The 72089-nt window shown below is 34.4% G+C and overlaps 1 protein-coding gene and 2 pseudogenes across 1 annotated transcript; 2 read left to right on the forward strand and 1 right to left on the reverse strand.

Annotated features, from left to right (window-relative positions):
* Positions 1-9328: 9328 nt before the first annotated feature.
* On the forward strand, positions 9329-13400 carry LOC149258111 (uncharacterized; annotated as a pseudogene).
* Positions 13401-40275: 26875 nt separating this feature from the next.
* LOC149258112 (uncharacterized) lies at positions 40276-48351 on the forward strand. Its single transcript, XM_089414682.1, has 6 exons — positions 40276-40503; positions 41361-41487; positions 41583-41668; positions 42124-42322; positions 42417-43703; positions 45739-48351. Exons 2-6 carry the CDS (start codon positions 41425-41427, stop codon positions 47971-47973), a joined length of 3870 nt encoding a protein of 1289 aa, XP_089270808.1. The 5' UTR covers positions 40276-40503; positions 41361-41424; the 3' UTR covers positions 47974-48351.
* A 15868-nt stretch (positions 48352-64219) lies between these two features.
* On the reverse strand, positions 64220-64525 carry LOC149258113 (DNA repair RAD52-like protein 2, chloroplastic pseudogene; annotated as a pseudogene).
* Positions 64526-72089: the final 7564 nt, after the last annotated feature.

A 72089-nucleotide genomic window follows, 5' to 3' on the forward strand; every position in this document is an offset into this window, starting at 1 on the left:
AAAAGAAGCCTGTAAGACTTCATTGTTCCACCATGGCTTGATTAAGTTGATTGTTCTGCATGAACTCCAGAGGGTAGGCAGAGACTGGGACACATTCATATTCATGTCTGGTTTCAAGGGCAAGACTGGTCTCAGCCCTCAAGCTGCAAAATATCTTTCAACAACAACCGGTCCTTAGGTAGAAACAAGATCCAAGAGGTTTTCAAAGTTAAAGGAAAGGAAACAAGTAAGAGAATCTACCAGGCCATTGACTATTCAGGATACACCCCAGCAGTCCATTAAAGAGAAAACTCAGGTCAAAGAAACAACACATGAATCAAGCATAGGTGAAGGAGTTCAAAGAAGAAGGACTAGGAGCCAGGTGGCTAAAGAAAAAGGTAAGTCAGTGAGTATTGAAGAAAGCCCTGTTTCAAAGGGAGACTTAAATGATTTATTGCAAGCAATTGACATTGAAGAGTCCCCACTAGTTCAAGCTGATTTGATACAGTTAGGAAAAGAGAAGGTTAAGAGGGTCAAAACCTCAAAGAAACTTAAGTTTGATGATCAAGTTGATCAATTTGTTTTTAAGCCCAGGAGACCCATAACGAGGAAGTTCAAACAAGTACAGGAGGTACTGCCAACAGCAAATGAAACAGGGGAGGTGACATGACCTCATGAAAGAAAGGATAAAGGAAAAGCAGTTGCCATTCAAGAAGAAGATATTGTGGAAGACTTGAAAAGGAGATTGGAATCTGCCAACTTTGAAATTGCTAGATTGAAGAAATCTGCCAGGAAATTTGCAGTTAAGGAGGCTTATTTTAACCAAATGCAAGCTCAATGGGAGGACCAAACATTTCAAATTCCCGAGGTGATTGATTTTAGAGTTCAATTCTGTAGCTGGACTACTCCTGCAATAAAGGAAGCTCAATTTATCAGAAAGGTTAATACAAACCTCAAATATGGAATCAAGGTCATGAAGAAACAAATTAAAGATTTAAAAATACCGTTAAGCCAGCTGAAGGAATCTCCTTAAAGAAATCCCACTTCAAGTAAGGCTATGTTTTAAATTTTGATGATTTTGCTTGGTATAATCTTTCTTGAAGAATCCTACATTTCCATTCAGTTTTGGAAGGCCTTGGAACAGTTGAAAGAATGTTTAAACAAAAAAGGGCTCAAATAGAAAAATTTTGGGTTGAAACTGTGATTTTTGAAACAACACAGCAGTTTCGTAGCACACTACGGAACTGCTGAAGCTAAACAATCTAATATCAGTCAACCGGTTTTGAAATACAAGCGGGAATTTTGAAAAGGGAATATCTACAAGATATCATCTAAAGCTATCAGCTTTCAACAAGGTCAAGACATGTGGAGGAAACACGTATTCGAATCCAAACTCTAAACTTTTTGTCATAAAGTGAGCACATTTACTACAGTCCAAGATATGTCAAACAACATGGAAAAGCTTTTGCCTTTACACATAAAAGAGGTTGACAGCACATCAAAGACGTGGCAATTTGTTATATGTTGGATAATCAAAGATAAAGGGCACAGTTCTTTGGATTTGAACATTTTTAGGCAAACCAAAGACCGATAAACAGGGGTAGTTTCCTATGTTTCAAGGAAATGGAGAAGATGTGACATTAAAGACCAGCATGGAGTTTTGAACATTCACCAAAGCCAAACTAGAAAGGGACTAGATGTCAAAGAACGAGAATGATCGTAATCAAGGCTATTATTAGCATAATAAGGAGTTAGAATCCTACTTGATTTAGATCTCTAGAAAGTCTAGTTACAGTTTGTTACATTTAATAGGCAGTTAAAAGTTGAACAGGTGTCATTAGAAATAGATTTCGAGTTCCCCTCAGGTTTGAGGGGGAATCTCAGTTAGGTAGAAGAATTCTATAAATAGGAGAAAGGGAAACGGAACTGGGGGTTGGAAGTTTATGTAAAAAAGCTCTGTTGTTAAGCTTATGTAAAGACTCTGTTTCTTTTGGTAATACAATACTAGCTTCTATTGCTCAAGAATCATAGAGACTTCAATGTATGAATTCCTCTTGTTGTCTTTTCATGTTGTCTATAGTATTATGAGTATTTGATTTCTTAGAAATCACTTGCAGTGTTCTAATTTCCTTCATATACTCATAGATTGTCCTTTTATGTTTGGTGTACCCTGTTTACATTGAAATCTGAATGCCTTGATTTTATTGCAAAGCCATTTCTACTGTTAATGCTAAATGACATATGACTCCATAAGCCCAATGGATGCTTGTTAAGTTTGATTTCACCAGCCTCATTCCTATTTGTTTCACAAAGAGTTAGCCATCTTAATCATAATCACAAAACCTTTAATCCTTTGAGAGAGCCCTCTCAAGCTAAGGAGGCTAAGCCTTAGCTAAAAGATTGGTTTGAAACAATTACTTGAAGTCTTCCTGGTCTGCGGCCTTCCAAGGCCTGATTTTGAGATAAGAGCTCCTATGCATCGTTGTCCAAGCCTTTGATAACTGTATTTTTGGCCATTTCTTCATGTTTTTCTCTCCTGATAGTGTTTTCCTCCTTTTTTAAGGATTTTCCTTATGCGATAATTTTTTATTTTGAAGACTTAGAGGGTGTTTTGGATCCATTTTGGATCATGCCTTCCCACTGAAAGAGCTTTTGGACCACCAAAAGTTGGTTTTTAAGCATCAATCAAGTGAGGATATAGCTTCCTCACTTGTCCAACCTCTATCCATCTTGCACTGCTTGGTTTTGAACCTTTGAGTTTGATTCTAACGTACTCAACATCCCCTCTATGCGTAGTTCTCACCTTCCTGTCCAGAACTGTATCTTCCTGCAACTCACTGAGATATTCAAGCAAAAGAACATCAATAGAAGGTAACTGACTCTACTCTTCGGGATCTTCGATCAATGAAGGTTTGTATAGTTTCAAGTTCTCTGCATTAATGACTGAATATATATGCATATAAGCTGGTAAATCAAGGTGAAAACCGTTTTCACCAATTTTCTCAAGTATCTTGAAAGGCCCATACCTTATTGGCTTCAGCTTCTTACCTTCACCTTGCATTCTGTCTTTGCTGATGTATAGCCAAACTTGATCACCAACTTGGAAGCTATGCTCAATTCGATGCTTATCATGCCTTGTCTTGTACTTGGCCTGGCTTCTTTCTAGTTGTTCCTACACTGCCTGGTGAATTTCTTGGATCTGTTCAATGAACTTGGTTGCTTTGTCCACATCACTATGTCCATCAACTGTTATGTCTTTTCCAAAGACAAAATCCAAGGGAGACCTTGGTGTAAAACCAAAGCATGTCTCAAAAGGAGATCTATGTGTAGAACAGTGCTTGGCATGGTTGTAAGCATGTTGCACATAACACAAATGCTCATCCCAAAGCTTGGGATGCTTGCTGCAATAGCCCTTGAGCAATTAGATCACTGTCCTATTGACCACCTCTATTTGGCCATCTGTTTGTGGATGAAATGTTGTTCTCTTCTTCAATCTGGTGTCCATCAACTCCCATAGACTTGACCAAAACTTCCCAACAAATCAGGAATCTCGATCAGATACAATAGAAATGGGTAACCCAAAATGAACCCATACATGCTGAAAGAACAACTTTGCTATTTTTTTAGTTGTAATCTGCTTGTTACAAGGTATTAAAATACACATTTTGCTGAACCTATCCACAATAACATATAAGTAATCATCACCCTTTCTAGATTCTGGCAATCCCCTAACAAAGTCCATGGAAACACTTTCCCAAGGACGAGAAGGAACTAGAAGTGGAGTGTACAAACCTAATTTTCTATTACTGGGCTTGCTTGTAGCACATATGGTACACCCTTTTATATATCTAGAAACTGTTTCATGCATTCTTGGCCAATAATAGAACCTTTGCAACTGTGCAACTATTTTACTTACACCAAAATGACCTGATATTAGAGAAGTATGTGCCTCTCGGATTATGTTAACTCATTCAGTTTGAGGAATGCATAACTTTCCCAAATGATATAAGAGTTGGTCCTTAACATGATAATCCAATTCTTCTACTTATTTGCTATGACTTAAAGTTGCATATACATCTTTAAAATCTACATCTTGAGCATATTGTTCAATGTAGCTTTCATGCAATACTAAGTTATGCTTAAGTATAGTAGATGCATTTATGATTGGTCTAGATAACATATCTGTAACCTTATTATGTATGCCCTTCTTATATCTGATGACAAGATGAAACTGTTGTAGAAAACCCATCCACCTATAGTGTCTTGATTGCTGCAATTTAGTTTGTGAGTGGAAATATTGAAGTGGTTGATGATCTGTATGTATAATTACTTCTTTGCCCTATAGGTAACGTTTCCACTTTTTGACACTTTGCACTAATGCATACAATTCTTTATCATATGTGGGATAATTAACTACTGCAGAATTAAATGTCTCAGAATGATAACATATGGGTTTACCATGTTGCATCAACACTGCTCCCATGGCGTAGTCACTGGCATCTATTTCAATCTCAAATGGTCATTGAAGATCTGGCAGTGCTAGTACTGGTGTTGTACTAATTTTTTGTTTCAAGGTGTCGAAGGCTTTCTGCTGTTTGCCTCCCCACTGAAACACCTTGTTCAATCCTGTTAAAGCATGTAAGGGAGCTGCAATCAAGGAAAAGTTAACAATAAAATTTCTCCAATATTGTGTTGCTCATAGGAAGCTCCTAACTTCTGTAGCAGATTTGGGTTTAGGCTAGTTCACAATGACTTCAACCTTAGAGGGATCTATCTTCAATTCACCACCCCCTACAATATGACCCAAATAATTTAAAGATGTTTTGCCAAATTCACATTTTGATAATTTCACATAGAGATTTTCTCTTTTCAAAACATCTAGAGTCTGCTTTACATGCTTCAAATGTTCTTCCCATGTTTTACTGAAAACAAGAATGTCATCTAAATATACAATTACAAAATCATCAATAAAAGGTTTGAGTACATCATTCATAACTCTCATGAAAGTGGGAGGAGCATTAGTTAGGCCAAAAGGCATAACTAGCCATTCATATAGCCCTTGCTTTGTTTTGAAAGCAGTCTTCCATGCATCTTGTTCTGTTACTCTGACTTGATGATAGCCACTACACAAGTCCAACTTGGAAAAGTAAACAACTTCTTTCAGCTGATCTAATAGATCATCAATGCGAGGAAGAGGATAATGATTCTTGATTGTTATTTTATTCAGTGCTATGTAATCAATGCACATCCTCCACGAGCCATCTTTCTTTCTCACCAACACAATTGGAGATCCACATGGTGATGTGCTTGGCCTTATGAACCCTTTATCGAGCAGCTCCTGTACCTACTTCTTGATCTCTGCATTCTATAAAGCAGATAACCTATACATTCTGATGTTAGGCAATGGAGCATCTTGTTGCAAATGAATATCATGTACTATTTCCCTTTTGGGTGGGAAACCTTTATGTTCTTGAAATAGGATATCATATTTTGAAACAACTTTCTCTAAATTAGCTTTCTGTTTAGCATCACAGCCTTCAAATGCATTGGTTTTATCAGGGGTCTTTTCCTTTACAACCATTAGTAAAAATTGCTTGCATGAATTTACAATTCTTTTCATCTGCCCTGAGTTTATGAGAGCGTAGTTATTTTTGAGCTGATGAGCTCTTACAATATATTATATTCCATCTTTTGTGAGTTGATACTTATTTTTAGTTCTATAGAAAATGGATTTTCTATCATATAAGTAAGGACTTCCTAAAAAATACCACATATATCCAAGGGAACTATATCCAACTCAACCTCGTCTACAAAAGTTGACCCAATAGAAAACCTAAGTTTACATTGTCTAGTCACTTGTAGCTTTTCTTTATCACATACCCAACCTAATGGATATGGCTTCTTGTGAGGTGTTGTTAGTAAGCCCAACTTATTTACAGTTGTTTCAGAAATCAAGTGTACTTGTGAACCACTATCAAATAAAGTATCAAACTTTTGATGCTTGGAAATAACTCTAATATGAAAAAGCTCATGTCTTTTCCTCTCATTATATTCATTATCAATAGATTGTGCAGAATTATTTGTATATGCTTTAGAATTTTGACCTTTTATACCTGTGGCTGTGAATGTTGTTTCATCACCTGAGTCTGACCCCAAATCCTTTTGAATAGCAGAAGCATTCTTCTTCTTCTTACCACCAAACTCCTTGGGTTTCAGCTCCGAATGCAAAGACCAGTAGTGTTCATCATCATGCCCATCCTTCTTGCAGTGAGTGCATAAAGGTTTGTCTTTTTGTATAGTGTTTTTCTTCCTCTCCTTCCATTTTTGCTTCTTCTTTACCTTGTTCTTGCTTGCAGAGGGTTTTGATGATCCCCCAATCTCTGTGTTCACATTCTTGCCTCTAGCCTCTAGATGTATAGCCTGACTTGATACATCATCTAGGCTAGTGGGATTAAACATGAGAACAGTGTGCCTCAAATAGCTATGTATACCACCTATATACTTCAGCAAAGTTTCAAGTGAGTCTAGAGAAATGCCTAGAGTTAAAGCTCTTTTTCTAAATTCCCAGGTATAGTTTTGTACACTTTGTCCCTTTAATTGGCGAAGATCTTGCCAACTCATCATTGCTTGCTTCATATAAGCTAGTGGATAGAATTGTATTTTAATGGCAGAAACAAATTCATTCCAGGTAGAAAGAATTTTACTAGGCTTCTTCAAATCAGCTTGTGTCCTACCTTCCCACCACACTAGGGCAGTCCCTCCAAGGCAAAGGCTAGCCAGCTGATTCTTTCTCCTCTCCAAATCAATGTTCTGCACCCTGAAATACACATCAATTTGTCTAATCTAGTTATCTATCTTTTCTGCATTTAATTCTCCATCATAGATTGGATCAAATTTCACATCTAATTTAATCACAAATGTTTTCTTATTTTTCTTTTCAGGGCTAGGAGATGAGGATGATGGAGGTGATGGTGGAGGATATGATGGAGGAAGCTTTTCCCCTTTTCCTTTTCCCTTCGGGGCATCTAGAGAAGGTTCCTCTGCTCCTTGGTCTTGTTTGGAGGTTGATTTACTATCACCTGGACCTTTCTTAAATTCTCAATACATTTCTTCCACCATGGCTCTCATGGTCATGAAATTGTCCATGAACTGAGATTCTGATTCTAATGGGGTTCATTCTACCATTCTCCTCCTAGGATAGACTCTTCCAAATTCTGGATTAGCCTCAACAAGTTCTCCTTCTCCTAGTTTGAGCTTTGACCTAGTTAGCATTCAACAATCCAGCACAAGCTTGTCTAAACTTAGCAAACCTAAAGCTCTGATACCACTTGACCTGTAAATCAGATCTTAGACTAATATTAAGGTATTATAGACTCATGTGCATGGATTTGCCTATATTACTTAGTGCAATGGATCGATAAGATTGTGAATAACATAGACAATGAAGCAGTTAAAGAAACATAATAGAAAAACACACATAACACAACAAGTTTAATCTAGAGTTCACCCAAAACTCTTGGGCTATGTCTCTTGGTCCAGCCTTCAGTGGTGACCTCTCTATTATGTCTTCGAGAGAAGAGTTTTACAAAATGTGAGCTCAAATTGAGTCTCAACACAACAGATACAAAATAGCAGCAGTTTGCTTGAATCTCTCAAGCCTCTCTGAGTACACAGACTCTTTCTCTCCTTCTATGGCTTTGTTTTCTCTCTGTCTCAACACTGCTTGCCGCTGTCTCTGTCATTCTGTGGCTTTTAAGCCAATGAGCACTGTCTATTCATTTCCTCTTCTGGGCTCTCTGGCTTTTGGCCTTTGTCCGTTCAAACCCCCCTCTGAGCATTAGCAATCATTGCTAAACACCTTCAGGGATGGTGACCATCTTTTCCGTAACGGAAGGATCATTGATGCCTTTGAAATCATCAGAATAGTTATTCTCTGTTTACATAGAGAAATACACTAAAACACAGGAAAATCTGCCCAAACACGGTCTATCGGACTTCAAAAATCATTAATTCAGCCATATATTCCCTTCAGATCCATCTTTATATTGCTATTGTATATCCACCATTGATCTCAGTGATCTTGATCCAACGGTTGAGATTTATTTTGGGTCGCTTATGCGTACATGGATTAACTACCTCAAAAGGGTGGTTTTCTCTCTCCGACGCCTAGCCACGTGGCAGCCAGTGTATGGGCTCGTGCGGAGCCTGGCCAATACCACTTACTGCCTATGGTCCACCCGAAATCCTGCTTATTATGGAACTCAAATGAGATAAAACTGCATATATATCCCTTTCGAGTCTGTTTTCATCGCATCGGGTGTGTTTCCTTTGTATTTCATTTATTTGGCAAAAATGCGAAATACATAGAAAAATGTCGTTTTCTGGATCTCAAAATATGTTAAATATCATCTATAACCCCATCAGGTCTGGCTATCACAAGTCATATTTATATCGTCCCCGCTCCGTTGTATTACTTCGACGTGATATTGTGATGTGATTGATTGCAATCGCATATCGCATAGACCCCAGGCCATTTGTAAGCGTTCCTTTGTAATCTCTCGATTGCAAAATTGCGAGTTAACCTGGGCCATTGATCTGCATGCTTGATCGATGGTCCTTGTTGACCCGGGTTGATCGTTATCACATATTTCATATGGTAGCCTCTAATAGCCTCCGATAGCCTCCGTCGATTGTGATACGTTGATCGGATCTGGACCATTGATCGACCAAATCCGATGGCTCCTATGCATCACTATCCAATCCTCAGATAACTCTGTTTTTGGCCATTTCTTCATGTTTTTCTCTCCCGATAGTGTTTTCCACCTTTTGTAAGGTTTTTCCTTATGCGATAGTTTTTTTATTTTGAAGACTTAGAGGGTGTTTTGGATCCATTTTGGATCACTCGCTAACTCCAAATTCATTAGCACCAGGTACTAAATAAATCGGGTAGTAGTGAAGCCTAACTCCCTACAACACTTAGCACTTTCATTTTATTCATTTCAAGTGCTCAAGAAATCGGGTAGTAGTGAAGCCTAACTCCCTAACTTGGATGCACTTTTCTTCAAAGGAGATACATCTCACAGGCGGAGGTTTTTGGTTGTTGAATAAAATTCACACAAAAGGTTTAGTGAAAGAGCTTACAATTATAGATTAGTTAAATGGGACATGCACTAAGCAAAAGCACAATAGCAAGCTAGGGCAGGGTTTTTAACAAAACCCTGGAGAAGAGGGGAAGACCAAATTTGATCTCAAGAGCAGCACAGAGCATGGGAAGGAATGGATGCTGCATATTGTTATAATTGTATTCAACTTCTAGTTTATTATCACGTGCCAGAAAGCTCACTCTTAAATGGCTCTATATTTTCTATTTGAATTTGCATGTGGGTATGGATTATTTGAGGCCCGTGGATTAGATGAAATTGGACAGAGCATAAAAGTTGTTCAGAACTTTGTCATTGATATTAATCGTTTTGGGAAGGCTTTGAAGTTTTTTGCAATTAAACCATTTAGTTCTGCATTAGGTGCTTTACAACAGTGCAATGTTTTATTTGAAGGACTATTGATAGATGAGTTGAGAAACTTGTTGGAGCTAAACTTGACAAAATTCAAGGGGAGGAAAAAGCCAAAATTCAACTTGGGAATATGAGAGCCAAAGTTAGGCTCTCAAATTTTTGAAGTTATGAAAATTCCTTACCATAGAAATGATTTTGTTTTGGAGCTTGTTCGTGGAGTCTGCCTTCATATTCACACATTCATCAAGAATCTAAAGGAAGCAGATGTCAATAGAGTGGATAACATGATTATACATGCAATTTTTCTTCTTGATACCTTGGACAAAGACATAAATACCTTCTACATGAGAGTAAGGGATTGGTACTAATGGAATTTTCCCAAGCTGGTCAAGATTATCAATGGCAACTATATCTATGTAAGAGTAGAAAAATATGTGAAGGACAAGTCCACTTTGTCAGAGGATGCCATATCTAAGTTGAAATATATCACTGGTGATGAAGACAAATAAGGATATTATTGAGGATGCTAAGGCTTCCATGGGTCGAGACATATCTCCAATTGACTTAATAAACATTGAGCAATTTGCACAGATGGTTATAGAACTTTCAGAATATTGAAAGAAGCTTCATTCTCATATTATGTCAAAGTTGCAAGATATTGCTCTAAACCTTGCAAGTGTGATTGGTGAAATGGTGGGTGCTCTATTGATATCTCATGCTGGAAGCCTTACAAATCTTGCAAAATGTCCAACATCAACTCTTCATATTCTTGGTGCTAAGAAGGTTCTTTTTAGGGCAATTAAAACACATGGAAAAGCTCCAAAATATGGTCTTATTTTTCATTTTTTTTTATTGGGAGGGCCTCTAATCAAAATAAAGGGCGTATAACATGTTACCTGGAAAATAAATATTCCATAACTTATCGAATTGATTGTTTCTCTCAGGTGAATACAAATATATTTGGTGAGAAACTTCAAGGGCAGGTTGAGGAAAGGTTAGATTACTATGACAAGGGCATTGTCCCTCGTAAGAACCTTGATGTTATGAATGAAGTTATTCAAAATTCCAGGAAGGAAAATCATTGGCTTCAAATGATAGCCTTCAAGATGCAGATGATAATTCACTAGGAAATAATGGAAACACATACAATCATAACTGATAGAAGAAATTGTTGCATTCCGATCGAGCAATCACACTGAAGCAATCAAGAAAGAAATGTTGTTGAGGATTCTCCTTCCAAGGATTTTTCTGGATTCAAACAATAATTGATTATACTTGTAACAATCAATTCAATCTGCAACATAGATTTACACCGAAGGAAAATTGTTGGATGAAGCTCACAAAATGGTGCAGACAAACTTTGAGCTTTCTTGGTCCACAAACGTGTCCATCAAAATTTAAAAAAAAAGGTCGATACACTTTGATATTTATTTATTGAAGGCATTGTAATTTATCAAGATGAAATTGAATATTAACGTTGGATTTGAATACTAAGGAAACAAAACCCTAATTGTCATTAAATCCTCTTTCTCGTTGCTCTATAATAAATATATAACGTTGTTCACACATTTGAGCACTCTCTAGTGTATGAATTGTTGTAATGCACTACATAATTTCATTCAAGTATTAAATATTTTGTGGTTGTTGCATTCCGATTCTAAGGAAGGTTCTCTTGTAGAAGAAAACATGTGTGATATTTTCTTTGAGGGTTGTGACATGGTTTTGCACACTGATGAAATCCATAGAGGAAGTGGCCATATTATCCCAATAGGCAAAGGGTTATGTATGCATCTCAACTTACTACTAAACCATGACTTCTTGAGTCAGTATATCTTGTTGAGATTCAGGCTCCTAAGAATGAACTTGGTGGTATATATGGTGTGCTGAACAGAAGAGAGGCCATGTTTTTGAAGAAGTGCAGAGGCTAGGAACTCCACTATACAACATCAATGCATATCTACCTGTTGTTGAAAAAAAAAAAATCTTTCGATGAGACTTAATTATATATAATATCGCTCACCCTGGTAATACATAAATTTAACATGAACAAACAAGGAGATTTGAAGGGCTCAGTATGAAAAATAGCTAATTCCTTCAAGTGGGTGAGGAGATCTTTTACTTTTTAGAGTTGTGGACCTCAAATCAGCTATCCAGAGCACTTTAGGCACAATCGATCTTGGCAATTGGATCAATGTAGATGCATTCTGATTACTTGAGGCAGCCAGTATCAATGCATCCCTGACCTTTACATCAATGTCAGCTACAGTAATGATCAGAGAAGGATTATGGATTCTAAGAAGCCCTTTCATGCTTGCATAGGTTGACTGGATGAGAGAAACCTCAGAATGTGATGATTCTGAAATCGAATTAAGATCCAAATCAGATATTCTGAAGCGTCCCTCATGACAAACTGCTTTTTTCCATCGTAGAGCCAAAGCCACCTCTTCACATGGACATAATGAGCCTCTTGATACAACAATGAATTCTTTCTTTCCTACAATAGATCGCAATTTTTCAAGGAGAGGAGCCAAGGCAACAACTTCATTCACAAAATGAGCATAAAACATTGCATCTATATCTTGAGGATACATTGCAGCCCATTGTGTGATGTAGCCATGAGAGAAGACTCTCTACCATTGATCATCACGAATTTTCACTATATCCCTGTGAATTACTATGGTCTCTTAGGCATATGCAAGTCTATGATTGTGGGTCTACTGGAGAAAAAACAAATCCAGTATTTTTTTTACTCTGGAATAGGTAACTGCATCAAAGGGTTACAATGGCATGGTATATGATATTGGAAAGGGAAATTGAAGATTATGCATGCATATATAGGTGCTCCAAAGCCATCATGTGAAAAAGGTGGGAAGCAGTAGCTCCCTTTGAAGATGATTGAAGGCTTGAAAATCGTTGATATCATTTGTGTTTTTTTTTCAGAGTCTGCCCTACATTGATTAGTATTTGAAACCTCGAATTGATATTGAAAGATTAATTTGAAAGATGCATGGAAGGGTTTTCTCTTGGAAGATTCAAAATTCTTTGAGATGATCTCCTCAAATACACAATTAATTTGAGCTTATGTCTATCAAGATTGAAGGAGGAGCATGATTCATGATGGTCAGGATTTCTGCATGAATTTAACTAGAGTATGATCATTTTATAGGAGAATGGTGCCTTGCAAAATCTTCTCTAAAGAGGATGTTTTTAGGGAAAAGGCTTATATCTAAAAAAATGTCATCAATATGTTGCATTATTTCTTTAAATGTTCAGGGGATATTCAATAATGCCTAAGATGAAAGAATCACTTGGGGGAATTTCTTTAGACATAACACTCAGTTCTAAAGAGAGAATGTATTGATTATTTTGTGTAGTTGGTCCTCTCCTCTCAGGAATCTATTTCTTTATCTATATGCCCCACAATATTTCTTACAGTATGTTATTTGTTTACTCCAACTATCCAGAAATTTTATTGGAGATCACCTCAGAATTATGTTATGATTATTGAACCTCTAATTGCTAGAAGCTTCAAACTTAACCGACTTATGCTTGTCAAAGTATTTGTTCAAAGAATTGGGCACCTATATAAACATCATTATGGGAAATTTTTATTTTTAGACCCCCTTGCCATTGATGTGGGATGGAGGCTAATTTATCAATACTCGAGACAAAAGGGGGAGGATGAGTGCTTTTCCATCAATGCCAAAGGGGGAGATTGTTGGCACTGTTTCCATTGATGGCAGAGGAACAACACAAGAGCAAAAAGAAAAGGAGAAACAAGCAAGGGGTAGAGGCAAGGTATGCAGTAGCAAGGCATGAGAAACAGAAGAGCAGCAAGGCAAAAGGAGCAGCAAGCAGCAACAAGTAGAAAAAGAGCAACATCAAGGAACAATGAAGGAGAAACAATAGGCAAAGGAGCAACAAAAAGGAAGAATGAAGGAGCAGCAAAGGCAAAGGAGCAACAAAAAGGATCAATGAAGGAGAAACAATAGGTAAATGAGAAACAACAAGGCAATGTATACACTAATGAACAAGATCAGGAATGCAAAGGAGGAGAAGAAGGAGGAGGAGTTGTGATACATTGAAAAGTTTTAATGATGTTGTTGATATTGATATATTGAAGAATTTGTTCTGATGTGAAATTGGTTGATTGAGCTGAATTGTTGTGATGCAAAGGCAAGAATCCAAGGAAAAGGCAAATATTGTTGTGATGCATTAATGATAAATATTGGTTTTTGATGTTGGTGTTAGTGTCAATCAGTTCAGCCTGTCACCAATGATCAAATATGATCTTACAAGGTGTTGTTAGGGTGTGAAGTCAAATTTTTGTCATTTCAGTGAGTCTTCAAATAAAAAATTGGTCACTGGTTGTTGTGTCTAGGTCACTGCTACTCCTTGCACTTACTCATGGTCTTCATCACTCATCATGATCATTTTCTTCTTCGAGGTATCATATCTTCATTTAAGTGTCTTGGGTCATGAAGTGGTTAAATTCCTCATTTTAAGTCATGGTCTAGGGTTTCACTCCATGTGTCATCATGATACCATATGTTGCCAAAAACATGTCCATCATGTCATTCAGTGGTAAAGGGAGTTAGCAACTTAGGGAAAGCAAAATAAAGGTAAAGCTAATGTTTTATTTCAAATAAGATAATGTTATAGTACACTACCTCGCCTCATCATTTCTCATAGGGACATGTTTGCTTCAAAATATGTTTCCAACCAAAAGGAGAATACTTTTACAAAAGTGGAAGAGGTTTTTGTCCATTATAGTCCAAGGAACAAAAATCTCCTTTATTTTATGCACAGGTGTTATGATTTGAAAGAAATTCCAAAATACACATGCTACAGGAGAGTCTCTGCTCTTCTAGACATCTTGATTTCAAGACAGTTTTTTAGGGGTTTGGAACATGTGTTGGTAGTTCTTAAGGACTCTATTGTGTAGAAGACGTCCTACACTTTCCAATGGTACCTTCAGATCGTGATTTCAATTAGTGGAAGGCATACAAAAGTGCTCTTCAAGTTGGAGCTACTCTTTTGTTAGAGACACCCTAGGTTTTGGAGCGACCTTTGGAAAATCACATTTTCTCCCTGATGGAGTGTCCAAGTTGCATGCTTGAGGAGTCTATCTTATAGCCAACTTCAAGAGGTTTCCAACGAGCTATCAATTTCTCAATTTGGAGTAGTTTAGGGCCTCAAAAAGTGGTTTGGCAAATGGCGTTGCGCTCAGAGACACTACGTTGCGCTCAGGAGGCTGGTGTTGCGCTTAGGAACACTATGTTGCGCTTGGGCCAAAGTACCTCAAATTTGCCAGAAACTCACCCAAATTGATTTTTTAAGCTTGCTCACTTGTTTTATTGCAATCCTAAGCTGAGCTACAAGTAAGTACACCAACTTACTTACCTTTTTAGTTTGCAAAATCAATTCATTCCAAAGCTTTCTTCAATTAAGATTTTTTAGTGAATTTCTCATGCAAAAATCATAGGGTTGATGATGGCCATTTTTCTTTCTTGATTTTTAACATGTAAAATCTTACCATACACCTTTATACATGTTGGATATGCCATCTAAACCACTCATTCAACCACAGAACATAAATTTACCTCACTAAGAGTGAAACCCTAGTTCATTCCTTAGGGTTTTGGGCACTTTCCCTAAAAACTCTATTTCTTCCATTTTACAAGCACATTGTTCCTTCATTTCTCTTCCACTCATTTTCATAAGTTTTCCATAATCCATATCCACCTCTTTCAAACCTCCTTTACCATTTTATCAACTCCACCTACCCATCATTTCATTTTTCACTCATCCCTCACTGTCTTTTCCCCTTTCCTATCATCTAGGGTTTCAAAAATGAAATGAGATTGCTTCACCATGCCATTACCAAGACAGGTCAGCACAACCTATGGAAGTAGGGTTATCAAACAAATCAAAGGAGGTTCCCAAGGCACCTAGACTTGAGGTGACCAAAACATACCAGAGATGAAAAGGACTTGTGTTTGCTTCTCATGGTGAGAAAGGGGCCAAGCCTTCTTCATCGAAAAAGAAGGGACCAACAGCGAAAGATAAAGACACAGTTGAGCATGAGTTTGAGCTAATTGATTCAGAGGCAGAGGATCAGACTTCAATCCTACAACAGACAATTAGAGATAAAGACTATCAAATCAAGGAGCTTGCAATCAATATGGAAAGAACAAAATATGTCATTTCATTCCTTGAACAGGAGAATAGTCAGCTCAAAGCAAAGGAATTGATCATGAAAAGAGAACAAGCCAAGTTATAGCAGCGGGTTGGCAAGGACAAAGAGATCATAGAATCAAGTGAGCTTGAAGGATCAAAATGGAAATGAAAGAGGAAAAGACCAAGAACAAGAGGCCTCAAGAAAGCTCTGCAAGAAGAGCAAGAACACATTCTGCTAAATGAAAACCTTGACCTAGAGGATAGGATTGCCCTTGAGGTTCATTAAGATAAGGAATATTGGATAAATACGGTAAATGAACACTTGGAGAAGCTCCTTGAGAAGACAAACAAGGATAATCAATTGCTCAGACACATGGCACAACACTACCAAGCTCAAAACATGATCGCCAATGTCAAAGTAAAGCAACTTGAAAATAAGCTCAAGGAGGCCAAAAAAGGCCAAAAGGATGAGGGAAACTTGGAGATGCTTGCTGAAGCATATATGAAGCTTTAAAAAACATGTTTTTTACACCTTCCATCCAATTTTGAGAAAATTATGAGCACATTAAATTTTTTGAGAAATTTTGGTCTAAATTCAAAAATTTAGTTGCTCCACAAGTGCAGTGCCTTGGCGCTGCGCTTTTTCCTCAGGCCTCCATTTGAAGAAAGGTCTACATTTTTGGAAATCTCTTACCATCCTGTAAAAACCCATCTTCTCAAATTTTGTAGAGGTGGCTTAGTTTTGTAGAAAAATGCAAAAAGGTGGTAAAAAACTAGCATTCTGGACCATTTTTTGACAAGCACTACGCTTCTAGAGTGACCTTGGGAGAATGAATATGTGAAGGTCGTCCTATGGTCCAAATTCATAAATTCAAACTGTTCTAGAAACTAGACTTGAAGGGCTAGTTGACTATTCTCTCAAGATTGAATTTTGACCCAACAAAGCACCTGAAAATTAGCTCAAATTTGGCGCTATGCTTCTGCACTTTTCTGTGTTTTAATTTGTAAATTTCACTGTGTAAAATTTCTAGTTTCCAGTTTGACTTGGTCAAAGTCAAACCTCTTTATGTAATGGCTCTAGTTTCAAGGATAGGTGATGTAGGCATTAATAAATATACATTGTAGGTTGTTTTGATGTTTATTAGGCCTCATAAAAGAAGCAAACTCCTAAACAAACTCTCCATGAAGTGTTTGAGTTTCACCTTCTCACTCTCACCTGTTGGTTGAGAGAATCTTGGATTCATTTCCTCCACCAAGGAATTCAACCCCTAAATTTGGGAAAGTGGTCTAGGAGATTCTATATGTATCATTTCTCTTTATGAGAAGAAGGTTGGACTTTTTGTGAAGGAGGCTGGCATGTAATCATCTTTTCAGCTAATATAGAGACAGGTTGCAGCTATTTTCAAGGAACTCTATCCCAGTGAGTTCTTGTTGTTTGTACTTCATTCTATTTGTGTTTTAATGGTTAAAACATCTTCATCCACATGATATCTCTTCTTTCTATGGATTCCTTTCAGTGAAATATGCAAAATTTTTGTTTTTCAAGCTTTGTTATCTAGTTTTCATAGTTATGTTTATGTCTTCCTAAGCTAATGAAATCATGTTTACTTATGCTCATTAGTTTCTTCTACACTTCCTCTTCTATACTAAAATGACAATATTCCAAATACACCACAGCTTCTGATATCTAGCTCCTTCTCAAATTTTCTCCTATACTCCTACAACCTAGACCTATTTGCGGCTCCAAACCCTAAGTTCAACAAACCCTAAAACCCACATTTTCACTAAGAGATTTAGAGAGATCCCTCTCATGCTCAGTAGGGCTAGCTACTAAGCTAAAGTGGTTTGAGGTTACCCTTCCCGATTCCCTTTTCAGCCTAGGAGATTGTAAGGACTAACATTTTTGGTGCCATTGTTAGGGAATGAAAGATCATATCTTCCCTGGGAAAGAATGACAAGGATCAAATCTGATTATTGATGGTGAACAATGATCAGACACAAGAAAAGCTATGCATCTTTCACCTGCCAACTCCCATGTCGAACAATCTAAAGGTTCAGAAATTTCATGGCGACTCCACTGATAAAAAACCAGTAGTTTGAAGAACTTCTTGGTGTCTTAATTTTTTTCAAGATGGATTCAACTGCTCGAAGGTATGCTCCTCTGAATCAAGCTCATACTCCTGGTTTTCCAAATCGTATTCCTTGTATAGATTGGAAAACATGGTTGCCAAAGTTTAAAGGGTGGGATGGCCATGATGAGGATGTTCTGCATCTAATCAAATTTCACTGGCATATACATAAGCTTGAGATTAGTTTTCATGATGATTGTTTGATGAAGATGTTTATGGCTACCCTGAAAGGGAAAGCAAGATCATGGTATGAAGGGTTAAACCCAGGTAGCTTATATTCTCTTAAAGATTCCCACACAGTGTTCTCCAAGCATTATGGGAAGTCTCTTTTACAAAGTTGTTGTGATTATTGTGAAGTTTTTATTGCATATCTTAAAAGTACTGATGATATTGAATGTATGGATGATGAAGAGATCATTGGAGCCTTCTATGATTTTCTCTTCCAGCAGCAATCTGAAGAAGCTAATCACTTTGATACACAACATCATGCTCAGCACACAATAGCGTCCTCATTGATTGATGAAGAAATAGGTGATGAATATTGTCTAGATGCTGATAAAAATTCCCCACAAAAAACAATTTTGGAAGCAACACAACACATTGATCAGCCAGAGGTTAAGGAAGAAATTCAGCAGCTTGAAACTAATCAATAAGAGGAGAATAATGAAAAAGAACAACAATCTTATGATCCACAATAACATCTCCAAGAGACAACACTTTCTGCAGTTGAAAATGAAACTTATTAGATTGTCAAGGATCAAGAAAAGAGCAGTGAAAGAGGAGAGTTTGTTCTGAATCATATTGCAGAAGAGAATTGTATTAAGGGAAACTTCCAGCAAACGATGTCTTCTTTGATCGAAGATAATATTGACCAGCAATCAATTGATGAAGGTCACATTCATTCCCTTGAATTATATGAAGGTATTCAGCAGTGTTTAGGAGACCAAGACATTGATGAGGAGTGTAAATCAGATTTCTCTTCAAATATTTCATTTCTTGAATTTTGTTTCAAGATGAAACTTGTCCATCTATATGTTCAAAATTTTTTGAAGACCAAGAGCACACTCTTCCCAAAATTCATCATGGAGAGCGACTAGTTGCAATAGAAGGATGTTTCTTGATTCCTCCAAATCATCAAGAGCCAAATTTTCGTGATTTTCAGGATCCTGTGGCAAATTCATTATAGTCAGTAATGAAGGTCAATGTTGCAACATTCATTGATGAAGGTGATCAGTTTTAGCACATAGACAAATCAACAGTTTGGAATGAGGTTTGTTTTCCTGTTTTAAATCATCCAGAAAAGCATATGTTGCATGCTTTCCATGATCCTCTGGTGAGTTTATTGCAGTCATCAATAGAGGAAGAATTTGCCAAGTTTTCCAATACATGTATTGGATCCAGTGGAAAATTTGAGTTGCCACTTTCTTTTTTCTTCTGCCTGCTCAAGGAAAATTCAAGCAGAATTCAAATAAGCAGCCATTTGCTGGATTGGTTACACTTAAGGAATAATTACACATGATTGTATATACATCTTCAGAAGGTGGGCAGTTATCATCAGGATTTGAAGCCCGAAGTGAAGGCCCTAAGATCTTGATGGTTTTCTGCCATAAGTAAGTTCAGTCAACATGTTTTTTATACTCAAGTCAGTCAATTAGTCAGTCAGTTTTTAGTTTGAGTTTAGTATTTGCATGTTAACTCCATTGCCTAATGGATAAGGGTACTTGGTCTACGGTGTTCTTGACACCTCCAAGGAGTTGCCACCCCCAGTTGGAGCCAATGTTAGTGTCAGTCAGTTCAAGCTGTCACCAGTGATCAAATATTCTCTTAGAAGGTGTTGTTAGGGTGTGAAGTCAATTTTTTGTCGTTTCAGTGAGTATTCAAATAAAAATTTAGTCACTGGTTGTTGGATCTAGGTCACTAATTATCCCTTCACTTACTAATGGTCTTCATCACTCATCATGGTCATTTTATTCTTCGAGGTATCATATCTTCATTTAAGTGTCTTGGGTCATGAAATGGTTAAATTCCTCATTTTAGGTCATGATCTAGGGTTTCATTCCATGTGTCATCATGATACCATATGTTGCTAAAAATATGTCCATCATGTGATTTAGTGGGTAAAGGGAGTTAGCAGCCTAGGGAAAGAAAAATAAAGGTAAAGGTAATGTTTTATTTCAAATAAGACAATGTTATAGTACACTACCTTGCCTCATCATTTCTCATAGGGACGTGTTTGCTTCAAAATATGTTTCCAACCAAATAGTGAATACTTTACAAACATGAAAGAGGTTTTTGTCCATTATAGTCCAAGGAACAAAAACCTCCTTCATTTTATGCACAGGTGTTATGATCTGAAAGAAATGCCCAAAATACACTTGCTACGAGAGAGTTGTTGTACTTCTAGATAGCTTGACTTCAAGACAGATGTTGAGGGGTTTGAAGCAGGTGTTGGCAGTTCTTAAGGACTCGATTGTGTATCATACATCATATGCTTTCCAATGGTACCTTCGGATCATGATTTGGATTAGTGGATGGCATCCAAAAGTGCTCTGCAAGTTGGAGCTGCTTTTTTGTCAGAGACACCCTCGGTTTTGGAGTTACCTTGGGAAAATCACTTTTTTCTCCTTGATGAAGTCTCCAAATTACATGTTTGAGGAGTCTATCTTATAGGATACTTCAAGATCTTTCCAAAAAGCAATCAATTTATCAATTTGGAACTGCTTAGGGCCTCCAAAAGTGGTTTGGAAGATGGCTTTTTGCTCAAGAGGTTGGCGCTGCGCTTAGGTGCTGCGCTCAGGAAGACTGCGCTGCGCTGGGGCCAGAGTACCTCAAATTTGCCATAAACTCACCCAAATTGATTTTTTAAGCTTGATCACTTGTTTTATTGCAATGCTAAGTTGAGCTACAAGTAAGTACACCACCTTACTTACCTTTTTAATTTTCAAAATCAATTCATGCCAAAGCTTTCTTCAATTAGGGATTTTCAGTGAATTTCTCATGCAAAAATGACAGGGTTGATCATGGCCATTTTCCTTTCTTGAATTTTAACATGTAAAATCTTACCCTACACCTCTATACATGTTTGATATGCCATGTAAACCAGTCAATCAAACTCAAAACATAAATTTACCTCACTAAGATTGAAACCCTAGTTCATTCCTAGGGGTTTTGGGCACTTTCCCTAAAACTCTATTTTTTCCCCTTTACAAGCACATTGTTCCTTAATTTCTCTTCCACTAATTTTCATAAGTTTTCCATAATCCATATCCACCTCTTTCAAACCTCATTTACCATTGTATCAACTCCACCAACCCATCATTTCATTTTTCACTCATCCCTCACTGTTTTTCCCCTTTCCTATCATCTAGGGTTTCAAAAATGAAATGAGATTGCTTCACCAAGCCATCACCAAGACACATCGACATAGCATATGGAAGTAGGTTTATCAAACAAATCAGAGGAGGTTCCCAAGGCACCTAGACCTGAGGTGACCAAAACATACCAGAGGTGAAAAGGAGTTGTGTTTACTTCTCATGGTGAGAAAGGGGCCAAGCCTTCTTCATCGACAAAGCAGGGACCGACAACTAAAGATAAAGACATAGTTGAGCATGAGTTTGAGCTAACTGATTCAGAGGCAGAGGATCAGACTTCAAGCCTGTTACAAACAATTAGAAATAAAGACTATCAAATCAAGGAGCTTGCAATCAATATGGAAAGAGCAAAATATGTCATTTCATTCCTTGAACAGGAGAATAGTCAGCTCAAAGCAAAGGAATTGATCATGAAAAAAGAACAAGCCAAGTTATTGGAGTAGGTTGGCAAGGGCAAAGAGATCATAGAATCAAGCGAGCCTGAAGGATCAAAAGGGAAAGGAAAGAGGAAAAGACCAATAACAAGAGGCCTTAAGAAAGCTTTGCAAGAAGAGCAAGAACACATTCTGTTGAATGAAAACCTTGACCTAGAGGATAGGATTGCCTTTGAGGTTCATCAAGATAAGTAATATTTGCTAAATAGGGTAAATGAAAACTTGGAGAATCTCCTTTAGAAGGCAAACAAGGATAATCAGTTACTCAAACACATGGAGCACCACTACCAAGCTCAAAACATGATCGTCAATGTTAAAGTAAAGCAACTTGAAAATAAGCTCAAGGAGGCAAAAAAAAGACCAAAAGGATGAGGGAAAATTGGAGATGCTTGATGAAGAATCTATGAAGCTTTAACAAACATGTTTTTATACCTTCCATCCAATTTTGAGCAAATTCTGAGCACGTTAAGTTTTTTGAGAAATTTTGGTCTAAATTCAAAAATTTAGCTGCTCCAAGGCGATGCGCTTTTTCATCCGACATCCATTTGAAGAAAGGTCTACATTTTTGGAAAGCTCTTTCCATCCTCTAAAAACCCATTTTCTCGTATTTTGCAGAGGTGGCTGAGTTTTGGAGAAAATGAAAAAAAGTAGTAAAAAACTAGCATTCTGGACCATTTTTTGACAGGCGCTACACTTCTGGAGTGACCTTGGGAGAATGAATATTTGAAGGCCTTACCATGGTCTAAATTCTGAAATTCAACTATTCTGGAAACTAGACTTGAAGGGCTAGTTGACCGTTCTCTCAAGTTTGAATTTTGACCCCAGAAGGAACTTCAAAATCAGCTCAAGGTCAGTGTTGTGTTTCTGCACTTTTCTGTGTTTTAATTTGTAAATTTCACTGTGTAAAATTTCTAGTTTCCAGTTTGACTTGGTCAAAGTCAAACCTATTTATGTAATGGCTCTAGTTTCAAGGATAGGTGATGTAGGCATGAATAAATGTACATTGTAGGTTTTTTTTATGCTTATTAGGCCTCATAAAAGAAGAAAACTCCTAAACAAACTCTCCATGAAGTGTTTGAGTTTCACCGTCTCACTCTCACCTGTTGGTTGAGAGAATCTTGGATTCATTTCCTCCACCAAGGAATTCAACTCCTGAAGGTGGGAAAGTGGTGTAGGAGAGTCTATATGTTTCATTTCTCTCAAGGAGAAGAAGGTTGAACATTTTGTGAAGGAGGCTGGCATGTAATCATCTTTTCAGCTAATACAGAGACAGGTTGCAGCTATTATCAAGGAACTCTAGCCCAGTGAGTTCATGGTGTCTTTATTTCATTCTATATGTATTTTAATGGTTAAGACATCTTCATCCACATGATATCTCTTCTTTCTATGGATTCCTTTCAGTGAAATATCCAGAATTCTTGTTTTTCACGCTCTGTTATCTGGTTTTCATACTTATGTTTAAGTCTTCCTAAGCTAATGAAATCATGTCTACTTATGCTCATTAGTTTCTTCTACACTTTTTATTCTATACTACACTGACAATATTCCAAATACACCATGGCTTCTGATATCTAGCTTCTTCTCATATTTTCTCTTGTACTCCTACAGCCTAGATCTATTTGTGGCTCCAAACTCTAAGTTCAACAAACCCTAAAACCCAAATTTTCACAAACAAACAAACAAATACTTATATCTAGCCTAAAACTCATTTGCTTTAAAGTCATATCACTGATAAGAGACTTAGAGAGATCCCTCTCATGTTCAGTAGGGCTAGCTACTAAGCTGAAGTGGTTTGAGGTTACCCTTCTCGATTTCCTTTTCAGCTTAGGAGATTGTAAGGACTAATAGTTGGCATTAGGTTGATGCATTTAATGATTGCATGTGGCTAAAATTAAAATTGGATGGATTATTTATTTTTGTGTTCTAATATTCAAGATATGAAGAGTTTGGAAATGAATGAGTGGAAGGCAAAGAGTCAAGCCTATTCACTTCATATTCCTATGTGGGATACAAACAACCAACAAACTATCTTTATAAAATATGTGATTATGGAAGGCATGGATGATGTTAGAGGATGGGAGAATGTGAGGGAGCTTATTGAGCTAGTATGAATTAGTTACTAGTACTTATGAAGCTGATGTGAAGCAAATTTGAAGGGAAGAAAATGCAGAAATGAAGGTGGAGATATGTAGAAAGTATGAACAAGTAAACCGACACATTGTTTTTCCTTGTTTGCATCAGGAGATGGTACTCTCATTTCAAGTAGTGGCTTGATAAACATCATATTAGTGCATGTTGAGGTAGGAGCCTCCTATGGGTTGTAGCCTATAGAAAACATATGGGAGTTGGAGCTTCCTTGCAGTTACAACTTGCAGAAAATTAAGGTAGTAACCTCATGTAGGTTGGAGCCTACAGAAAATCAGATGTAATAAGCGTAGGAGTTTGCCTTTGCATCACAACAATAATAAGATCTTGTTTTTCTCCCTTTATGGGTTTCCACATATATCTAGTGTCAATATGTGTTGTTATATGTTGATGTGATGTTTTGGTTTGCTTATTACTTGTTGTTCACCTTTTCTATCTTTTGGTCATTATTTATTAAGCTGTTCATGTAATGCTTTCGGTTAATAAAATTAATGAAAATAGTTTTAACATCCATGAATATACCAAACTGATTCACGGCTCCTTCTCAGTTTAGTCAAGTTATCATCATATGGATCTTTGGATCTCATATCTAAAAAGAAAAAAGAAAAAACCCTCTTTGAAACTTTTTTCACCCCTATTATTTTTATGGATGTGAGGTCTAGGGATGTAGTATCTCTAGAGATTTGTGGAAGAAGGTAAAATAGATCCAAAATACATACATAACCTATAATCTTGAGATTAAAGGAAACACACCCTATCATATCCTTTTCAGAAAAGCAATCATTTCCCACATTTAAAGCATCGCTATAACTAAGTATCATATGTACAAGAAGAGGTTAAATAATGTGGAAGAGAAGTGGTTAACTAAAATTTCTTCTAAGTCTAGCTAAAATAACCTTTCATTGTAGTAAGAATGGCATAAGGATGCTCAGTCTTGGTTAGACTACTAGGAGCTAAAGGAAGGGATCATCATCTATAACAAGGATACTATAAAAAATAATATTACATCAAAATTTAAGGAGAATTTGTGGGGTGATAGAGAGTTAGAGGGAAAAATGAAACTAAGAGATTACAAGGAGGTGATCAATCCAAATATAAAAAATAAAAATATCTCTATCATCCTTGACTAGTATAGCAAAGAAGATAAACAATGGTAAAATATAAACCAACTTTCATGAGCTCCACGGATAGACTAGGTATTTTTGAAATCCCAAAATACCATGGAATGAAAGAGTATGTCACCTTTGGGACAAGAGGATTGAACATGGAAAACATATTCTCCTCTATTGTCTAGCTTATAGTCATATTAGATCTAAATTTAAAAATATTTGTCATACTATTAAACTTCTCGACATTTTAACTTGACAAAACTATGGTGACTTTGGAACACTTCTGTGGATGATATTCAAACTTATAAAAAAAATTCTAAAAAAATATAAGTAATCCCTTACCTTCTTAAGATCTAAGAAATCATATTTAACCTTAATCAATATGATTATATTTAACTTTAATCAATATGAATCATTATTATCATGATCATAGTCATAGTAAATTAATAAATAAATATTTTAAAATTAATAATAAATAAAATATTAAAAATTCACAAATTATTTAAATTATTTTTAAATTTTATTTTACACTTAAAATAATTAAAATTAATATTTTAAAATCATATGTTAAAATATTAATATAAAAAATAAAATAATTAATTTATAATACATTAGCCATTCAAACCTTACATTTTTACCAATATATAATTCTTTTAATTTAAAAATTTATTTATTTATAAATAAATTTAAATTGCAACTACAAACACAAGCCCTGGTTTGAGTAGTTCTAGCAGTTCAATTGTAGCTCATGAGATGGCTATGATGATATATTTCATTGATGAAGAAATAAATTCTAGTTTACTTGCTTAACCTTAATCAATATGATCATATTTAACTTTAATCAATATGAATCATTATTATCATGATCATAGTCGTAGTAAATTAATAAATAAATATTTTAAAATTAATAATAAATAAAATATTAAAAATTCATAAATTATTTAAAATATTTAAAATATTTTTAAATTTTATTTTACACTTAAAATAATTAAAATTAATATTTTAAAATCATATGTTAAAATATTAATATAAAAAAAAAAAAAAAAAAATTATAATAGATTAGCCCATTCAAACATCACATTTTTACCAATATATAATTCTTTTAATTTAAAAATTTATTTATTTATAAATAAATTTAAATTGCAACTACAAACACAAGCCCTGGTTTGAGTAGTTCTAGCAGTTCAATTGTAGCTCATGAGATGGCTATGATGATATATTTCCCTGATGAAGAAATAAATTCTAGTTTACTTGCCTAAAGAATGAGAAGTATCTTAATATTAGATTAAAATTGGTAAAAATTCAAACATTACATTTTTACCCATATATAATTTTTTTAATTTAAAAATTTATTTATTTATAAATAAATTTAAATTGAAACTACAAACACAAGCCCTGGTTTGAGTAGTTCTAGTAGTTCAATTGTAGCTCATGAGATGGTTATGATGATATATTTCCCTGATGAAGAAATAAATTCTAGTTTACTTGCCTAAAGAATGAGAAGTATCTTAATATTAGATTAAAAAGGTAAAAATTCACCTGAGATGAAAAAGGTAAAAATTCACCTATCCAAAAGGTAAAAATTCACCTATCCTAATGGAAATTGAAATTATTTTAATAATTTATAAATTAAGAATTAAATTATTTTATATTATATAAGATATTTACTCAAAATTATGTTATTTAATTTTTTTAATTGCTATAAATAAGTATATTTTGAAAATTTTATGTAAAAATGAAAATAATGTAGTTAAAGTTCTGGTATAATAGAGTGTGTAAAATTGGTTTACAAAATTTAGGATTATTTTTTAATCAACCTTTAAAAGCTAATTAGATAAACAATAACAAAGTTCTAATTTCCTGGCAAACTACATAGAGAGGAAGCAAAAGAAACTTTTACACCTTTTTAAATTTTATCCTAAAAATTTTTAGAGGAAATTTTAATTTAAAAAACTAAAAACAATAATATAATTGCATTAAGGGACTAAATTTTCACTTTAAGGAGTTTTATAAATCCTATAATGTTGTAAACAACACTTCAACTTTCTTTAAAAAAATAACTATTTAAAAGCAAAAAATTGGGTAAATTAATACCAATAGCTTATAAGCCAATTTTATAGTTACTTGTGAAAGACAATACTATAGTAACTTGTGAAAGGCCAAGATGTCCAGAGACCTTAGGTCCCACTCAAGGGGATGCTTCTCCTCAAGCCACATTACAACATATCAATATTAATTTATCAACATATATAAACTCTAACCCTTTTTGCTTTCTAACCTTTGACCTCTTATGAGAAAGCACATGCTTTTAGCCATTATTACATAGAAGCAAGATTTTTATTTTGGAGACATAGAGTATGGACTTAAATGAATTGCAATATAAGGAAAAAAAACCTGAACACCAAATGCTATAAATAGAAATCCTACAACTTCGAAAAAATTTCCATATTTCTAATTTCATAAGATTTTTAAAGTGACACTCAAGTTGAGTTTCCATAAGTCATGGACTCAAAGCCTCACAAAATAACTACTCAATTTATATAACCATTACGATTATCTCTCTTTTATTCGAGTTATATTAAACTATTTTGTATAAAAAGATTAGCATATGCTTAGAAAGTCATAAAAAAGGGCTAAAATCTAGGTTGGTTTCAGAAGCTATCATTCAATTTTTGACTACCCAACTCTACTTAGAATCATGGCTATGAAATGTTGCAATACTAAAATCAATCTCTAATGTTTCTTCATTAATTTTTAGGAAACCTTTTGATGCAATGCCTAAATATAAACTTTGGAATAGGTTAGGAGATTTAAAGGTTCCTTTTAGGTCAGTAATATTGCATTAAAGTTGTACAATAATGTTATTGCTAGAACTTTAGGAACAATTATAAGGGTTAGCACAATAAAATAAATCACAATTTAGGAGTCAAGAAAGGTTGTCCATTATTCCTTGTCATTTTTGGTATTTACATTGACAAGTTAGAGATATTCTTAAAAAAAGCATGTTGTGCCAACTCTATTTTCGCTAGAGTAGTCATCACTCATTTTCTTTATATAAGTAATAATGTTCTTATGATATGGTGTTCATCTTATCTCAACAAAGATTTGAGAATTCTTAAAGATTTATGTTCTTGTATATGAATGTCATTAATATGGTTAAAACAAAATTTATGAAAATCAAATTCAAAAATATTGTTTACAATAATTTATTGTATGAGAATAACAACTTAGAATAAGTTACTTCATAGAAACATATTGAATTTTACCCTTATCATGAACTTAATTGGAAGCATAACATAGAGAAAAATATTGATGGATGGTGGAAAGCCTTTTTTGTTCTTTGACAAAAGTTATAGATCAACAAACCTATGGTTGTGGAAGAAAGGGATTGAATCTTCTCTAAGACTCTCATCACTTATGTTATCTTATAAGAATGTGAAGTTTGGAGTTGGAACATATATAGAGTATCATGGAGGAATATTGAGCAAATCCAAAAGCATTTTATAGTTTAAATTCTTGAAATTAAGATGATACATCCTATCCTATCCTTCTCATAAAGGTTGGTCTTCCCCCATTGAGAGCGTGGTTTATAAATATGCACTTAAGTACCACAAGAAGATAACTAATACATAAAAGCAAAAGACTTCTTATGATTGCTTCAAACTCTAGTCAAAGTCACTTGCAAATCAAGAGGGAATACACATAGAAGAGATGGTGTGTGTATTCCTATTTTTTTCTATTTCTCAAATTTCATCTAATTTAATTAGTTAAGAAGGAAATCAGCAAATCAAAAAATCTAGAATCTAAGAAAAAATTAGGAAAATAAATATTTCAGTAATTTTATCATACCTATTGTGACCAACTATTCTAGTGGATATTATTCAATACAATTTACAAATCAATAGCTTGCAGAAGAAAATCAATATTTTAAAATAAGAAGAAACTATCATCAACCCCATAATAAAATGAAGTATTGAACTATTCTTAAAAATAAATTAAGATAAAAAAATTTGCCATCTTTATGACACTAAAAAAATAAAAGACAAAAGAAAAAAATTTGCGAATATTTTAAATACATTTCCATTAAATTTCAGTATCAAAATGTTGAAAACAATATTAACCTTAGAGATTTTTTCTCAAATTTTTTAATATAAAAATAAATTTTTAAAATAAATTTTTTAATTTTTTAATAGAAATTTAATAAATAGAAAATAATTTTACTAAATAATAATGATTATCAATTTTAAATATAATAAACAATTCAGAATCATATTAAAGATTGATTTTCCCTTATAAATTTTTTAATTAAACATGGATACTTTTCTTTTCCATTGAGTTTTTGGGAACTCCTTCCCTCTTGCGAGATAGGTGTTTGAATGTTATTGTTTAGACGAAAGAAATGTTTTACTAATTTATTTTAAAGTTATAATATAATTTAAAATAATATTAAAACCATTTAAATAAACTTTCAATTTAAAAATCATTATAGATATAATTTTTTAAATATAATAAAAAAAATCAACATTATATTAAAGATTGATATTTTTCCCTTGTGATTTTTTTAATTAAACATCGATACTTTTATTTTCCATTCAGTTTTTTTTGGAACTTCTTCCCTCTTGCGAGATAGGTTTTTGGATGACATGATGAAAGAAATGTTTTAATAATTTATTTTAAAGTTATAATGTAATTTAAAATAATATTAATTATAGTTGAAATAAAAATTTAATTTTTTTATAGTGTGTAACTATACATTTTATTATAATTAATTTAATTTTATAAATTATTTAAAAAAAATAATAATAATATTTTTTAAATTTAATGTAATATTTTAAAATAGTTTTTAAACTATATAATAAAAAATAAACTTAAAATTTTATGATATTGATTTTTATATTAACAATAATTTAATATTAAAATTATGTTTGAATTAAATATTAAAGTCATGTTTGAACTAAATATCATAGTAATATCAAATTACTATGAAAGTATATTATTTTATTTTTGAATAATAAAAATAGGTTATTTTTTAAGCAAATTTTTTTTTTGTAAATTAAGATGACATCATCATAGAAGCATGGAAAGATAGCTGAAGTATCAAAAAAATACATATCATAAGTTTTTAGTTCATTGACTATTTGGGAAACCTAACCAATCGCAAAAAAATAAGTTGATAGTGCAAGTATTTTAATCTAAGTTTTTGATATATATCTTAATAGTAATTTCATAACATTTGAATAATTCCTATGTTGTGTATCCTTGTAGAGCTTGATGGGCTCTATTAAAGAAAAGAAAATATATTCATGCTATATTTGTGTTAAACCTAAAGTTATGACCATGATTTTCCTATGTATACGCATCATTTGTAGTTGAGAGCCATAGATCATGAGGAGAGGGATGAAGAAGTTTTCTTTTAATCTTCTTCAACTAAAGCATAACCTAGTACAATTGTACGACTTCTTCACATGCTTCTTCCATGTCTTGAAGCTTTTCCAACTAATTTTTTAATATGTCAATGTAGTTCAACTATATTCTAGTAATTCGTGTCACAAGCCCTAGAATGGCCTACCATTGGAACCCAATTACATATATCAATATTGACCTCCCAATCATACATGACAATCTTATTTCCCCTTCAGGAATATTTTTTTTTAATCTAAACTAAGGGGGAGTTTCTCCCAATACTGACTTGACTACATTAAAAGAAGTGTCTTGCACCTTTAAGCCATAAGGACCTCTTCTCTCTCTCTTCTCTCTGCGGATCCCTTGACCTATCAACATGTTGATCTAAATCCCTACAAAGATAACTTCCCCCCCACACAACAATGGATATAGAATTGAAAGAGTAGGGTTGACAAAACTAGAGACAACAATTTGGCTAACATGAGATTGAAGAATGTAGTTAAGAGTTTGGTGTAGAGAAAAAAACTTATAGATATACTATATAGCCTCAAGGTGGAGGAAGCTACGTAGAGTCAGCTCAATAGATGAGACTAAAGGAAATAAGAGTAAGGTGAATGGAACTGGAGAAATAAGAATGATAGTGGAATGGAAAAGGAGAATAAATGAGCTAAATTAAATGGTTGGTGTGAAAAATGGTGAACTAGATATGTGCCCCCTTAGGGATGACAAAATGAAAACACAAAAAAAAATATGATGCCTACTACCCTCACAAAATTTAACTACTAACCAGAATTATAAACCAAGAGGAAAGGACTTGGAATCGTGAAATAAAACATATTAATTTAGGTGATAATTCACCCTCTATTTAATTTTGAAGTGATGCTCCATGATAACAAAAATGTGCATAATCCTCGTTAGCGATTGTTTGATATAGTGTAGTAGTGGTGAATTATGTAGCCATCTTGAAGGTACTAGGTCCTCGAGATTATTGTTTCGCCCATGCTAAAGCATTATGGCACATAATAACTATTTTCCACCACCCTTCCCATGTCATTCAAGCTTCACTCCCTTATCTCTCTAACAAGCCTCTCTGAAGTGTGTGAATTATGGGCAAGGTTTCCCAGGTCCATATGATTTCCAAATGATCATGAGATGTTAGACTCATAATGGTCACCAGGCATTGGCAAAATAAAAATAGCTTGTTATAATAATTAATATTAGATTTTCTAAATAAAAATTTATTTTTAAAAATGCTATTAGTTTATAAAATTAATATAATTTGAATGAAAATGTTTGGTTAAATATTTCAAAAATCCATTATGTTTCACGGCTTGTGCTTACTAACATGATTTTTACTTGAGATATGCTAAAGAAAAGGGATAGAGAAGGGCCTAGAATTTGTCTTTCATGTAGGAATAGTGAAGAAACATCTATCCATTTTTCTCTTACTTTTTCTTACTCAAAACAGATTTGGTGGGATAAATCGTTGGGATCTTGAAATTCAATTGTGTATCTTAAGCTTATGGAATAGGGATTTTATGGTCTGTTGCTTCTTTATTTAGTTAACCAACAAGGATCTAAAACATGTCAAGGAATGTTCACTTGGGAATTCAATTTGCATGAAATTATATTCTATTTGAAGATATGTTTGTACCATCTTTCAAAATATCAACTCAATGTCTAAGCTTACTCCCCTTGTGCAAGAATAGTCCAATGAATAAGAAACCATGATATGTGGGTGAGTTTTGGGTGGACAAGTACACTGAGACCATGATGTTTCCTTGATGGTGTTTGCAAGGACTCTTTATGTGGTTGTATTTTTTTTCATCAAATTGATATCACAATTTTCATTTTAAACCTCATGCAGGGAAAGGAAGAAACAAACATTAGTGACTTTGTGAGTTTACTTTTTCTCTTAGAGTTTCCTCTACATCGATATTTTGTTTCAATATAGGCTTTTGGAGTTTTATATAACACCTTCTTGAGGCCTCTTGCAAATTAGCCTAATGAAATATCTAGGTTATTTTCTTAGATTGAATAACCCCACTTTTATAGAAAACTAAATTATACAATAGAAAATGTTTCCAAAGAAGGTTCTCTTTTACCAAAAAAACTAGTGCATCCTACAAAAAAATTGAAGAAAGGAGGGTATAGGCTCACAAATAGATCTTGACCCACAATCTCAAAATTACCTAACCTTTGTTTAGGCCTTTTGTCGCCATAGCATTTGCTTGGTATGGATAATAATGTATTTAAGTTGAATTTATTTGGTGAAACCTTGAGCCTAAGGATTGACTCACCTTGATGATGAGACTGTCATGGATAAAAGAAAAATTGTGCATATGCACATGAGGATTGTATTTATTTTCTCCTTGAATATAGTTACATTTCTTTCTTCGAAAAAAATATGAATGCAAATGTGGATAAATATATATATATAAAATTACATAATTAATTTAACTTTAAAACAAGTAATTGTTTATATATTTTTTAATTAAGTAAATTAATTTATTAATATTAATAAATGTTTTTAGTCATCATCTTCTTCTATAACCCATGGGTATAAAAATGAATACGTTTTGGAGCAACTACTTAAAATGTGGAAAAGGCATATGCTTTAATTCAAGGACTAAAACTTGCAAAAGACATCAAAGCTTCCAAGTTAACAGTGATTAAAGATTATGTATTAATAATTAGATATCTTCTCCCCAATATCATTCGCATGATTACGATTTGGAATCTATCTTGGAGAAAATACATGAAGGTAAAGTCACTTTGGCCTCAATCTCCTGCAATCAAGTCATAAGGCATCAAAATTAGGAAGTAGATTGGTTAGAAAAACTCATGAAAAAAGGGAAATGGGAGTAATTTTAATTATCTCCAAGAAGTGTGTATAAATAATACCTTACAATGACCTCTAATTTAACACATCACATAAACACGAGCCTCATTATGGATTAATGCATGGACACTTATTACACCCACAATGGGATATGGTTAATAAGAGCCTTCCATCACCCTCACATGCCCTCCATAATCATCAGTGTAGCTTACAATTACAACATTGCATGTAGATCTAGGGTGAATTTGGGATTTATTGCATGGAAAATATATTTAGATGGCAGTTGGCTCATTCCCTTGGTTTAACCACATTCTATTTTGGCTCCAATTTACTCTAGCTTATTGTCATTGGCTTAGCATTTATTCCTGCAAGGGACTTATTTCATTTCCATTGGTAGGATTGTAGCGTATTTTTGAGTGGGGATTACATGGCCCTCTTGTATTGCTCATTCTTCTCACTTCAGCTCCAATTTTCATGTTTTTTGTGTATTGGAGGCCTAATATTTGGTTTTCTGAGTCATAGGGGCATGCAGGGTGAACTAGTTTTAAAAGGGGTTAACAGATTCAACATGAACCGGGACAGTATAATATTGAATTTCCTCCATGCATTCTTTTTTGTGGGAAAACATGATTCTCACATAGAAGCCATTATCAACAACCAAGCAACAAAGGAAATTTCTCCATCATCTTCACATTGATTACATTAAGCTTCATCAAAGAAGAAATGCACTAAAACTCCATGAAGATCATACTAGAAGTCTAGAAAACTAGTTGTAGGACCTTTGTGCAATTGAGAAAGAAATTTGAGACATCAAGCTCCACTTTAATCATAATTTAACTCAATCCTCAATTTTTCTTGCACTAGGAATGTATTCTCTCAACCTTATCGATGCACATCTAGAGAAATAATTCAATTAAAATTTAGGATTTAATATTTTAACCTTTTAATCAATTTATTATCTCCTATAAAAATATATAGAGAATTTAGAATAATTTTAAACTTAGATAGAGAGGGTGACAACTTTTTTTATAATCAACATCAAATTCTCTTAAGTCTAAATATATTTTTAGAATGCAAAACTTGAAATAATATTTGTATGTCAAGGGATTTGAGCCTTTCATTTTTGGTAAATCGTGAGGATGGAAAGTTGGTCCGAATAGTGGGAATTACATGAAAATCATTTTTATATGAATCTAATCATTTAAAATCTATTAAGTATCATTTTTAATATAGAAAATGTTTTGAGGAAGACCGCATCAAAACTTAAAATAATCATCTTTATTTTATCCATGGATGTAGCTTTCCAATTAACCCATGTTAATTAACTTTCAAATCTTTTCATTTTAATCTTATGGTCAAGGAATTCAACTTTGAAAACAATTTAAACATTTAAATTTTGATATCCTATAGATATATTGGTTTAATGTTCCATTTATCTCAACATTGTAATGATATTAATATACAAATACTCGGGAAGGAATTACACCCAATCAAACAAAAAATAGACTTCAACTTATTAGTGAGAATCACTTTAACATCACCATAATATGTATTTTAAAATTTGTAAGTGCTATGTTATTGTTCAAGCCATGTCACATGATAAATAAACTAAGCCAATTTTCTTATTTATTTAATTAAAACATTAAACAATTTTTTACTATAATATTTTTACTAAAAACCAATGCATGTTATTATTTTTAAAGTAGACTAATTTTTATTATTTTAGTATTTAAAAAAAATACAAATTTGAATTATATAGTTTACACAATCTAAACACCTAAACTTTTTATAAATCAACTATACTATTCAAATTTGAATTGTATAATTTACACAATCTAAACACCTAAACTTTTTATAAATCAACTATACTATTCAAATTTGAATTGTATAATTTACACAATCTAAACACCTAAACTTTTTATAAATCAACTATACTATTTAAATTTTGATATCCTATAGATATATTGGTTTAATGTTCCATTTATCTCAATATTGTAATGATATTAATATACAAATACTCGGGAAGGAATTACACCCAATCAAACAAAAAATAGACTTCAACTTATTAGTGAGAATCATTTTAACATCACCATATATGTATTTTAAAATTTGTAAATACTATGTTATTGTTCAAGCCATGTCACGTGATAAATAAACTAAGCCAATTTTCTTATTTATTTAATTAAAACATTAAAGAATTTTTTACTATAATATTTTTACTAAAAACCAATGCATGTTATTATTTTGTAGGTAGACTAATTTTTATTATTTTAACATTTAAAAAAATACAAATTTAAATGGTATAATTTACACAATCTAAACACCTAAACTTTTTATAAATCAAGTATACTATTTTTTTTAAATAATTATATAATTAAAATAAATACAATTATTTAATTACTCTAAATCAATTTTTATTATATCAACACTCACATCAATACAACATGCTGAAATCACTTTATCAAAATAAATTTTCCTCAATAAATTTATTTTTCATTATATCAACACTCACATCAATACAATATGCTGAAATCACTTTATCAAAATAAATTTTCCTCAATAAATTTATTTCTTTATACATAATCCAACGGTTAGTTTGAATGAATGTACTAACTCAATTCCTATACTTAAAAAAATGGGATCACGCATGAAACGTGCATGTAGATCATGCTTAATTTTCTCACTCTGAGACGACATGAATGCAGTCAAAGAGAAATCATTAATGTTGATACATGATTGTAATTGAAACCTGTATCAAACAGAGAAAACATTAATGTCGATACAACAAATATCGAAACCAATGCATGAATATTGAAATAAATTTATTTCTTTATATAGTTTCATTTTATTTTATGAAAATACTTCAATTTAAACTGATAATCATCATCGAAACCTTCCATTAAAAGAAATTACATCATCCACAAAACATCGAAATGTAAAAGATTGAAAATGTGAGTATATGTAAAATGTTGAAATAGTATTTTCAATTGAATACAAGAGACATTGAAACCATTGAACAAAATAAATGTAATATAATAAAATCAATGCAATAAAAAAATAAAAAATAAACTGGATATAATATATATAAAAAACGATAGTTTTTATTTATTTATTTTAAATTTAATAAATATATAATTTATCATTTAATCATATCTTATATAAATGTTTTAAAAATTAACTTACATTTATTTATATAAAAAAAAAGAAATGAATATAAATAACGATAGGGGAGCCATAGGTTTTTAAATAAATTATTTTATATTTTATATTAATATTATAAAAAAATATTATATTTTTTTACAAAATTTAGAATATATTCTGTATTAAAAGAATTTAAATGTTCTGAGTACAATTACATCTTTGTAATACATTATATCAGTTTAGTCTGAACAAACAAAATCTCTTTCATCAATCTTTATTTTATTTTTTGCCTATTTCCTTAAAAAAAATAGTTTCGGGATTATTTTACTTGTAGATACATCAAAATTGGTTTAACAAAAAGCAAAATTTACTCAACATATTGATTCAATTTATTTAGTCATTTGAAAAGATTTCCTCTTTGTCGATCCTGGTTCTAGCTCACTGATTATTAATGTTCAAGCATGCTTAGAAGATATTCCTATTAAATCAATGAAGTTTGGAGCTTCTCCATGATTAGAAATATTCCTATTAAATCAATGAAGTTTGGAGCTTTTTGGGAGTTAGAATTTGGTTCTTTGGGGTCTTTCTTACCTCTTGTCAAAGTGGGGAGGGACCTAAATTTTTGTTTAACACTATTGGAAAGGATGGAGGGGAGGAAGCATTACCTTCAACCTTCTTTGCAAATGCATTATCACCTTCCATATTTCTCTCTTTTTTTGCAAGAACGATTTTTTTTCCTACTCTCGATTCCTTATTTTGGGTTTGTTTAAGAATTGTCTGAAAGACCTCTTCTGACAAATTTTGAGAACCTAATTTTTTATCCTTCTTTGCATGTGCACTTCCAACATCTTTATTTGTGTGGTGACCTATTTTCTTATGTGTTTTTCATGGATTTCTTTTTCATGCTCTAATTTTTTGTCTATAAATTAGAAAAAAAAAGATTCCTGACTATTCCTTGTGTTTATAGATCAATGAAAAACCTCTTTTCTTGGACCCTCAACACATCTTTCCACCTCATTTTTGACTTATCCTTTGTTGAAACAAGTTTTTCATGTGGAATGGATCTTTCTTCTAGAGACATTGAATTCTCTTATTATTCATATCCTTGTTCCTCCTTTGTGGCTTGAAGAGGAGTGTCCTCTCCCCTTGTGCTTTTTCCATTTGATCTACATCTTCTTGCCTCCTATGAGATTTTCCCATTGCTACTTCTTGAGCTATATCTCATTTGTCAAGATCCTTGTGTTTATAGATGAATGAAAAACCTCTTTTCTTGGACCCTCAACACCTCTTTCCACCTCATTTTTGACTTATCCTTTGTTGAAACAAGTTTTTCATGTGGAATGGATCTTGCTTCTAGAGACATTGAATTCTCTTATTATTCATATCCTTGTTCCTCCTTTGTGGCTTGAAGAGGAGTGTCCTCTCCCCTTGTTCTTTTTCCATTTGATCTACATATTCTTGCCTCCTATGAGATTTTCCCATTGCTACTTCTTGAGCTATATCTCATTTGTCAAGATCACACTCAATATGATAGGATCACACTCTCATAGTCTATTTCTCTTTCTTATTGGATTCTTTGGATCCTTTCCTGAAGAGTGACGGGGCTCTTGAGAATGAGACCTTTCTAAAATTATTTTGTCTAATATATTTTAAATTAATATAAATATTTTAAGACATAATTTTATATTGAATATTTTTTTCCTAATTGGGGTCTCTTGAGAATAAGACCTTTCTAAAATTATTATGCCTAATATATTTTAAATTAATATAAATATTTTAGGACATAATTTTATATTGAATACTGTTTTTCTAATTTAATGAACTATACATTTTATATAATATATATATACTTAAACTTTTTTAAATCAGATATTTTTCTATCTATATATATATATATATATATATATATATATATATATATATATATATATATAATCTAATTTATTTATTAAAATATCATTAAAAATAATCTATTCAAAGCAAAATTTGTTACATACGTCATATTTCATAGAATTATAATTTTTTAACGTTAATAATTCTTTTCATTTGAACTTAAAAAAAAAAAAAAACTCATGGAGGTCGTGATTCAATTAGAAAAATTAAAACACACATATATATTTTACCAAAAGGTTAGATTTTTATTTATTTTTGTTGGATTTTCACACTCACCTAGTTGGGAATCGAATCACACCACTCTAGGATCCTGAGACAACTCAAGAAGGTAATGATAATGGTTTAGAAGCTCAAGAAGGTAATGATAATGGTTTAGAAGTTTACTAATGCCTGTTGATTTTGGTGTAATGAAAAACTTAACAATTTTTTCTCTTTACATAGTAATTATATGTAAATATAGAGTAAAATATACTATGCAATTTTTTTTTCTTTTTCTTTTTAAACTAAATAATTTTGGTTAATTCTTATGACAATGTGCCTATACTTCCAGATAAGTCACTTCTTAAATAGTTCACCCCTTTTTTGAAACACCACATTCTTCTTGAATGAATTCTTTTATATGAAGTTAGTTTTTCTTATTGAGGTTTTGGTAAAAAATTACAATTCAAATTTTAAGAAGAGTCTTTTCAGTAGAAATCACGTAGGAGAAAATTTTGCGGAAGCGTTTCAAATTTTGTCAATTATATTTAAAAATTAGTATGTGTATTGTAATTGAGAGACATTTTTATTAATAAAAATGAAAGTCAGAGTTACATAGATTTTGTAGAAATTATTGGGTTTGGATTTCAAGCAAATTTACCAACTCCTTATTTGTTAAATACATAAAATATTAATGCCCACAAAAACTTCATCTTGAGATTTTTTAGATTAGTAAATTCTAACCAATTGTTGGCATAATAAGAGACATAAATATGGCATGACTAAGGTGGACTATATGTCCAACTTCTTCTTTACCACTACTATCAAAGTTGCCTTTGGCTTTGATGAAGTCCTTGGTATTCTTGCCACTATAGGTTTTTCTTAATATAGAGGTTTTAATTGTTCTTGTATCTCATCTTCTTTAGCATTATATATCCATCTCACCTTAGGGATATTTGCATCTACTACATCTACATAAAGATTTTAGTGTAATTTGATATGATGATTTTAATTGTTCTTATATTTCACCATCTTCAATATGGTCTATCCATCTCAATTTAGGAAAATTTGCATACACATTTAAATTAGAGTAAAAAAAATATTCTTATTGCAAGTTGCCCCAATTTTTATTAACATAATAATAATAATAATAAATTGAAAAAATATCCATCATTTATTTTGAAACTATAAATATGTTTTAACTTTTTTATAATCCAATATGTTTTAATCAAAATTTTATCTTAACTTAATTTTTTTAATTTAAATTATTCCATTTATAATATTATATTCTTTAAAATAATATATTTTAAAACCTTATCTATTAAAATATATACCACCTATCCATTTAAAATAAATAACAATAAAGTATATCCTACCTATTCATTTAAAATAAATTTCAATTTATTTAACATTATAAGATGTACCTAGTCATTTAAAATAAATTTCTATTTATTTAATATTATAACATCTTATAGGAATAATAAAATTAAATAACAAGTCAACTATTTATCTTTTTAATAATACTTTACTGATATTGATTAACTCAAATTAAGTGGAAATAATTACTTTTTAATGCACAAATAGACCAGTAAGATTTAGGCCAATGAAAATATGTGTGGGTTGGGAATAGATATTAACGGTCGGTTAATGAAAATGATTAGTATTATAAAATAATATAGTAACTGTCATTCTTACCAACCGATGTTCATAAATGACAACCTTAAATTAAAAGACCTTTTCGATGCAAACGCTCCTAGGGTTTGGAATATCCAAGAAAAAGCAACATTATTGTTTTATGACGCGTACGCGGTTTATTGGAGAATATAGCAATTTTCTGTCGTTTTTGCAGTGTTGGCAGCATCATTATTTTCAGTTATTATTATATTATTATAAAAACCCGTACCTCTCAGGCCTGCTCTTGCTAGACTATAAAGGAGAAGGGAGTACAAACCCTAGAATAAAAATCAAAACCTCGGTCTTAGGGTTTGCCCGTTTCTACTTATACATCAAATCTATTTCGCTCTTTCTCCATCCGCGAATATTTGTGGTGTGCCTTCGGCGCTATAAAATTTGCTCATTTTACTCATCCAGACGGTGGTGGTTGGAGCCTGGCTTCGATTTTATCGGCGGGTTCAGACATCTTTTCTTGGCTTCGAAATTCGAATCTGTGAGTGAATCTAACTTTGGCTGAACTGGTTCGCGCTGTTGAATTTTGCTTGTTCAATTTTGGAACTTAATTTCTATTATTACTGGTATATAGAAATCTATGCTTGTTTTGGATGCTTAAATGGCTATAGGAATCTCAAGAGATTTAGGGCACTGCTTAGCACATTATTCCAAGTCACAGCTCGGTTAGAGAGCCCGGGATTGAAGTTTAAGAGTCTCGATCCCGCGACCTGTGTGTCCGGCAGATGCATTAGCTAAATCCCACGAGCTTCTTATATATTTAATGCAGTAACCAGATAATTTTTATTTCTTTCCACGGATTAAGGCGTGCCGAGGGCGGATTTCAGGTCCGCGCTCAGATGGGTTTGGGTTCTTAAACAACAGCTAGGGATTTTTAAACATCAGCTAGGGTTTTTACATTCCCCCCTTCACAGCTCATTTTTAGGGGTTTTTGGGGGCATATTTTCATATTTTGTTTCACGATTCTACTGAGACGCCTACCACAAATTGAGGTGAGCAAGAAATTGAAAGCCGTCTCCCATTACAACTCCGTTACGAGTTTTACGGCTTCGCCAAATGTATATTATTAGCATTAACAGTATTTTTACGCTTTCTTCCATGCTTGCTTTAGAGTAGCATCTTACGAGTTATTCCTCGATCTCAGTTTAACGAAAGTAAATATAAATATAAATCATTTTATGTCCACTCAAATCCACCTGGCCCAGTCACGAATTCGTGTCAATTGGCCCATGTTGTTAGGACTGCCAGCTTAGATTTTGATATTTGACGTTAATATTTCTGTCAGTACTCCGTTATTTTGGCAACCTCATGAAACAGAAATATTTCTCATATTTATAGGGTTTGAACTTTGAATAACGTAAACGTAATCGGCGGAGGTTCGAATCGCGTACAGTTTTGCGTGATGCGTAATGGCGACGATGTCGTTATCGCTTCGCAGCGGCACCATGAACCATACAATCCAAAGGTGATAAATTTTCGTGAGCAATTTACGTGTTGAAATTATGCTATGCGTAGTTGATTAATCTTCTCTAACGAATAATATGAAAATTATTTTCTCAGGCACTGGATCCAGATGGATATGGGACGGGAAAAGGGTTAAGTGACGATGAGATTTCTAACTCAACGTGCCAGCATTTCAGTATTCGGTAAGTATATAAGTTTTATATCTTTACTGTCTTTTGATCGTCTGCAACTAAATACTGGTCAACGATGTTCGACAGTGTCACGTTCTTATGATCCAATAAACTTGCATTTCCCAAATATCTTACGCAAAATCCTTTAGATAGAAACATATAAATCAAAATATCTCGTTTGTTCTGGATATATTATTATTCATTCCATGTATGTGTTTTCCCACGATGTCTGGAATTGCGAATTTCATTCATTTCACTCATGACGACAATCACCATGTGATCACGGGGCTCTTAAAACATTTCCCAGCATATGAGCGATGTCTGGTATATGAGAATTGTCCTGGAAAATTCCAATACTTTCCTGTATAATAATTTTTATTCTTTAGTAAAGATGGTGATAGCCCAGTTAAAGATTCTCTGTGAGCTTCAGCAAATCTATTTAGTTACTTTTTATTGTACTGGTGCAGTGGTTATGTTGCGAAAATTTGTAAACTGGATAGAAACATGTGCTGGCCATTTCCTCAGCACTTGCTGGAAACCAGAATAAAGGAAGCAGGCAATCTGGCACTTCCCCCTTTAGAAATTCCTTGCTACAGATGGTGGAATTGTGTAAACTGTCTAGGGGATATTGGTGCTTCTGCTGAGAGACCAGTTGAGAAAGAGAATGTAAGGGACTCACCTACCTCCATGCTGGCCTGCCTATAACGGTAACTTTAGTCGTCGATATCTGATGTTGCTTACTTCCAATGTTGATATGCAGGAGAAACAAAAGGAAAATATGCTAGACCACACAGTGGGCCTCACAGTTGAGAATTCAGGAGACCCACTTGAGAATTCAGGTCATGTTGCAGGTTCTACTGCATATGAACTAACTGACAATGAGAAGAAAGATGATGACAGGATAGTCACAGATGGTATAACGAACAATGGAAGATTTCAATGTACTGTTTCAATGGAGATAGATAATGAGAAATCGGGAATCATAGATTCGGTGGAGAAAAGCACTGGAATCTCCTGCTGTTTGTCAAATTCCAGAAACTCTGAGGGAATTATCAATATGACTGAAACTTATGGTCATGTTCAAGGTCCGAAATTAGCATGTGCTGATATGGGGCAGCCAGTCATGGAAACAATAATGCCATCTATTTTAGTGAATAAAACAAAGGAGTTAAGCTCAAAAGAAAACAAATGTAAAGAACCTCAGATTGTTTGTCAGGCTTCTAATTCTTGGGATAAGTTTTCCAGGAACAAGAACGGTTTCAAGGAGATAAGCGAGAAAACGAAAGGAAAAGAAATGGAACAGGCCAGCTGTCCAGTATTAGGTCCCGAATTTTCTTTAGATGCAAAGAAGCTAAAAAATATGGGCAATATTTCTGTCAGCGTCACTTGTGCTGAAAATGTTGAAGCTAGTCTACAGGTTGTTGGTGAAGGAAAAAATGAGAAAACGATGTCCAAAGTAATAGAGTCATTGACACTTCAAACAATGGAATTTAGCCTCCAAAATAAGGGTGATTCTCATAGACACTCAGATGGCAGGAATGATGCATTGCATTTGAATGGCAGTGAGAGCTCATGTTCCAAAAAGCTGAAAGAGTGCAATGATCTTTCCACTAGCCAGGCATCACTGGAGAAAGAGAATATGCTGCTTCTGGAACAAACCAGGAAGCTGAAAGCTGGTGAATGGAGGAGTAAAAGGAGGCCACAGAAGAAGCGATCAATAGCAGATATCATTACTTCTAAGCCCTCCCGTCTAGAAAGTTGGAATGAAGAGAAAGAGGAGTCCAAGTGTGCTGATATAATGGAGGAAAACATGACCAGGAGAGATAACAATGAGCAGTCCCCACGTTCAGAAGAAGATCACATGGAAGCTTCCGCAGAAGCTGTCAAAACGTCGTCCAAACCAACGATTGAGGCTGCTGACGTATCTGAAGTCAACGTTGATGCAGAAATGGATATTGCTATGCTCAAGAAACGACGTGCAAAAAGGCTTACAGGAAGGAAGGGGCAACCCGGCATAGCAGTTCATTCCTTCGATGCTTGCTCAACGGTACGTTTTCAATTTTATATTTAAATAATTTTGATAATTATTTTGATAGTTTTTGTTTTTAACATTACGAGATTTAGATTTGAATTTTGAATCTTATAATTTACTGGTGATTGCCAGTTTGCCTGCTCCATAACCTTTTGATAAAAACTTTATATATAAAAATATATAAGTTGATAAAGGCAGTTGTATTATTTTTATATGACTTGATTTAAAAAACACAAATCTTATAATTTACTGGTGATGGCCAATTTGCCTGCTCCATAACCTTTTGATAATTTATTTTAAGAACAGATATAAAATAGCGTCAAAATTTGAATAGGAGTTCGAAATTTGTTTATATTTTTATTTGTCTCATTGTAATTAGATGTTGGGAAATTTATTTATATTATGTAATTATGGTTATATATTAAAATTGTTAACTTTTAAAATTTATTTTATATAAATTAATAAATATAGTATAAGTAATATTTATTTCATTATTTTAAATTGGAAAAGAAATAAGGTTCGTCAAATTTTAATAATTTTGGAAAATAGTTATATTACATTAGCAAATATGGGTCGTCAAATTTTAATAATTTTGGACAGTAGAAACATGTATTATATTTTTATTTAAGTTGTCTTTAAAAAGACAAATAACATTTTCTTTTAAGGAAAGAGTGATATTTTTGTTTCCTCTTTCTTAAACTTAAATGAAAGTTGAGAAATTTATTTATCTTTTTATTCGTCTAGTTATAATTATATTAAATTTAAAAAAAATATATTAAATATGGATATTATTTTATATATTTTTTTTTAATTTAAAATATATATTTTTAAATTTTTAAATTTTTTATAATATTTTATAATCAAATAAAAATGGAAAACGAAATATTTTATTATTTTTTGTCTTCATATATTTACATATAATTATAAATTAAATTGATTTTATATATTTAAAAAATTAAATATAAATTATAATTCAAATTTATCTTTTTAAATTTTAAATATATTTAATAATTATAAATTTTAAAGATATATATTTCTTAATTTTAAGTAAATTACTAAATAATATATATATACATATATATGTAAAGATATTTATTTAAAATACATAATTTGTATATATTAATTTATCAAAAAGAAATATTTTTATCATATAAATTATATATAGCTTATATTGTTTTATTTTTTTTAAATCATATTGAGTTTAGGTTGAGGGTAGCCTTAGTATTGAATGTTAAATAGAAAACGATCTACTCACTAAAAATGCTATCACCAAAATTATAACAAACTTAATGGAGATTAGAAGTCAGCAAAATTTTACAAAACTTAATCCAAATTAGAGGCTAGCAAATAGATCTGTTTCATGTTTGATGGCATGAAATAGTCTAAGTATTTTCTAAAACCCGTGAGCGTATGTGCGCAAAGCATTGGTTGGAAAAAAGTTGAGGCATTCAAGTAGTCTAAGTTCTATGACTATATATCGTCTAAGTCCAAAGCATGGGTTGGAAGAAAACTTCGAGTCATTCAAGTACTAGTCAAACCCCACTTGCCTAGTTCTGGATTTGGGTTAAGTTAAACTCGAGTTGACTTTCCAGTGACAAGTCAACAAAATTAAAGGGTAAAACTCGATTCTGGTTTTGAGTTTTAAAAAGTTGGAAAGGAAAACCATTTTAAAGAAGTGATATCTGGGTTACCAATATATGTGTTATTATCGTATAGATGGATGTGTATGTTTTTCAGTTGTGTAATGTTACAATGATTGAAAACAAGTATGCTGATTCTCCCGGGTTCAGAGAGATCAAACATAGATAGCTGATTTCATGTTTTATTTTTTTCTTGTTGTTTTCTCACAAATTTTGTATTCACCTTACAAGTTTATTGGGATTCATTTTCATCATGCAAGTCATATCTGGAATAAGTCAACTATAGTTAGTTTGAATTAACTAATGTCAATCTGGATTACCTGCATGTTTTAGACACAGTTATATTACATTTTCCTGTTAAAAAAAAATAAGACAGCTCCGTAACGAATTTAACACTTTTTTTTATTCAGAATTCCTTAACTTCAAGCTTATCTGAAGCCACCCATGCTTTTCAAATGCCTCAAGACACCTCACCTCTTGTGTCAGCAACACGGAACAAGGCACCTGAGGATAATTTCCTTCACCCGGAATGTGGCCAAAGCGGACAAAAGTTTTCTGAAATGGAAGATGAAATACCAATGGATATTGTCGAGCTAATGGCTAAAAATCAACATGAGCGAGGTCTATCAAACCTGAATCGTCTACACGAAAGCCATAAAACGCAGAAAGGCGTGGAAAAAATGAAAATGAACGAAACAGTTCTTAGGCATATCAATAATTGTGTAGAGGGAAGAGGCCGCCCCAAGAAGGACACTGCAAGTAGGGCACAGCCCAAAAAAACTGGCAAATCAAACCTGGAGACCTCTTTGAGAAATCACTGCCAAAGTGATATATTAATAGACTACGGCCAAATTGATGTTTGCCAGGCTGCAAGAGATATTTCGTTCATTTCAAATAAGGAAAGCATCATATCTGGCTCATCTAAAGTTGATCTGCCCATGTTGCAATCAACCCAGTGGTTCAATCCATGGGGGAAGTATTCTCCAGATTTTCTACCACCAATTTTGGATGAAACAATTACTGCATATAATCCGCCTTACCCTGTTGGTGGCACTAAATCACATGTTGCTGTTACTCATAGTAATCAGTATAGATCTCTATCTACAAATGGCTTGGCGCTAGATTCAATGCAGTTGGGGGAGTATGGATCACTATCTACAAACGGCATGGTGCTAGGTTCAATGCAGATGGGGAGAGCATCCAGTTATTGTGGTTATATTCAAATGCAAAATCTGTGCAGGGAAGGAACCTCTGCATTCTCAGACTTCACAGGTTCAGTGCTTCCAATTTCTCAAAATAAAGCCATGTCCTCACTTACTAATAATGGTTCCATATATCAAAATCTAACAAACGCTGGGAGTAAACGAATCTTGACCAGTGAAAGTGCAGATTTAGGAAATGCTGGAAAGACATTTTATGTTATATCGGAGAGTCTCAACGGAAATAGGATTCCAAATCTCTCGGGAAGAACAGATGGAGCTTCAGGACCTCTTTATTTCAACGGACAAAGTAACTCAGCTTTATTGCAGCACGTTAATGCCCAAGCAAGGCAACCATTTGGGAATAATTACTGTTTTCCGTCTGCACCCATGTTGAGGCCAATGGGGCAAAGTGTATCAGTTCTAGCAAAAAGTGGGAATGGAAAAAGCATGGTAACAGAGAATGGAGACAACAGAAATTTCTCCAGTTTATCTCAAGCCTCTTCCCAGAAACATGCTAGTTGGTTTCACTTAGCAACTTCTTCCTCCTCAGGAGTAATGGAGAGGAATCAAAAGGAAACATTTACTGGCAGTGAAAGAGTGTTTCCAGGTTCAGAACCCATTAAAGGTAGCATGCGTAGGAATGACAAAATCATGGGTTCAATTAAACCCGTACCTCCTGTTCCAAAGTTTTGGTCTTCTGTGCAGTATGTATCAACTGGTCACTCTGGAATTTCTACCTCTTATTTTCCAGTTCCTGGCAAAGCCAACGTTGCACATGAATCCTCTATTTTGAGGCCAAAGCCTCCCTTCGGAGATGCACTATTATCTGGAAAAAAACAGAAAGGATTACAAAATACGGATGGTTACAATGACAATCTACAAACATTCTCTACTGTTCCCCCTGGTTCTCAGAGTACAAAGCTAGTAAAAGGATCAAGTTCTACAAAAAGCTTAAGATCATACAGGCCAACAGCTAGGGTTATGCATTTTAAGAGAGACCACAAATCTGCTTTTGACATTTACATTGAGGATAGCCACCACTGTCTCCAATCCCCTTGGCTGTTGGGATCTAATCCCAAAAAAAACTTAACAAAGGAGGCAGAGAAATCAAAGGCACCGAACCTCAACGAAGTAAATGATAAATCATCTTTATGTAGAAAAAAGGCTTGCAATGTAGAAATATGCACACTGAATCAGAACCCAGCTGAAATCAATTCAGACGATGATGGGGATGTATATGGTTTTGGTTATCAGAATTTCGCTTCAGCTCATAGGACCATTGCACATAGTGAAATAAAGAGAAATATGGCAATTCCACAAGGGCAAAAGCGTCGGAGAACATTAAAGAAAAAGCACCTGCAAGAATTCCTCGGTCAGAATCATGGCTTTGTTGGTGATCGTGTGAAAAAAGGGTCAATCTGGAATCTTTGTAGCAGTAAGTGACTTCTGTTGAGAAATTGGTTGAAAATATTACCTAGTTTGATTTCCGAAATATGGCAGTTCTTATTGTGAACTAACCACAGTACATTAAGCTGTAGATAACTACAGCAGTCCCATTTTACTCTAACTTATGAAGATTGCTTCTCTATTGTTGTGTCCTAGATGCACATCATTAAGACCAACCGGACGCTTCTGCAAGCATGTAGCTATTGAGGCATGAGTTTTAGTTTGAATAGCACAGGCTTGTAGACCAGTTGGTTGTGTTTTTTCTAAAGTCAACGGATTCAGTTCGTGTTAATTGTACAAATATGCAAATATGCAGGGTATTTGTGAACTGAATTAACGGATTCAGTTCCTGTTAATGATACAAATATGTAAGTATGCAGGGTATTTGTGAACTGAATTAATTGCTATAGCAATCAAAAAATATGTCAAAGAAGCTAGAGTGGAGCTTTAAGGGTTTTGAAGAAACAAACTCATTAGACGTTGTTTCGTACATCATCTCATGCAAAGTTTCCAACTGACTTTCACTCTACACAATGATGTTGTCTTAACAAAAAGAGTAAACATGGCTGTATATCTTTCACATCGTCAAAGGTGTTTCTGTTCCCTTAAATGGTAAGCCCATTTCATTGGTTGTAAAGTGGCTTTTGCATGCATATTTGTTTCGAATATTTATAAAATATTTTTATTTCAACCATGTTTATATTTAATTAAATTGTAAAGTTGATTATTATTATGGGTTATTATTTATGTGACAACATCTCGTTTTGCAAAAATTCTGTTCTACTAAGTTGTAGATATATTTAGCTATTCACTTTACAATATTTCTGTTCTACTAAGTTATAGATATATTTAGCTACTCTTAGTATAATCTAAGAATTAATTGTTTTGTTGTAACAATATAAGCAAGAATTTTTGAAAAATTGATTTTCTATAAGTTTATTTTGTATGTCATTTGATTTTGTATAAACATTGGTTTAGATTTGTTTCACTATTATTTTCAGTTAATGCATAAGGTTGTTCTATGAATATAATTTCTAAAGTTAAAAGTTAAGGATAAATCATTTCTCATGAATATGAGCCATAGATTATTTTCAAAAGTCTAAATAAATGAGCAAAAGCATTTAGCTGAGTGGTAATATGATCATATGATCAAATTACATCTAGCATATCTTGAAGTTCAAGAGAACCTGCACAATGAACTTATTGAATGTCATTTAAATCCAAGCTAATTACCATTAACATAACTTATATAATGGTATTCAAAAGCAAGGTGAATTATGCTAATCTTGAAAGGGAGTCAAACTTAGATTTAAATTCAATTATGATTAATAAAAATTATTGAATGTTCATTATAGAAGATTCATCATGAAGAATTTTAGACAAATTATGTAGTAAACTTTTTATTATGGTTAAATTTAAGATATATAACATTAATCTAACTTACTGAATGATAATTAAGTTCATGGTACTTGTATCATGGGAAAAACAAAAAGAATTTTCTTTAATAAAAAAATTAATTGAGAAGAAATTGTAAATGTGTTAGAAAACCTGCATAGATGAATCTAGCTAGTAAAGGTTGAACACACAGCTTTGCAGAGCAAAAACACTAAAAGAAAATCAAAAGAACAAAAGAATGATTCATTAGAAAATAGGTTACAATGCTCATGATATAGCATTACTGGGTGAAGATCTCAAGGTAATGCATCATAGTGGTGATCAATGAGAAGACTCAACACCTACAATAAGTTCTGAAGAGAACTAGCCAGTTGCGGAGTGAAAGAAGGAGCAAATCAGGGAGTAAATCATGTAGAAGAACTAACTAGTTGCGGGGTTAAAGAAGGAGCAAATGAGGGAGCAAATCATGCAAAAGAACTAACCAGTTGTGAAGTTAAAGAAGGAGCAAATCAAGGAGTAAATCATGCAGAAGGAATCTTGCATGTAGTCACATGCTCTAATTAAGAGTCTACATGTAGGTGTGTAGTAGTTCCAACACCCCCCCTGAACACCACTATAGGGAAAAATAGAAAATGAGCCCTAGCAACTAAGGCCAAAGGTCACCCAAAATACAGTGCAACTTGTATTAAAATTGAGGAAAGAGGGAAAACCTCATGGGAAACCCCCCCCCCCCCCCCAAAATACAATGTAATCAAAAGAAAAGAGAAAGAAAAGACAGTTGCTAAGCAACTGTGTCCTTCATTCCAAGATGATCGTGCAGAGAGCGAAACTTCTGCTCAGTGAATGTCTTGGTGAAGATGTCTGCAGTCTGTTCTGCTGAAGGACAAAACTGCAAATCAATGACCCGATCATGTATTAAGTCTCTGATGTAGTGCATATGGATCTCTATGTGCTTCGTCCGCTGCCGTTATACTGGATCCCTGCAAAATTTGAGAGTGCTCTGGTTGTCACACTAGATGACAATTGGCTGGTGGAACTGGACACCCAATTCAGTGAGGAAGTGTTGTAGCCACAGAGCCTGAATGGTGATGTTGACTACTCCTCTGTACTCGGCCTCAGCTGAAGAGAGAGCAATAGCAGCCTGCTTCTTGCTCGACCAACATATAGGGTCAAATCCTACACTGAGTGAATATCCAGAGGTGGACTTGCGATCAATGTTGTCTCCCGCCGAATCAGAATCTGTGAAGCCAATGAGATTCAATGCAGTGTCTGCTGCATAGTGAATCCTGAAGGTGATGCTGCCCTGCACATATTGGAGGATGCGATTGGCAACATTCCAGTGTAGCTCATGTGGCTCCTGCATGTGTCTGGAAACTGCCCCTACTGCATATGAGAGATCTGGTCTGGAGTGGGTGAGGTACAATAAGCTCCCCATTAGCTGTCGATAGAGAGTGCTATCAACTAATGGAGTGTCACCTCCATCGTCAAGGTGGACCCCAGACAGAAAAGGAGTCGGTGTTGGCTTGCAGTCAGTCATGCGAAATCTCTCAAGGAGATCCCGTGCATACTTAGCCTGAGAGAGTTTGATGCCTGTGGCATCCTGGCTGATCTCAAGACCAAGAAAGAAGTGTAATGGACCCATGTCCGTCATCAAGAACCTATCATGCAAGGCCCTCTTGACTTTTGCAATGGCTGAAGCCAAGGTGCTAGTGATTAGGAGATCATCCACATACAAAACTAAGATAAGAAGAGAATCATGTGTCCTGAGCATGTAAGCATTCTGATCAGACTTACATCTTTCAAAGTTTTGTGATAAGAGAAAAGAATCCATATTCGCATACCAAGCTCTCGGGGCTTGCTTAAGGTCGTAGAGAGATTTCTCCAGTCTGCAGACCAAAGATGAATCCTGAATGAAACCATGTGGCTGCTCCATGTAGATCTCCTCAGATAGGTCTCTGTGAAGAAAGGCATTCTTCACATCCATTTGATGTACTTCCCACCCCTGGGCAGCCGCAATGGCAAGTGCAAGGTGTATGGAATCCATCTTTACTACTAGAGCAAAGGTCTCGTCATAATCAATGCCATGCACTTGTTGGAAGCCTTTGGCTACTAGCCTTGCTTTCCGTCTGGTGATTTGCCCATTTGCAGCACTCTTGGTCCTGTGGACCCATTTGCATCGGACAAGTTTCCTTTCTGAAGGAAGGAGGACCAGATCCCAGGTCTGGTTCTCGAGGAGGGAGTTATACTCCTCCTCCATGGCGGACTCCCAAGATGGATGCCCAGCAGCCTCAACATAAAACTGTGGATCAGAAGAATGAATCAAATGACAATGCCAGGATAGCGATGGTTTAGTGGCAGTGAGGGCAAGAGGAGGCTCAATAAACTCTGAGCTAGTCCTCTACAGATCAGAATTATCCCCCACAAGAACATTTCTAGCAGCTGGGTGGTCTTGTGCATATATCTCATGTAAGCTCCTTGTTCTCTGATTTATGACAGGGGAATATGATTCACTGCTGGAAGCCCGATCTGGGCTTGGATGTGGATCATCATATGCATGCACTAGATTTTTATCTGAAGACTCTGTCTCTACATCTGCATGCTCTACCTCGGCATCTGCATGCTCTGTATCTGCATCTGAGTGTACTGAGTCATCATCTCGGACATGAGGTAGATAAAAGGTGTTTGCATGCGGAAATTGAGGTGCATGCAAGAGACTTTCCTCAAATTTGACACTTCGCTCAATGATGAGCTTGTCCGTAGAGGAAATCAGGAGCCGGTATCCCTTCACACCATCAGGGTATCCAACAAAGATGCACTCAATGCTCTGTGGATCAAGAGCTTTTCTCTTTTCAGAGGGGATCCTGGCCCATGCTTGGGAGCCGAAAACACAGAAGTGGGTGACCTCTGGTTTAGTGCCGCTCCAAGCCTCAAAGGGGGTCTGATCCTTGACAGACCTATGAGGAGATCTGTTCTGGATGTAGTTAGCACAATTAAGTGCTTCAGCCCATAGCTTATGAGGCAGTGACTTAGCATGCAACATGCAGGAAGCCATCTCTTTAAGAGATCGGTTCTTTCTCTCAGCAACTTCGTTCTGCTACAGAGTGTATGGAACTGTGTACTACAATTGTATTCCGAACTAAAGGCAAAGGTTCTGAAGTGTTGTGTTAACATATTCCCCCCCATTGTCTGTACGGAGGACTTTGATCTTTCTTTCTTACTGTGTCTCAACTAGTGCTTTGAAATCTTCAAAGTGCACAAAAACTTCAGATTTGGCCCTGAGAAGATACACCTAAGTATACCATGAGAAATCATCAATAAATGTAAGAACATACCTTGATTTGTTGATGAAAGGATGAGGAAAAGGCCCCATGAGATCACTATGGATCAGATCTAGAGGAGAGGATGCTCTATGAGTCTTGCCGGTGTCAAACTTTTCTCTAGGATGTTTGCCAAGGACACACCCTTCACAAACTCCTTTGGAGAAACTGATATTTGGCAAGCCTTCCACCATCTCATTCTTGCTTAGTTGCTGCATATACCTGTAATTTAAGTGACCAAACCTCTCGTGCCAAAGCCTACTACTATCATCAGAATGTGTAAGCAATAAGGAGGATTCAGATTCAATAAATTCAGAAAATGTATACAGTCTAGCTCCATTGTTTACCTCACTGGTTGCAATTTTGGAGCTACTATGTAGGTCATATATGTTCACTGCATCTGGAGTGAATTCCACTCTCTTTCTGGTGCCGGAATGAATGATCTGATAAACTGAAAGCAGGTTTACCGAAAGTTTTGGAACATGAAGCACATCTTCAAAGCTTCCGTGTAAAAGTTCCACTCTACCTTTTCCAGTGACCTCAATAGGTGAGTCATCTCCCATGAGGATGGGAGGTCCTTTCCATACATCCAAAGAGGAATAGACTTCCTTTGCAGCAGCCATATGATGTGATGCACCAGAATCTATAATCCATGCATCAGGAGAAGAATTAATTGCAACTAAAGCATGAAAATTCTTACCTTTCCCGTGTGGCGGATCCTCAGTTTTCTTCTTGGCGCCCTGAGGGATGTGATCCCCAAGGTTGTGCTTCTGAAGGATTTCTGCCATTTGGTCAATTTGTTTCTTCATGCAAGAGGATTCTGGATGGAATCCTCTTTCACAGTAGGAGCATATGTTTCCTTTCTTCCCTTTCTTATTTCTTGAGCCGGAGGAGTCATTGAAGGGCTTGGTGTACCCTTCCTTCTTTGGATGGGAATGCACTTTTCTCTTGTCTTTTTGTTGCTGATTTTTCTGATTTGAATCAGATCTGTGATTTTTATTGTGGCTGCCATCATGCACAGCAAGCGCATGCGCTTTTGGAGGTTTGATTTTCCCCATGCCAATGAGTTTATCTTGCTCAAAAATGAGGGACTCCATAAATTCTTTGAGAGAAGGCATAGTGTAGGATTTACCTATTGCGAGCCTTACTAAATGAAATGTAGACACAGAGACGGAGTATTCCAGTCCGAGCTTTGACATAATAGAGAGAACGTGGCGACTCTCCTCCTTGGATTTGTCAATTCCACAACCCTTGAGTTGAAACAATAGATCATTATATTTGGTTAAGAAGTCTTGAATTTTGTCATAGTTTCGTGGATCCAATGACAGCAGCTCCACTTCGAGAAGATGTCCTTTCATCTCATCACGTTTCCCATAGAGTTCTTCAACCTTTTTCCAAATCTCATTGGGAGTATTGCAGGCAAATAGATGAAACTGCAACTCTGGAGAGATGCACATGCATATGGATCCGTGGGCCTCATCCATACGATTGAGGTACTTGGATTTCTCTATGGCTGAAGTGGGTTCCACTTCTGTAGCTATGGTAATCATGTACAACCCTTTATGATGAAGGTATTGAGCCATTTGGTCCTTCCATTCGTGATAGTTGTACGGTGTTAGGATCGATGCTTTGGGAAACTCCATTTTTCTGTCGATCTTCGATCTCCAAGCTGTAATACCTGCAAAATAAAGTACTGGTGCACCTTTTATCTAGCAACCTGTGGGCTCTGATACCATGTAAATGTGTTAGAAAACTTGCACAGATGAATCTAGCTAGTAAAGGTTGAACACACAGCTTTGCAGAGCAAAAACACTAAAAGAAAATCGAAAGAACAAAAGAATGATTCATTAGAAAATAGGTTATAATGCTCATGATATAGCATTACTGGGTGAAGATCCTAAGGTAATGCACCATAGTGGTGATCAATGAGAAGACTCAACACCTACAACAAGTTCCGAAGAGAACTAGCCAGTTGCGGAGTGAAAGAAGGAGCAAATTAGGGAGTAAATCATGCAGAAGAACTAACTAGTTGCGGAGTTAAAGAAGGAGCAAATCAGGGAGTAAATCATGCAGAAGAACTAACCAGTTGCGGAGTTAAAGAAGGAGCAAATCAAGGAGTAAATCATGCAGAAGGAATCTTGCATGTAGTCCCATGCTCTAACTAAGAGTCTGCATGTAGGTGTGTAGTAGTTCCAACAAAAGTTTGATTAAATCATGAAATAAAATTTTGATTATAGTCAAACTTACTTACGATCAAATAATGGCTAAGATTATAGGTTTTCTCTTTGGAGATTACAAGTTTAAATCTAAAGGATAAACAAAGTATGTACACCTTTATATACTAAGTAATAAATTTTTTGTGTAAATAGTGTCTCTTGTCCCATAAACTATAGGATCTCATATGTCAATTTATTTTTGTTTGCAGATTACTGTGGTGTGATTTTTGAATGGAGTTCGGATTTTCCACAGTGTTCATGTTTTGAAGTCGACGTTTCGAGTCTGCAACTAGACTCATCATCAGGACAAAATGTGAGGAGAAAAGAAGGAAATTTTTAGGTATAAATATGAAAACCCAGGATGTGAAGTCCAATGGCCGACTCTTTTCATTAATGATGATTTTATTTATTATAAGCTTTATGTTTTTTCATTATACATATTTTTAATAACTACCTTGTAATTTATTTTTAATTATTTTATTAATGTTACAATTTTAAATTTTGTCTTATTATGTCATTATGCCTAATAATTAAATTTTTCTTATTAATTATGGTTATGTTTATTGATATGTTATTCTTAATTGATTAGAATGTGATTTTATTATTATTGTTATGAAAGTTATTTATTATGTCTTCTTATAAATCATATGTTTTGTTATTAAAATCTCTTTTAGTAATTCTAAGATTATTTAGTATTATTCTTATTAGTATTTTAATATTTAATGCATTTTTTTTTTTTTTTTTTTTTTTTTTTTTGTTTATATTTATTATTTGTTATTGTTAATGTTTATTAATTTATCTATTATTAATCTATTATAATGGATGTTAGCTTAATGATAGTTACTAATCTATCTTATAGGTTATTTATTGAGATATTTAATAATGTTCTCTTATATATGTTAATTTGCTTTTATATTTGATGTGGTTAATGTAAGCTTCATCATTAATAATTTTAATGTTATTAATGCTTCTATTAATTGCTTATAATTAAATTTTGTTTATTAATTATGGTTAATGCTTGTTGATGTTTATGATGTTATTCTTAATTAATTAAAATGAGATTTTATTGTTATTGTTATTTAAGTTATTTATTATGTCTATTTATAAATAATTTATTTGTTATTAAAATCTCTTTTTGTAATTCTTAAGATTATTTAGTATTATTTTTATTAGTTTATAAATATTTAATGCTTTTTTTTTATTATATTTAATATTTGTTATTGTTAATGCTATTTTAATTCTATATTCTTATTTTGTTCCTTATTATCTATATCATTATTAATGATATTTATTATGGTATTAGCTATGGTTCCTTTATATATACTAATTGTTATCTATTATGATTGACATTTATTATGATGTTTATTAATGTTCTATTATATATATTTATTAATTTATCTATTATTTAATTGTTAACATGGATGCTTGATTATTGATAGTAGCTAATCTATATTATTATATATGTTAATTACTAAGATATCTAAAAAAGTTCTCTTAAACATGTTTGTTATATCTACTATAATTTATATTGCTTTTATATTTGCCTTTAATATTATGATGGCATGTTAGGAATTTCTGACATTGTTATTAAGATTATTAGCGGGGGTTAATACGGGGTTCCAATTTTTGCTAATTTCCATGCCACCATCCCTATTAAGGTTTCTAGGATGTTTAATGATTTCAATAGCTTCCCTAACTTTACGCTTGAAATGGTGTTCTACATTAGCAATGACTTTGGTGTCTTCTAAGCAAATATGATGATTAGTTTTACCTACATGCTCAGCTAGGGCTGAGGACTTGGTTCTTTCGTTACGAATGTCTGCACTATGCTCTTTGAGTCTAATCCTAACCGATCTACCAGTTTCTCCTATGTATTGATCCCCACGAGAACATTTGATGATATAAACTCCTTTTTGTTGAAGAAGCTCATGGTTATCCTTAACAGATCTCATTCTTTGCTTTATGGTAGACAGGGGTTTGAAAGCAGTTTTTATATTTTTCTTATTGAGGATTTTGGCTATTTTGTCAGTGACTCCTTGGATGTAAGGAAGGCAGGTATTGGAGGCTGGGTTGTCTTTAGATTTGTTTTTATTGTTATCAGTTTTTGCTTTTTGAATGGCTTTGTAAATGTTTTCATTGCTGTACCCTAGGTTGGCAAAGGTTTTTTTAAGGTAGGAAATTTCTTCATCTGTATGGTTTATATCAGAGATTCTATAGGCTCTAGTGAAGAGGGTTTGTAGTACCCCCATTTTTTGGGCGGGGTGGTGATGAGAGTCGGCATGCAGGTAGTTATCTGTATGGGCTTTCTTTCTAAAAACTTTGTGACCAATGGAACCATCCTTCTGTCTAATGAGGAGAATGTCTAAGAAAGGAATGCAATTATTTTCTTCAACTTCCATGGTGAATTTGATGTCTTCAGACAAGCTATTGAGGTGATCTAGGAACTTGCTTAGCTCTTCCTCGCCATGGGGCCAATTGACACTGGTGTCATCCACAAACCTAGCCCAGGATTTGGGTTTTAGTGGATATGAGTCTAGCGCCTTTTTCTCGAATTTTTCCATGAAAAGGTTTGCCACGATGGGTGAGAGAGGAGATCCCATGGCAACACCTGAAGTTTGTTCAAATATTTCACCCTGGAAGGAAAAGAAGGTTGAGCGGAGACAGATTTCGGCTAATTTAGCGGTCTGGGGATCTGTTACATCTTTAACTACCTGAATAGCATCATCTAGGGGAATTTTGGTGAAGAGCTGGACTACGTCAAAACTCACGATTTTGTCTCCTGGTTCTAGCTTGGTGTTTTTTATGTGGTTTACAAATTGATAGGAGTCTTTGATGTAAGAGCTAGTCTTACCTACAAGCGGGGACAGAATGCTGGCGACGTACTTGGCTAATTCATAAGTGGGGGACCCTATGGTGTTGACTATGGGTCTTAGGGGGACATCTTTTTTATGAATTTTAGGGGCTCCATAGATCCTAGGGGTGATTTCGCTGTTAGGTGTCAATTTCTTTTTTATTTTATCATCAAGGTTTGTTTCTTTAATGGCTTTCTTTACGAGGTTCGAGATGTGTCCAAATTAGATTATTATTTATGGTTACTATATGGAACTTCATTAAAAAAAAGTCAATTGAAAAGAAACTTAAGAAAATCATGTAATAAAATTTAACTATAATAGAATGAGAATCATAAACACTTTCACTTGAGCCTAATGTCCACATGTAATATAGGTAAGAACTAAAAATGAATATCATCCTTTTAATTTATTTATTCTTCATGGATCCTACTATGGATTCTAAATGTGGACAACTATGAATATCACTGTGGAAAATTTAAACTTTCTATCCAAAAAAAGGAGTCTAAAATCTACAAAGATCATCATATAATTTGGGCAACATGTTGCACAAATTAAGTAACTTCCATCAATTCTAGTAAGTTTTAATATTTACTTAGGGCATTAAATTTCAAATATGAATCCTTGAATCAACTTTATCTTAGTTATTTTTGAAAACATTAATGTCAAAATATCAATTGAAATTCTCAATATTAAATAAAATATAAACATTGTTCATATAAATATGTTGAAGATCTGTAATATGAAACTCTCCATCAACATTAAAATTCTTAAAAGCTACACTTTTTTATCTCTCTTGCATACCCTCTCTCCCCTTCATGGTAACTCTCTATGGTAATTCTTTGAAAATTCTAATAGGTTATGGACCCACACATCTTGTACCTATTGATTCATAAGAGTACATCGAGGCTAGTTATTGAATCTTATCTTGATATTGGAGGGGAGGTAGAGCTATCACAAGTAGCATTAGGACAAGTTCATATGGAAAATGAGACTGTTGTTTCTTTTCCTATGTCTATCATATGAAGAGAATATGAACTTTCAATAGAGGAGCTAGACAATTGCTATGGTTGGGAGTAGTTACAACATGGAGGTGCATCATGGGGTTGCTGGAAAAATTGTGGGAAGCTATTTCCATTTGGTATTCTTTGAAAAGCCATGGAAAGAACCAATGCAATATGAAATATGGAAATTTAAATTGTGTTATGAAAATCTCACAAAGACATTTGAAAAGTAGCATGGAATCATGATTATGTGCATTGCAAGGTTTGTTGAAGCATGAGAAGGAAAACTAACATAACTACAAGGTTTTTTTGTGATTTACCACTCCAAAAATGTCTAATCATTCTCTTTATTCTAACACCCCATTGAACTTGTTGAGTCTACAACTAATGGTATCGAGATTGGATGTTATAGAAGTTGTAATAAATGTGGTATCGAGATTAGATGTAATAGAAGTTGTAATAAATGTCTTGTATAATGATGTCTAACATAATATCTGAAAATATGTATTTATGGGAGAAACAATTAATGCCTATGTTGATGTTATTGAGTTTGAAGTAAATGTCCAAACTAGTAATATTGAGAAAGATAAATAAAATTATAATAACAGGTTATGATAATGATAAATAATAAGCGCTAACAACAATAAAAATGATAATAATATTAATTATAAATTGTTAACATAGGTTTGGCTGGATGTTGAAGTAATGACATTAACATTCCCAATTGCAAAATACAAAAATTCAAATCTGTAATAACATAATTTAATCCCTTATTCGATTTTCAATATTATTTAGTATGTATTACTTATATCATAGCCATTCTAATCACAAACATAATTATCCTCATAGCCACTATGACTCTTGATATAATTATCCTCTAAGTGCTCTAACTCTATACCAATATACTCCTCAATCCTTAAGAATCTTAACACAATCATCATCCATTGGATAGTTCATGACAACAAATATGATAAAATAAACTAATAGTTCATCACAACATATATGATAAAATAAATTGAAATAGCATATTTTTAAATATTGAATTTCTGCTTATACATGAAAATAGATAAAATGCAGAAAATAATGAAACGTAAATACAATGGCATGCCATCCACAATGAAACCCTTATGCTAGAAAACCTAGCCAGAAGGTGAGGCTACTCTACTATCATTTAGGTGAGGGAAATAATGTAAGTAAAAAAGAGAACAGTGATCTATTAGGTTGCTACAAAATACTAACCCTTCTATTATGCTCTCTAACTCCCACTCCCAATTAATCTCTTGTACTATGGAACAAGATACAATTGTATATAGTGGAACCCTTACTCCTAATAGATAAATGTTAACATAGTTGGATAACCAACTAAAAGATAGGTTTGAACCTAATGTTAACATAGTTGGATAGCCAACTAAAAGATAGGTTTGAACCTAATGATTTTAAGAAAATAAGTGAGAAGATGAAAAGAAAAGAAATAGAACATGCAAAGAAGGTTAAAAAAAAATACGACTAGTGTTAAACCTCGTCAACTCGAAGGAAAAAAATGAGAAAACAATGTCCAAAGTAATAGATTCATTTACATTTCAAACATCCAGGGATGATGTATTATGTTTCAATGGCAATGGGAGCTCATGTTCCAATAAGTAAAAGATGCAATGATCTTTCGACTAGCCAGGCATCACTGGAGAAACAGATTATGCTGCTCTTAGAACAAATCGGGAACCTGAAAGTTGGTGAATCAAGGAGTAAAAGGAGGCCACAGAAGAAGTGATCGATATCATTGCTTGTAAGTTCCCCTGCTTAGAAACTTGGATTGACGAGAAAGAGGGGCTCAAGTCTGCCGAAAAATATCCAGGATAGATAACAATGAGCAATCCCCACGTTCAGAGAAAATTCATATAGAAGTTCCCATAGAAGCTGTGAGAATGTCTTCCAAAACAACGATTGAGGCTGCTGACGTATCAGAAATCAATGTTTATGCAGAAATGGATAATGCAGTACTCAAGAAACAACGCGCAGAAAAGCTTATAGGCAGGAAGAAGCAACCCCGTATATCAGTTCATTCCTTGGAGGCTTGCTCAACATTCGTTGCTATGATATGTTTTTCAATTTTTTCAATTGAAAATACAATTAAATTATCGAGATCTGGTGTTGTAGCAGGAACTTTCTAAGGTGCTTAATTCAGTGTAAACTTAATATAATAGTAAAGGTATTGATTTAGAATACATAAGATGCTTTCTAAGGTGCTTAATTCAGTGTAAACTTAATATAATAGTAAAGGTATTGATTTAGAATACATAAGATGAATAGTTTTTTTTAAAGAGAACACTAATTTTTAAGTTTATAGGAAAAATGGCCCTCCACCAACTTATCCAGAGGTTGGCAAACAAGGTGGGTTAGGTGCTTTCCCTTTTGATCCGAGAAGATGGAGCCAATATATAGTTCGCACTTTAGGAACACACTTCAATATAGCAACAAGATTATCAAAAGATGATTGTATCACGCATGATGGAAATTTTCAAAATAAAAGAATGAGATGAGATAGTTTAAGTTCTTTGACTATATATAGTATTTTCTAAAAACTGTGAGCATATATGGCTGTGAAGCCTTTGTTGGAACAAAATCTGAGTCATTCAGGTGGGAATTTTTGAGCCAGACCCCACTTGCCAAGTAAACTCGAGTTGACTTTTCATTGACAAGTCGACAAAATTAAACCGCAATATTTGATTCTGGTTTGAGTTTTAAAATGCTGGAAAGGTAAATCATTTCAAAGAAGTCATATGTAGGCTAACGAAATATACCAATTCATGTTTCATTATCATATGGATGGATGTGTATATTTTACAGTTGTGTACTGTTACAAGGATTGAAAACAAGTTCGTTGATTCTTCCGGGTTCAGAGCGATCAAACACGGATAAGTGATCTGTTTGAATTTCGTTAATTGTTGTTTTCTCCCAATTTTTGTATTCGAGTTACAAATTTATTGGAATGCATCTCCACATTAAGTTTATTGGAATGCATCTTCATATTATTGGAATTTGACGGGCAAAATCTCAGGGTATTTTTGGGTATTTGATGTTTAAAAATTCGGTATAACTGTTTTGTTTTCTCTTCTGTATTCTGAAATTTATAAAATTTATTTTTAATAGGTTATTATTTTCCAAAAACGTTTTTAATATTGTATATCAACTTGTGTTTTATTTGGACTGGACCTGTCACTCACCGAGTATGAAGTAAGACTGTTAGTAAACGAACATCAATGTTACTTATCTTTGCGCCTTTTCTTCTAGTAAAATGATGATGGAAATTGATTTAAGACATTATATTGGAGAATTTATGATCTTCAACTAATGTATGAAATTCACTGACTTATTTCCAAGTCATGGTTGAATGTGCCCAACTTTGTAATATTCTTTAAAAAACTGTTTAAGGGACAACTTATAGTGACTCCACATAGAAATCACTGGATCATGGATGAGAAGTGCAATTGCAAAATCACATGTATACCAAATTTTTGGTGCCTTATAAAATCAAGGCATCCTCCATCAATTTGTGCTACCCTAAAATCATTGCACTCCATGTGGGCTTACATCTTAGTCCATGTGGGCTTGCTTTTTTGGGTGCACAACCTTGCCATGGAGGCAGTTTCCTCCATCTCAGCATGCCTTAATACGTTCTAAAATCATTGTTTGGGTGTGCAACCTTGGAGGCAATTTTCTCCATCTCAGCATGGCCTTAATACCTTCCTGGTAGGATGAAGGCCATTAAACCATTCGAAATATATATATATATTTTGTCCATTAAAATTATGTACAGGGGTAGTGGTTTTAATCAATTTTACATTTTTTATTTGAAAATTTTACTATGCAATAAAATTCCAAAGCAAAATTATGTTAAAATTATGTAGAGCGTTAATGACAATGAGTTTTAATCAATTTTACATTTTCTATTTTGAAAATCTTACTATGCAATAAAATTCCAAAACAAAATTTAAATGAAGAAACCCTTCCACTCCAATGTTTCAAAAGAGTTCTAGAGAATTCCATAATGTTGACCCACTTAGTGAATTTGCTAGAGAAAACTTATAAACTTATGTACTCAGTGCATTTTTTTTTGTAGTGTAGGTAGTTATTTTCACCAGCTTGTGAGTTATTTTCCAGGGTCACTATCATTCTTCAACAAATCATTATATAATATAAATATTTCTTTTACTTTGTTTTACGACATATTTTAGTGTAAAATTATCCATTATCATTCTATTCTAATATACCTCAAAGTAGTTTTTAATTTAAAATCAATCAATCATTTTTCTGATTTGTTTCAAGTTTAAAATATATCAAGATTGCCAAAGTAGGCCCCATTGAATGGTTTTTGCTACTAAGCACTATTTATACTTTTTTGAACAAGGCTTACAATCATGTACTTTTAATTTTTAACAGAAATTTCAATCTTAATTTGATTATTCTGAAATTTTGATATAAAATATATATTCTAGAAGATAACATATATTATTATTATTAATAATTATAAAAGAATAATAAAATTTAGGGTTTCATAAGTCATTTGTGTGTTTGGAGCTTTTTTGTTTTTTAATGATAAATATGTGAAAATTATTAATATAATTGTATTATTGAAAAATAATTTTTTATTCAAATTTTTATTGGTGAAAAATTTATTTATTATCAAAATATTATTTTAGAAGGGAAAAATTTAAAATATAACTTTTTTGATGGAAAATGTAAAAACCCATCGTATAAAAAAAATGGTCACATAGATTAAAAAGAATCCAAAATTCCAACCTTACAGCTTCATAATGCAAATTATATAAAAAATAAGTCAAATATAATTAGTTTGAATTAACTAATATCAATCTATATTATATCATGTTTTAGACACCGTTATATTACATTTTCCACTTACAAAACTAAGACAGCTCCGTAACGAACTCTACACTTTTTTTTTGGTTCAGCATTCGTTGACTTCAATCAAGGCACCTCACCTCTTGTGTCAACAACAATGCACAAGGCAACTGATGATGATAATTTCTTTTTTACTCTGACTCATCTTCATGGTATAGATACAAGCCGAGGCCAATTCTAGCACATGCTCTTCGGAAGCAGTGGTCTATAACGTGATTTTTTTGAAAGTTTTTCGGGTCGGTTTTTTCGGTGAAAATCTGGCAGCAATTTATTGGAATTGCAAGTTTGATAGCTAGTTTTTGCACAATCAAAACGTCCCAGGGTTTTTCAGGGTGCTGAATCCAAATATGCAGTTAAAAAAAATCATTTTAACTGCAACAAATCATGATTTAATCTCAATTTCTTCCACCGTATTTCGTCACCAAAATCTCCAAAAAATCGCATTAGAGACAACTCCCTCTTCGAAATGCCATTGCCTCTGCCACTTGCACGGGATCTTCAAATTGTCTATCAGCCAGGGGCACAGTTCTTGACGACTCCCGATATTATGCATCTCCATCGGATCCCCGAAGTGTGACACGGTATACCACTGACACACTTCTTCGATCAGCGGAAAATACGACATTCCACACCAACCTGGCCTGGTGCTAAAAAGCTGAGCATGGTACCAGAGAATGTAATTAGCTTCGACGGCCCCATCGCTCTCGACGACCTTGTCCGGGACCCTCTTCTTCAAATCCCTCAAGATCTCGGCTAATGGGCGCGTGATGCACGACGACGCAGGCGGGCTGTCCAACGGAACCGGGCACTGCCTTCTTTGATGAGCTGCTGCTCTCCACAGACGCAGACATCGTCTCAAGGACTACTTAAACTATATTATTTTTTTAAATATTAAAACCTCTTAAGGTAATAATCTTGATATTCAAAATGTGAAAGATTTCGTTTTTTAATCACGTAAGAAAATAAACTCAAATATTAGGATTATTTTGTTTTGAGGATAAACTATTTTAGTTGGTTCTAACGTTGATATAGACATTCTTTTTTATTACTAAAATTTTTAATCAATAAAATTTAATGAAATAAATTAGAAATAACAAACTTTTTTTTCACATAAATAAAAATATAAAAATAAAATGATCTGTCCCCAACCCTTAAAGCTATTAGTAAATTAATCAATAAATTGTTTAATTTTTTAGTGATTGATAGATTGAAAGTCAATTGTTCTCTTGATGGTCTACGTAACTTAAAAACCATATATTCTATTTTCCCTACAAAATTTTGAAAGACAAAATTAGCTTCCATAAATTTTTGTAACACATACATATCATTGAGTGTATTAAATGCTGAATAGTACTATGCCAAAGAGGGGGTATTCACGTACAAAAAAGTGGGAAAAAATATTTTTTTATGAAGTTAAACATGTAGTGTATTAAGATTTTAAAAAGTGGGTAAAAAATAATTACTGTGAAGGTAAAAGTTTAATAGTCAAGTTAGTTTATTTTATTTTTATATTTATTAATTTTTTTCAATTTTTTTATTAAAATACTTTTTTATTTTTAATATAAAGATAAATACAATATAAAAAAATTAAAAACATTACACTTAATATTAAAATTAATACAACCACAATGAAAATATTAATATGTTGATATAAAAGAAGATTCATTTGTATCGACCATTGATAAATATATAATAAAAAGAATTATTGCAACAACAAAATTATTATTAACTATTGCAACAAAAATATTTGCCAAAAACTTTTTATTTCAACTTAAGGTGGATTTTTATTTTTCTAATTCACTGCCTAAATTGATTCTCAAGAGAATATGATCAGCATATGCTTAGTCTTAAGGATTATCAAGGGTTGTAGTGTGTTACCTAGTTTGTTAGGTTGCATTGACTTTTAATAAATTTAATAAATTAGATTTGAGATAATTCCAATTCTAATAAGCTCTTCCATGATAAGTTCCTCATTATTATTTATAGCATTCATTTATATATTAGGACATTTTATTTAACAAAATTATCTATTACCTTTAATAAAATTAAAAAATTAGATTCGTGTCAAGTGGCTAGCCACCCACCAATTTCCTAGGGATTTGAGATTACTCTCATTCTAATAAGTTCCTCATTATTATTTATAACATTCATTTATATTTAAGAAAATTTTATTTAGCAAAATGGTCCATTTTACAATAAGATGTGTAATTCCTTCTTTTTTTTTCAAGTTAAAGTTGACCCATAATGGGGATCAACATCAATCTGACTCTGTACGACTCCGTACTTTTTTCCCAATATAAGTCTATCCAAACAACTATATCCAAATAAACGCATCTTCTTTCCATGATTTAGAATTCTAATAACTAATACTAATCAGTTGAACAGCGCGCGCGGAGCAACGATGATTGGCTCAACGACCACCTGCGTTCTGCTCCATCGTCATGGCCCCAAGAGGGGGCCCCGAGGTCGATCCTTCTCTGCCTCCTGAGCTGATGGCATTTCAGAGGCTTGTAGCTGCATGCAACAAACGCCCAGTAAATGAAAACCAACAGAAATTTGTCAAAAGAATGGAAACCATCCCCACGGTTTCCCTGTCGACTGAAGAACCTTGTAGATCGATTCTGAACTTGGCAGAATGAGGGCTCATTGGGCAGTTCATCGGGCTATGGCCCTCGCCCAAAGCAGTTGATGCCTGGGTGCAAAGGAACTAGAAACCTCTGGTCAAAGAAGGAATCAAAAGTCATTTAGTTGGTAAGGGCTTCTTCGTTTTCATATTGAGTCGATAAAGGATAGGAATCTCATATTCAGAAATGGCCTGTATTTCATGGACCCTCAGGGTATGTACTTGATCCAATGGACCCCAGATTTCGATCCGACTCAGGATGTTCCCTCGGCTTTCCCCGGATGGGTACACCTGCCTCATTTACCTCTGCACTGTTGGAACCCCAAATCTCTAGAAACCATAGGCAATAAGCTCGACAAATACATAGATCATGCAGAAACGAGGGATCAGTGCTCCTGAGTGAGAATTTGTGTAAAAGTCAACCTAGAGGAACGCCTCCCTAAATCTATAAAGCTCATGGTGGCTGATTGGTCTCACATTCAAGTGTTAGACTATGAACAACTCTCGTTTAAATGTCGACATTGCCATGGTTATGGGCACTTTGCTAGGCATTGTAAAAAGAAAACAGAAGAGGAGGCCAAGAACTCGAAAGGAGAACAATGGACTTAGGTCCAGAAATCAGTAGCAGCTAAACAAAATAACAAAACCAAAGGGAAAGGAGTGCTCACGGGGAGCAGATCAACTCCCATGGCACAAGGGGAGGGGAGCACAAGTCCTCCAAGAGCAAAGATATCCAACAACCCCTTTGAAATACTCAGCACGACAGAAGAATCCCTAGCTCCAGCAGTTGAAGAGGCTGAACAACAACCCATTAATATGGAAGAAGATAAAAGACCAGAGGAAACAAGCCCTCTTCAATCCAAACCTCCAAAAAGTGCCTCTATCCCCCCATCCTATGCACAGATGACAAGGAAGAAGTCTCCTGAGATTTATGGATCCTCGGAAGATGAGACAACCGAGAGGCCTTCGAAAAGAGTTGGGAGGAAATCTCACAGAGAGGCAAGGGAAGAAGAGGCTGAGAGACAAAAAATGCAAGGCATCCAGGCCACGATTGAGATGTCCATCGGCAGAAATACTAGAACCAGGCCTCCCAAGGGAGGGTATGCTCCCCCCTCTGCTAGTAAATAATGCAATTAGTCTCTTGGAATTATAGAGGCCTGGGGAAACCCTTAAAATATGAAGCTTTGAAGAACCTTTTGAAATCAAAATCCCCCGAGATCCTCATGCTCGAAGAGACTAAAATAGAAGGGGATGCCCTTCTTGATCTCAGCAAAGTAAAATGGAAAACAAAATCCAGAAAAAGCAATAACTACAAGGGGTACCTGTGTTGGGCTTGCCACTCTTTGGGAGGAAGAAAAATATCAACTCAAGAGCTCCTTCCAAATGCAACACTAGATCTATACTGAACTCCAGCACCTTGCAAGTAAGATCACCTTCGCACTCTTTAACCTTTATGTCCATGTCCTCTATGTAGAAAAGAAAGATTGTTGGCAAATCTTTTCTAATTTTCTAGATGCTTACTCCCCCAAGAACATAATTCTAGCAAGAGACTACAATCTAATCTTTGACCCAAAGGAAAAAGAAGAGGAGTCAGCACCAAGGACCAGTTCCTTCCCTTCGTGGAAGACCTATTTCAACAATGGGACTTACTAGATTTTAAGCCAAAAAAAGGGCTCTACATTGGGTCAAACAACAGAGCAGGGGCTGAGCATATATCAACCTGTTTGGACAGATTTTTAATTCAGAGCACCTTCCTCTCCGAAAAGAAGATTATCTCCACCAAAATTAGGCCTAAGTTGACATCTGATCATAAACCCATTCTTTTTTTGTTCGAAGAAGAGGAAAAATTGGTGTCCATCCCCTTCTAGTTTAGCCCTCTTTCGTAAGATAGGGAAGTGTTTATGAACACAGTCATGCAGGCTTGGTCCATCCCTATTCTCAGGTCACCCAACTATGTGTGGGAACAAAAACTAAACGCCACCAAAACAACCTTGAAAGAATGGATAAAAAATCCTTTGCTCCCCAACTATGCTCAGAAAGCAGAACACCAGGCAGATGCTCGATTTGGTACTGGGCATGGAGTTGCAAAACATTACATGTTCAGAAATTCAGAATGTGCAAGAAGCCCAACTCAGCACTCTCCGATCATTTATAGTGGAGGAAGAATCCTTGAGGCTCAAATCAAGTAATCTGTGGCTCGTGTTTGAAGACAAAAATTCTGCCTTCTTCCATAAGAAAATTCGAACTCGTCTTTCTAGAAAACACATTGCTGAAATTACCTCTTCAGATGGGTTTGTCCTCAAAGGCACAACTCTGTTAAAAGAGGCTGCAACCTCTCAATACCAATAGTTGTACAAAGACGAAGGCGTGGATGATGATGAGGAATCATCAAACTTCCTTAATCACATTCCAAGATTGGTAAACGAGGAGGATAACTCAACTCTCCTGAAGCCCTTCACTCAAGATGAAATCAACAATGTCATATGGATGATGGAACCAGACAAAGCTTGAGGACCCGATGGGTTCTCCATTCATTTTTATAGAATTTGCTGGGACATCATCAAGGCTGATATGTTTCAAATGATCAAAGGCTTCCTCCAAAAAGCCAAATTCGGAGGAAGCACAAACTCCACTTTCCTAGCGCTAATCCCAAAAGAAGCAAACCTGGTGGCTTTTGATTGTTTTAGGCCAATTTCACTTTGCAATGTGTCCTACAAAATTCTGTCCAAACTTCTTGCGAATAGAATAAAGCCTCTGCTGGAAAAACTCATCTCTTTCAACCAAGGGGGGTTTGTTAAAGGAAGGCATATCCTGGACAATGTGATCCTGGTGCAGGAAATCATTCATTCTAGCCACCAATGCCAAGAGCAAGGGATGCTCATTAAGCTGGACATGGCGAATGCCTTTGACCGAGTAAGGCATTCTTTCCTTCTCCAAGTTCTTTCCGCTTTTGGTTTCAGCCCTGATTTTATAAAATTGATTAAAGCTTGCATAGGAGAGCCATGGATAGCCCCTTTAGTAAATGGCAGGCCGACCAACTATTTCAAAGCCTCGAGGGGCATAAGGCAAGGCTGCCCACTGTCCCCCTTCCTGTACATTTTGATGGTAGATTCCCTAAGCAGAAAGCTGACAACAAAGAAATTAAAAGGGACACTTCCAGGCATCAGAGCGATAAAGGAATAGACGCAATCAACCACGCCTTGTTCACTGATGACTCTCTTCTTATGGGAGGTGCCTCCATTAAAATTGCAAGGCATTTTAACGATGTTATTCAAAGCTTCTACAGAGTATCCGAAGCTCTGGTCAATAGGAGGAAAAGTGCAGTGTATGGCTGCGTAGTAGACCAACAAACTATTCTTTGGATTGCTCAAGCCCTGGGCTTCAGGGGCTTTGCCTCTTGGGACAAATTCAAGTACTTAGGTCTGCCTTTAACTCTGGGAACTAGCAAGGCCCCTCATTGGTAGGAAATTATCAGCAAAGTAAAGGCAATTGATTTCAACCTGGAGGAAGGCCTCCCTAAATCTATAAAGCTCATGGTGGCTGATTGGTCTCACATTCAAGTGTTAGACTATGAAAAACTCCCGTTTAAATGCCGGCATTGCCATGGTTATGGGCACTTTGCTAGGCATTGTAAAAATAAAACAGAAGAGGAGGCCAAGAACTCGAAAGGAGAACAATGGACTTAGGCCTAGAAATCAGCAGCAGCGAAACAAAATAATAGAACCAAAGGGAAAGGAGTGCTCATGGGGAGCGGATCACCTCCCATGGCACAAGGGGAGGGGAGCACAGGTCCTCCAAGAGCAGAGATATCCAACAACCCCTTTGAAATACTCAACACGACAGAAGAACCCCTAGCTCCAGCAGTTGAAGAGGCTGAACAACAGCCCATTAATATGGAAGAAGATAAAAGACTGGAGGAAACAAGCCCTCTGCAATCCAGACCTCCAAAAAGTGCCTCTATCCCCCCATCCTATGCAGAGATGATAAGGAAGAAGTCTCCCGAGATTTAAGGATCCTCGGAAGATGAGACAACCGAGAGGCCTTCGAAAAGAGTAGGGAGGAAATCTCACAAAGAGGCAAGGGAAGAAGAGGCTGAGAGACAAAAAATGCAAGGCATCGAGGCCACGATTGAGATGTCCATCAGCAGAATACTAGAACCAGGCCTCCCAAGGGAGGGTATGCTCCCCCCTCTGCTAGTAAATAATGCAATTAGTCTCTTGGAATTACAGAGGCCTAGGGAACCCCTTAAAATATGAAGTTGTGAAGAACCTTTTGAAATCAGAATCCCCCGAGATCCTCATGCTCGAAGAGACTAAAATAGAAGGGGATTCCCTTCTTGTTCTCAGCAAAGTAAAATGGAAAACAAAATCCGGAAAAGCAATAAGTGCAAGGGGTACCTGTGGTGGGCTTGCCACTCTTTGGGAGGAAGAAAAATATCAACTCGAGAGCTCCTTCCAAACGCAACACTAGATCTATACTAAAATCCAGCACCTTTCAAGTAAGATCACCTTCGCACTCTTTAACCTTTATGTCCATGTCCTCTATGTAGAAAAGAAAGATTGTTGGCAAATCTTTTCTAATTTTCTAGATGCTTACTCCCCCAAGAACATAATTCTAGCAAGAAACTAGAATCTAATCTTTGACCCAAAGGAAACAAGAGGAGGATTCAGCACCAAGGACCATTTCCTTCCCTTCGTGGAAGACCTATTTCAACAATGGGACTTACTAGATTTTAAGCCAAAAAAAGGGCTCTACACTTGGTCAAACAACAGAGCAGGGGTAGAGCATATATCAGCCTGTTTGGACAGATTTTTAATTCATAGCACCTTCCTCTCCGAAAAGAAGATTATCTCCACCAAAATTATGCCTAAGTTGACACCTGATCATAAACCCATTCTTTTGTTGTTCGAAGAAGAGGAAAAACTAGTGCCCATCCCCTTCTAGTTCAACCCTCTCTGGTCAGATAGGGAAGTGTTTATGAAAACAGTCATGCAGGCTTGGTCCATCCCTATTCGCAGGTCACCCAACTATGTGTGGGAACAAAAACTAAAGGCCACCAAAACAACCTTGAAAGAATGGTAAAAAATCCTTCGCTCCCCAACTACACTTAGAAAGCAGAACACCAGGAAGATGCTCGATTTGGTATTGGGCATGGAGTTGCAAAACATTACATGTTCAGAAATTCAAAATGTGCAAGAAGCCCAACTCAGCACTCTCCGATCATTCAGAGTGGAGGAAGAATCCTTGAGGCTCAAATCACGTAATCTCTGGCTCGTGTCTGGAGACAAAAATTCTGCCTTCTTCCATAAGAAAATCCGAACTCATCTTTCTAGAAATCACATTGCTAAAATTACCTCTTCAGATGGGTCTGTCCTCAAAGGCACAACTCTATTAAAAGAGGTTGCAACCTCTCATTACCAATAGCTGTACAAAGACGAAGGCGTGGACGATGATGAGGAATCATCAGACTTCCTTACTCACATTCCAAGATTGGTAAACAACGAGGATAACTCAACTCTCCTGAAGCCCTTCACTCAAGATGAAATCAACAATGTCATCTAGATGATGGAACCAGACAAAGCTTGAGGACCCGATGGGTTCTCCATTCATTTTTATAGAATTTGCTGGGACATCATCAAGGCTGATATGTTTCGAATGATCAAAGGCTTCCTCCAAAAAGCCAAAGTGGGAGGAAGCACAAACTCCACTTTCCTAGCGCTAATCCCAAAAGAAGCAAACCTGGTGGCTTTTGATCGTTTTAGGCCAATTTCACTTTGCAATGCATCCTACAA

Source organism: Pinus tabuliformis, chromosome 6 (assembly GCF_031772625.1).
Source record: "Pinus tabuliformis cultivar Carrire ecotype Pingquan chromosome 6, CPIR1, whole genome shotgun sequence".
Classification (NCBI taxonomy): domain Eukaryota; kingdom Viridiplantae; phylum Streptophyta; class Pinopsida; order Pinales; family Pinaceae; genus Pinus; species Pinus tabuliformis.

Coding starts and splice junctions, on each gene's coding strand:
- LOC149258112 (XM_089414682.1), top strand. CDS start 41,425: ATGCGTAATGGCGACGATGTCGTTATCGCTTCGCAGCGGCACCATGAA. Junction 42,323..42,416: donor GACCAGTTGAGAAAGAGAAT/GTAAGGGACTCA, acceptor GTTGATATGCAG/GAGAAACAAAAGGAAAATAT. Junction 43,704..45,738: donor CCTTCGATGCTTGCTCAACG/GTACGTTTTCAA, acceptor TTTTTTATTCAG/AATTCCTTAACTTCAAGCTT.